Consider the following 72,089-nt stretch of genomic DNA (forward strand, 5'->3'; position numbering starts at 1 on the left):
TCTATTTTCCTGTAGTGTATGTAGAAATTTAAATTGCTAAAGCTTTTAGGCAAACAATTAGATAATTCCCAGTTTGAAAGTATACTTTGAAATGGCAAGTCATTTCTGCAATTCGGTCTCATATAAATTAAAGCACCATTCTGAAAGGACACACAGTATTAAAAGCATAATATGATAAAGAGACAGAGCATGGAAAGCAGCATTTCTATGCCAAAAAATAAAACTGAAAGCAAAATGAAACCCCATCAATTAATGGAATGCCATGCATCTATTAAGCATAAATATATTACAGTTACGTTATTTGATCTGGAGTAATTCCTGTGAATTTTTTTTTTGAAAAGAGGGAAAAGGTAGAAAAGTACATTTAATATAATCAAGTTTTCATAATGGAAATCTTGGCAAAAACCAGTATGTGTACATAATATATGTGCATATATATGTATATTGATAGATATATGTGCATAAAATATACATATAATAGAGACAAATATATTTATCTTTACACATTTATTCATATCAAATTTTTAGTATGGATAATGTTAACTATGTTTACTGGGAAAACTAAACTAAAAAATATACTAAACACTAAATAAACGAACCAAAACAAAAAAAGCAAACAAAAATGCACCTTACTGGAGAAATAGTTATTGGAAGGTTTGAAACAGGAAAGCAAGAGAGGAGCCTAGAAGTCCTTATTGTGCTAGTGTTGGCAGGACCAGGTTGCTCACGGCCTGCACATTCCAAGAAAGACCTGTGTCAAGACTGGCCCTTGATTACCTGCTGGGAGATAACTTCTGAGCCCTAAGAACACTCTGCCTGATCAGAGTGGTTTTTCATCCCCTGAGGCTCTGGCCATCCTGTATCTGTTTGGCCTCTGGGGCACTGGAGACTGTATAGCCATGGTCAGTCCTGGGGGCGCTGCAGACCTGTGTGACTGACCACCAGCAAAACCCCTGGGCCCCAAGGCTCAGGTGAGCTTCCCTAGCCAGCTGGACTTTGCACATGTGGTCACACATTGTTGCTGGAGAATTAAGTTCTTCCCTATGTGATTTCACTGTGAGGGGACTCCTGAAAGCTTGTGCTTGATTTTTCCTGGATCTTGTCCATTGGATGGTGGTCTCCATTTTCTAGCTTGTTGTCAAGCAGTGGCTACTCTCCACTCCTAGAGGTGGAGTGTCTCATGACCTCCTCCAACATCAAAGCCAGAAATAGACAGTCTTCTTCATTACAAATCTCTAAATGTTTCAAATCTCTTGCACCAGTAGATGCTTCCATCCTTTTAAAGAGTTCATTTGATTAAGTAAGGCCCACCAAGGATAATTTCCTTATCTTAAGTCAACTATTTTGACCCTTACTACGTATGCAAAATCCCTGTACAATAGCACTTGTAATCTTTGTGACGGAAGCAATAGAAAGTGTGTGTACCTCACATTCTGGGAGTTTGATTATTTCCAAATTAATGTATAGATTCAAATCAGTCTTAATCAAAATCCAAGCAAAATTTTTTGGTAAAAATATTGTCCACTTGAGTATAAAATTATTCTGGAAATTCAAAAGGCCAAGAATAACCAATTCAACCGTTGAAAAAGAACAAAGTTATACTGCCTACCTTATTCAAACACATATAATGCTAAGTAATCAAGACATCATGATATTGATGTAAAGATACAGAAAAGGGTCAGAGGAAAAGAACTAAGACTCTAGAAGGAAACTTATATTTATTGTCAATTGATTTGTGAAAGAAATGCAAAAAATTTAATAGAGAAACAGTCTTTTCAACAAATGACACTGGAATAATTGGATAGTCATATCTGCAATGAACTTTGATATATATATCTTATACTGTTTACAAATAAATTTACAAAAACTAACTCAAAATGAATCACAGATCTTTACATAAACCAAAATGTAATACTTCTAGGAGAAACATATGAAGAAAATTGTTGTTCAATTAGGCAAAAACTTTTAGATAAAACAGTAAATACCTGATGCATTTTTTTAAATGAGAAATGCCATTCACAAAAACTAAAAATTCCTCTTCTTAAAAAGACACTATTAAGAATATGACTAGCCATAAAAAGGGAGAAAATAATTTTGAATCACATATATGACAAAGGTCGTGTACCCAGACTATATAAAGAATTGTCAAAACTCAATAACAAAACGTACAACACAATTTAATAAAAGACAAATAATTTAAGATACACAGATAGCAACTAAACACACAAATGATTTTCCACATAATTAGCTTTAGATATATGAAAATTAAAATCATAAAAGGATAACACTACATACTTACTAGCCAACATTATTAAGAGTGAATAATTGGAAAATTATATAATATGAAAAATTAAGATATGTTTCAATATAGAAAAGTGCATCTTTTTATTGTCATGAAATACACATAACAAAATTTACCATTCTGATCATTTTTAACTGTAAAATTCAATGGAATTAATACACTCATTTTGTTGTACAAATATAAAAGCATGTTTTGTATCCAATTAACAGATGTGGCTGCAAATTTTCATGTATTCATGAAAAACACCTATAGTCCACATATTTACAGAAAGGAATACCTGGAAAGATAAGGTCTGTAATGTAAGCAGTAACCTTGTATAATTTTATAAACTATTACACTTTCTTATCTGATTGAAATTGTCCAATAATAGTAAAACATTCATATAATAAAGGATTTTATTCAAACATTAAAGAATTACAATATTCAAAAAGTCTTACCACATGTGAAAGGACTTTTTTTAATGAGCTGTGTAATTGAAATGATACAATTGTCCTCCTGACCTGTGTCAAATGCTGCTGTAACATTCTCCTGTCTCCAAGGACACAGTCCCCACTTAAGACTGAGTTACTTGTGTTTTTGCCAAACTTCGTTACTCAGAAAATTAAGTAATGGTTCTTGATTGCAGGTCAGTAAGGACCATTTGTTTATTTCATTTAGTGGCATTTTTGCCAAGTTAAAGAGAAAAGTCACATTGCATACTGGAAAAGTATGTCTCTCTGTCCTGATGATTTAAAATGCATCTCCTCCACCCAGTGGGGAGACTTACTCAGCTCTTACTATAATTTATTTTTGTTTTAATTAGTGATGGAGATAACAAGAAAATATTTGGACATTTATAACAGCACTAAGCTCAGCATATGCAAGTCTTCCCAATTTGTTGGAGATGGTGAACAAAGGGAGACTGATGTGTTCCCAGACATGCCCATGAATCAGAAGATACAAATACCTTTATTAAAACATGGCTTTTAACTTTGTAGTCTTAAATTTGCTGTGTTTAAACAACCATCAGAAGCTCTGATTTACTAACAGAAGAGTAAGTATGATAAAGTTTGTCTCTTTGATTGTAATTCCCTTTGTAGGATCCAGGTTATATTTTCCCCTGGAAATAAAAATGAATTTTGGTAATAATTTATGTTTTTAATGTATATAAGATATATTTTTCAGACATCAAATTTTGGAATGAATTTCCCTTATGTAGATAAATGTCACTGCCTGGGAGATTTCTATCCTTAAGATATATTTTAAAAATCTGTATCTAACTAAATATAAGAAATCCTTAGGGTAATTTTGAACAGATATTTAACCCAAAATAAAATGAGGGTCTTCCTGTATATAGAAGTATACAAGCATGCCCTTTCATTCCTCTTCCCATCCTCCCTACAAATAACACTGTGACTGGAATGACACATCTCTTTACAGATCCCTGTGTTCACATTCAGCACTCTTTGAAAGATAGAAAACTCAGAAAACAGATACTTATACTTTATTATCAATCTGTTTACTGATTTCTATTATAAAGTAAGTTGTAATGTCTTATAGAAAAAGATATATTTCAAGAATTGAAAAATGGTCAAAGTTTGAAGAGCAGAGTAAATTTCACAAGGATGCACATATCATCTGAGAGATTAGAAGAAAAGATGAAAGGAAGGTAGGTAGACTGTAAATATATATATATATATGTGTGTGTATATATATATATATATACATATATATGTGTATATATATACACATGTATGTATATTCCTTCTACATCTCAATTTGATATAAATACTTGAATGGCAGACTAAATTTACTAAAAGAATTTTAACTTTTGAGTAGCCATAATCCTCAGTTAGTGATTTTTCTCTATATTGGAAACACTGGAGCTGGGTACATAGTCACAACCAAGACTGCCCAACCTCAGGAAGAAGAGATTGCAATAAGTTAAACAATTAAGTAAATATACTCAAAACAAATGAACCAGGTGCACAAGGGGAAAATCTTTTTTATTGACCGATGTCAGAAAACTCCAAGACATGAAACACCAATTGTACATTAGAAATATTTGAGTCCCCACTAGTGTAGCATCAATGAAAAGAATTCATTGACTGGAAGGTGCAGAAGGGAAGAGAGGGCAGTCATCATATGTGTCAGCAGGAAACATACACATACTCAGTAAATACAATGCAGAAACAGACACATGGACTATGTGGCAGGGGTTGGTGGGTGAGTAGCAGGCCTTAGGTTGTTTGTAAGAATTAAGCACGCTTAACCTAAAAACCAGCAAACCAGCAAACAAAATTTTCTTTTGGAACAAAGACCTCAAGTTTTGCTCTAGAGTCTACACAGTGAACACAAGTCCTATAAGCACTGCCTTAAGAAAGACTCAAAGTGTCAAGAAAAGATATGAAATCAAGGGTGCAATTTTCTGAATTCATTTCTGAATAGGGAAAAAATATTGAGAGGCAAAAGACATTCTAGCTACCCATTTAATTACACCTCCTCAGCATCTACTTAGTCATCACAATGGAAAATCCTACACCCATAAGAGACATAAAATGGGGATATATATACTTATTTATATACAATATTGTAGATAATGAAATATAAAAGTTTAAATACATTAAATTAAAATAGTCTACAATCTATAAGCAAATTTCTCTCACTATCACACACAGATTGGAGACAAGTCAGAAGTCAGTGATGAGAAACAGTACAGTAACAACATTCATTCTGCTGGGACTCACAGATGATCCTGAGCTACAGGTCCTGATTTTTATCTTTCTATCTATCAACTACACACTGAGTGTGACTGGAAACCTGACCATCATCACACTCACATTTGTGGATTCCCATCTTAAAACACCCATGTACTTTTTCTTAAAAAATTTCTCCTTCTTGGAGATCTCACTCACATCTTCTTGTATCCCCAGATACCTGTATAGCATAGCAACAGGTGACAGGGTCATTACCTATAATGCTTGTTTCATCCAAGTGTTTATCACTGACCTGTGTGGAGTAACAGAATTCTATCTGCTGGCCACCATGTCGTATGACCGTTACGTGGCCATCTGCAAACCTATGCATTATGTGACCATCATGAGCAGCCGAGTCTGCAGGATTCTCATCATCTCTTGCTGGATGGCTGGTCTCTGTATTTTAATCCCACCACTTATCCTGGGTTTAAATCTAAAATTCTGTGACTCTAATAGGATTGATCATTTTGGCTGTGATGCATTTCCCTTAGTGGAAATCTCATGCTCAGACACATGGTTGATGGAACAGACTGTTATAATCTGTGCTGTGCTGACCCTGAATATGACTCTTACTTGTGTGGTTCTGTCATATGCTTATATCATCAAGACAATTTTTAGGTTCCTTTCTGTTCAGCAAAGGAAAAAGGCTTTTTCCACCTGTTCTTCACACATGATTGTGGTTTCACTTACCTATGGCACCTGCATTTTCAGTCTATATGAATCCTACAGCAAAGGAAGAAGTGACCATTAAAAAAGTGGTTTCACTGCTCATGTTTTCTGTTGCACCTACATTGAACCCATTTATTTATACCTTGAGAAACAATCAAGTTAAGAAAGCCTTTAAGGACTTAATCAAAAGAATTGCCTTGCTCTCATCTTAATAAAAGAACATAGTATTTTTAAAAGATTGTGTCAAAAACAAGAATAAATGGCCACAGAGATTTATTTTTGAAGCTTGTAATCTTCTTTTTTAATAATACACAGGTAAGTAACAGTAAATTTCTCAACATTTCTGTAACCAAGCTTCTATTGAGCCCTGCTCAAGCCATGTTTGCATCTTCATTATTTAAACCAATACCTGATAGTTTTGCTGTCAACTTCTTAAAAAATCATTATGAAAAGAAAATAACTTCATAAAATTACTTTAGTATACAATAAAAGTCACTACTCTGGATATAGAGGTAAATACCAGGTAAATTTTTATAGCTCTTCTCAAATATAGACAATAATTACATGAAGGGCATGTAATAAGTTATTTTACATAAAATGTCTATAATGAATGATCACATAAGTTAAAATAAATGTGAAAGAGAATAATACCACTTCCAATATTGAGAAGACAGAGAAAAAATATGTATTACTACAATAAACACACATAAATAGTGGATGAAATTTAAGAAATATTCTTTTGAATCTATAGCTGAAATCATTGCAAAGTGTTGAATAGAATGGATTATAAATAACGATTTAACTTAAAGTAGAGCAATAACCTATGAAAGGATATGGATATTCAAGAGAATATAGACAGGGTATGGGAATAAGTTTTACATAATGGATCACAGAGACTTAGGTCTGAAGTCTCAGGATAAATTTAGTGAGAGCGCTTGGTGACACATTAGATGCACACTCAATGAAAGTCTGAATTGAGAAAAACCATGCTCATTTTCACAGAAAGTTTACATTTTTTCCTGAAAGGTATTGTCTGCTGCTTATAGAACTGACTCACGCGAGAAACATTCCCAGTGTATTTGATACCTGTGCCAACATCTAACACAAATTAAGCTTTTAGAGTCCAAATTTGGTCATAATAATCTCAATTATTAGATACAACGAGTTGAAAAAATCCACACAAATAAAATTCCTTAGAAATTACGGTACTTACACCAAATTAACTAATTGCTATCTGGAATGCAATGAAATGCAGACATGGCATCACAAATTACTTGGAACACTGAAAAAGCTGTATTCACTAGGAATTATGTTATCGTAAATGTACTCATTACTTACAAAACTGTAAACTAGCCAAAAAGAGAGAAACTTATCCTAATAAGATTTGAAAAATAAAAAATTTTAAAAAGTAAATGAAAAACGTTACTTACTAATGGTAGAAGATGAAATCAGTTAAATAAGCTAACAAATTTAAAAGCCAGTTCTTTCAAAAGGCCAACAGCAATTAAACCCTCCCCAATGAATGTGATGAATACAAAACATAAATTTTCAATATTTTATTGGAAAACCTTGCATATGCAATAACATAATTAAAAAATCAGGATAAATATGGGAAGGGATAAATAAAACTACTGAATTGAATTGATTTTAAAAGCATTCACATTTTGTTTTCTGAAATGGAGGTATGTCACACAATGGATGATATCTACTGTTGTTCATAGTTTAATTGCAACTTTTTTTAAGTGATACGGTTATATAATTATATTTCTTACAATTTAGGATATCTTAAAATGGATGCAAGTAGACGTATTTCTTTTACCCTGAGGATATTCTTCCATATCCAGAAAACTAAAGATATTGTAGTAGGAAAGTAGGGGAATTAATAAGGAATTTGTTGCTTTCGTGGAAAAAATTGACATTATTTAAAAATCAGTAGACTGTCATAGTAATAAGCAACAGAAAATCAATGAGCAAATATTATTTCAGTCATGATAGTCATAAAAATGTAATCACAAGAGAATAAATTTAACATAAAAGTACAGTATATATGTAAAGAAAGTATAAAATCTCTTAAAGTAAAATATAATTAGAACAAAAGATATGTTATCAATATACTTGGTTGCAAAATTTTAACATGAGCATGCATATGTGTATAACTAAATGTATTGTGGAAACACTTTTTATCAATTTATTTTTATGTAGTCACTAAGCAAGTAGAATATTAAAGGAAAACAAATTTTAATGCAGGCCTGTCTAAAGCAGAAACAAAGTGGTGCAATCAGGAAGAAGAATGGGTAGAATAAGAAAAAAAATCAAAATAAAACATTGACCATACAGTCCTATGAAATGTGTAGGTCTGGTTATACTATATTGGGGTGTAAAGAAAGAAACTTTTTTTCAAATACATTTCCATCTACAAAATGACAGCTTATCAAATTTCTGTTACCAAGTGAAAGAAATTAAGTCACAGTTTATTTTACACTAATTAAGTAAAAATGAACAAAAAGCACAAAAAAGGAAAAACCCCTTGAACTGTAAATGTTTCACATTATATAATGGAGTATTGTTCAGCAATTAAAAATAGAAAATCATGCCACTTGCAACAACATGGCTGGAACTTAAGGGTATTATATTAAGTGAAATAAGTCAGACAGAGAAAGACAAATACTGTAAAATCTCATTTGTATGTGGAAACTAAAAAACAAACAAAAAAGACCAACCTCATAGAAAAAGACGTCACATCTGTGGTTACCAGAAAGGAGAGGGTAGTGATGATGGGGGACAAGGGTGTGCATACATTGGAAGAAAGTAGTCAAAAGATACAAATATCGGTTATAAGATAAACAAGTATTGGGGATGTAATATAGAACACTGTGGGAGCACAAACTTGGGTTAACAAACTTTGATATTTTAATAATTGCTTTACCAAATCATATTCTCACCTTTATGTAAACACATAAGAAATGTATAATCAAAACCAATGCTCTCTATATTTGTCTGTATACTGCTACTTCAAAGCAAAATGTCCAAAAGCACAAAAGACTCAATACCAGTCACCACCTTATCTATGGAACTTAGCTCAGTTGCCTTGAAGCTGGAATCTGCTACAAACTGTCTCCTTGCCATAAAAAGCAAAGACATGCTTTGCTTGCTTTGCTAAGCTCAAGATCATAGGTTCAGGGCTGCTTATGCTTATGGAAAACCATAACTCGTTCCTTGCACTAACCAGCAGGACATGCTTATCAGACATAGGTGGACAGTGTAGGCTGCTCTTGCTCACAGACAACTGTGACTTAGCCCTTGGCTGGAAACAGCTGGGCTGCTTCGCATGCTTAGATGATTTCTGATCATTGTATAGAGCCTCTGTGGTGGTCTGGGTTTTCATTATCAATTGTTCAGAACATTGTAACCTTGCTCATGATTGTAGGAGGCTTAAAATAACCGTTTGTACTATCAATATTGTAACCTTCTCGCTAAATATAAATTAAGATTATAATTTTCTGCTTTTCCACTAACTGAAACTGCTGACCTGCATCCCTGCATGTATACCTTGCCCCTTACTCATTCCTATGACGTATTTCACTTTGACTCTTTGACTATTCTCAATAAGTATAAGAGCTTTGGAGGAGTTCAGGGAGTTGGTCTCTGGCTCCTTCTCACTCTCTTGACCTGATAAAGTCTTGAGTAATTTCATTCTTCCGCGGTGGGACTTTTGCTGGACAGAACCCACGATGAACAGAACCCACAGAACGTGATGATTAAAGGTAACACTGCTGTAAGGTATATTTGGAAGTTGTTAAGAGAATAAATCCTAAGATTTCTCATCACAAGGGAAAAAAATTTTTGTATCTATATAAGATGGATGTTAACTAAACATTGTGGTAATCATTTCAAGATATATGTAAGTAAAGTCATTTTGCTGAACACCATAAACTTGACATACAGCACTGTATGTCAACGGAATCTCACAAAACTGGAAAAAAATATATAAAATTCCCATAACAAAAAGAAACTATAAGGAGAAGAGAATGCTAAACTCAAAACAAACAGTATGAAGAATATTAAAAAAAAAAATTAGAGGGGAAATAAATAAAAAAGAAAATTGAAAAATATATGAAAAATTAACAAAATCAAAATTTAGTTATTTGAAAATATCAACAAAATCAGAAAATATTTAGTTTCATTGAACATGACAAAAAGACAAAGATTCAAGTGACTAAAATCAAGAAGAAAAAGAGGCACATTACTAACATCACAGTAATAAAAAGAACTAGAAGGAAATACTAAGAACAATCATAAACCTCTGAGGTTACCTAGAGAAGATGGACAAATTTCTAGAAAAATACAAGCCACCAAACTTGACTCAAGAAGAAATAGAAAATTTTAATAGATTTATAGAAAGTAGAGATATTGAGTTAGTAATAAAAAAACTTCCCATAAAGTAAACCGAAGACCTAGATGTCTTCAATGGTGAATTTTATCAAATGTTTAAAGAATAAAACATCAGTCTTTCACAAACTCCTGGAGAAAATAGAAAACACTTCCCAATTTATTCTACGAAGCCATTATTATTATGATCCCAAAATATGACATACACATCACAATTGAAGAAACCTACAGACCTTATGAATACATATTCCTTGTGAATATAAACATCAATATCTTCTACAAAATACTTAAAAAACAAACCCAGCAACATAAAAAAAGATGATATATTGTATGCCTGCTTTCAACACTTCTACTCAACATTGTCCTGGAGGTTTTTACAAGGGCAATTAGAGGCAGAAAAAATAAATAAAAGAAAAAAAAAAGACAGAAAAGGAAGATAAACTCTTTCTATCAGTAAGTGACATGATCATGTATATAGCAAATCTACAAAACTCACAAAGCTATTTGAAGTACTATGTTCAACATGTTTGGAGGGTACAAGATAAATAAAATTAATTGCATTTCTATACACTAGTAATGCACAATTTGAAAATGAAATTAAGAAAATAATTCCATGTACATCGGCATTTAAAAGAATAAAACACTCAGGAATAAATTTAACAAAATAAATATAAGATTATAAAACCATTCTGGACCTATGTACAAAGCATTTTGAAAGCCTCAGAGTGGAAAGATATCTCATATTCATGGTCTGGATGACTTAATATAGTTAAGATGATAATACTCCCCAAAGGAATCTACAGATTCATTGCAATCTCTATCAGAATTGTAGCTGCCACTTTGCAGTAAGTGGCATACTGACACTACAATTCATGTGGAAATAAAAGAGACCCCAAATAAGACAATCTTGGAAAATAAAAAAAACTGAAGGACTACCACTTCTTGACTTCAAAATCTTACTATAAAGCTACAGTAATCAAAACATTATCCTTATAAGGATAGATATTTTAGACCAATAGATTAGAATTGAGGATCCAGAAGTAAACCCTTACATTTACAGTCAACACATATCAACAAGAGTGCCAAGGTAATCCAATGAGGAAAGTACAGCTTTTCAATAAATGGTGCTGAGGCAACTCTATAACCACGTACAAAATTATGAAAATGGACACCTACCTCACAACATATACAAAAGTTAACTCCAACTGGATCAAAGACTCAAATGTAAGTGCTAAAAATAAAAAACTCTTGGAAAAATACATTAAATCTTTGTCACTTTGGATTAAAACATAGTTTCTTACAAATGACACCATAATGACAAATAACAAAAAGAATGCATAAATTGGACTTCATCAAAATTAAAGCTTTTGTGCTTTAAACAACACTATTAACAACTGAAAAGACAACCCATGGAATGGGAGAAACGTCTGAAAATCATTTACCTGATAAGGGACTTCTATAGAGGATATATAAAGAACTCTTAACACTCCATTACAAAAAGACACTCAATTTTAAAAGAGGCAAAGACTTTGAATATACATTTTATAAAGAAGATATATAAATGGCCAAAATGCCCATAAAAAGGTACTCAACACCATTAATCACTGATGAAATACAAATTAAAACCACAATGAGATGCCACTTTGCACCCACTAGGATGGCTAAAACAAAAAAAGGCAGACAACGCAAGTGTTGACAAAGATGTGAAGATACTGGAACAATGTTTCTTTGCTGAATATTCATACTACTGCAGCAACTTTGGAATACAACTTTGTAGTTCCTCAAAAATTAAACAAACAGTGACCAAATGACCCAGCAATTCTACTCCTCAGTACATACCAAAGAGAACTGAAAATAAATGTACACACACAAATTTGAACCTGGATGCTAGTAGTAGCATTATTCACAATAGTATCCAAAAAGTGAAAATAACCCAAATGTCCATCAACAGATGAATGAAAATACAAACTGATACATCAATACAATGGAAGAGTACTCGGCAAAAAAAAGAGAAATGAAGAAATAATATACGCTACTCCATGAATAAATCTTGAATACATGCTAAGCAAAAGAAGCCAGTCACAACAGACCACAAAACCTAATTTTCCATTGTATGAAAAGTCCAGAATTGACAGTTCCACAGAGACAGAATATAGATTATTGCTTGCTGCTAACTGGAAGTAGCGGGGCATGGAAGAGACTAACACTGGTTTTGTTTTGGGGGTGATAAAAATGTCCTAAAATTAGATAATGGTAATAGTTTCAAAATGCTATTAATATACTAAAATCCACCAAATTCTATGCTTTTTAAAAGGATAAATTTTATTATATTTACTCTTTTATTTTTAACACCTTTATTACAGTATGATTCCTATACAGTAAACTACACATATTTCAGATGTACAATTTGATGAATTTTGGAATTTGCACCTCTTGGGGAGTGATGGTAATGTTACTATCTTGATTGTGGTGGTAGTGGATGAAACTGGAGAATGTCATTCTAAGTGAAGCCAGAAAGAGAAAGAAAATACCATATCATATCACACATATGTGGAATAAAAAAAAAAAAAGACAAATGAACTTGTTTATAAAACAGAAACAGACTCACAGACATAGAAAACAAACTTATGGTTATCAGGCAGGGAAGGGGGTGGGAAGGGATAAATTGGGATTTCTAGATTTGCAGATACTAACTAATATACATAAAATAGGTAAATAACAAGCTTATACTATATAGCACAGGGAACTATATTCAGCATCCTGTAGTAATCTATGGTAAAAAAGAATATGAAAATGAATGTATGTATGCTCCTATATGATGAAAGTATTGTGCTATGCACCAGAAACTGACACAACATTGTAAAGTGACTAAACTTCAATAATAAATAAATATTAAAAAGCAAAAATAATAGTGAGAACCTTCAATAATTCACTTTCAATAATGGATAGAACAACTAGGCAGAATATCATTAAGTAAATAAAAGATATGGACAATAATATAAACCAGCTAAACCTACCAGGCATCTATATAGAACACTCCATCAAACACCATTAAGATACACATTCTTCTCAAATGTATGTGGAAATTCTCTAGGACAGATCATATACCAGCCCATATAACAAGACTCACCATTGAAAAGGATTTAAATCACACAAATTATGTTTTTTAACCACAAAGTAACAAATTTATAAATGAATTAATGAAGAAAATTTGGGAAATGAAAAGTAAACTATACATTTCTAAACAGCCAATGAATTAAAGAATAAATCACATGAGAAATGGGAAAATACTTTAAGATGAATGAAAGCAAAAATACAACATACCAAAACTTAACAGGATACAGCTCAAGCAGTGCTTACTGAGAAATTTGTAGCAGTAAACATCTATATTAAAAAACAACAAACATATTAAATCAATAACCTGACTGCCCACATTGAGAAACCTGACACAAGAAGAGCAAACAAAAACCAAAGCAAGCAAATTGAAAATAATAAGTAGGGCAGAAATTAATACCCACTCCAGTTTTTTAAGTGTTAGTATGATACATCATTTTTCATCCCTCTACTTTTAATCTATCTGAGTCTATATATAAAATTGGTTTCTTCGAGACAGCATATGAAAATAGAAGAAGTACAAGACAGAAAGAATGAAACAGAAGAAGTTTTTAAATGTTCTCACAGAGGTCTTATTTTTTAATTCACTTTGACAATCTCTCTTTTAACTGATCTATTATATCATTATCCTTTAAACTTATTCAGATCACTTTAAGCTTTCGGAGGCCCAGTGGGCAAAGAAAAGTGACTCTTAAAAGTCAGGTATTTGGCAATTGTGTTTTTCCTTTTTCCCAACCCTTAATTCATAGTAAAGAATGTTCTATCGCCTTTTACCCCTCCTGGGACTTCCTGACCCTTCTTTGTTTCCATTTCTCCCTACATAATATAAAATTATATAAAGTTAAAAGAAAACCAAGGATTCAGGAACAAACAAAAAATGACTTCCCTTAAAGGAATAGTATTAGTAAAATAGTATCATAAATATCTTAACTGTCCCCCGGGCACATCCTGCAGGAGACTGCACATTTGAATCCTTCCTGTTCTAATACTATACTCTTCATGGATGCTGCTTAGTTCTTCTGCCCACAATGTATTTTTTACACTATTTAATTTGTTCCAAAACACTGCTGAATAGCTTAAAAGCTTCCCCATACAAAGACTGTATGTCCCAAAGGAAGAAAAGAAGGGAGAATCCTTCCATTCCTCTTTCAGCTTCTGGTGGTCCCTGGAATTCTGTAACTTGTGGCAGCATTCTAATCTCTGCCTCCATCTTCAACATTGTTTTTTGCCTGTCTTTTTTTGTGTATTCTTCTCTCCTTATAAGGACACCAGTCATTGGATTTGGGGATTTAGAGCCTCCTCAAAATTCCTAGCTTAATTACATCTGCAAAGACCCTTTTCCAAAGAAGGTCACAATTGCAGGTTCTGTGATTAGAACTTTGACATATCTTTTTCAGAGACACTATTCAACTCACTACAATGGTCAACAGGTTTACAACAGGGGTGCCAAGGCAATTCACTGGGGAAAGAATAGTCTTTCAACAGATGGTGCTAAATAATTGGATATCCATATGCAAAATAATGGATTTAGTCATTTTTCTCATGCCATATATAATAATCTGCTCAAAATGAATCTTAGGACTAAATGTAAATGCTAAACCATTAAAACTATTAGAAGAAAAGACAGGAGAAAAATCTTTCTGACCTTTGGTTAGACAATGGTTTCTTAGACATGACACGAAAAGTACAAGTGGTAAAAGATAAACATAAATCAATTTCACTTCCTCCAAATTAAAGTTCCTTTTTTGCTCAAAGGACACCATTCAGAAATTGGAAAACTCACACAACAGGAGAATATATTCAAAAATGATATAGCTGATAAAAGACTTGTATTTAGAATATATAAAGAACTCAACAATAGGAGAATTCAATTTAAAAATGGACAAAAGATCTACACAGCTGTCACATCCAAGAAGATAAGCAAATGTAAAATAAGCATATAAAAAGACATGCAACATCATATGTCATTAGTGAACTGTAAGTCAGGACAATGAGCTACCACTACACACTGAGTAGAATGGCTAAAATTAAAGACTGGTCATGCTAAGGGTTGGCATTGAGGTGGTCACATTCATAATGGGAATGTAAATCCTAAAGATGTGTTGGAATACAGTTTGGTAGACTGTTTAAAGGTAAAACATACACAAAACCTTTAAACCAATACACCATTCAACTTCTTTCCAAGGTATTTACCCAAGAGAAATGAAAGTATATTTCCATATGAATCTAGTACACAACTGATCATAGCAGCTCTCTTTATTTGTAATAGTCACAAGCTGAATAAACCTCGTAAGTCTATTAAATTGGAATACTACTCAGAAGTAAAAAGGAACAAACTATTGAGACACATAAGACAGGGATAAATGTTATTAAATTTTACTTAAACTTCTATAAGAAAACAAACAAATCCATAGTGACAGACAACTTATCCGTGGTTGCCTGAGGAATGGAAGAGTGCAGAGGGAGGAGGGCACAGGGGATAACAAAGATGCACAAGGACACTTTTGGGAGTGATGGACATGTTGACTCTTTTTACTATGTAAATGTTTTCACAGGAGTGTACATATGTCAACACTTAAAAATTGTTCACTTTAAATATGTGCAGTTTATAATATGTTGCTTTTGCTTCAATAAAGCTGTTAAGAAAAATAAGAAAATGAACAAAATTACCTGATACTTGTCCTCTCTTGTCCCCAAGGACACTACAGGCAAAGCAATCTTTGTTAGTTATTTTGCCAAATAAAATTACTCTAAAGATTCATTAGTGGTTTTTGAGTGTAAATCACCAAGGACCTTTTTTTAAATTCATTTATATTTGCAGGGAAAGCAAATTGAAAACAAAACAAAACAAAAAAAGGCAAGGTTGGTATAATTCAAACCTTTGTCCCTATCCAAAGGTATTGAAATACCAACTCTTTCAAAAGAGGAGAGTTTTTCTGTCATTCCACTGACATTGGTTATTTTTTTCACCTTTAAGTGTTAAAATATACAACAAAATCTTTCTTAGGCCTCTCCTGAGAAAGTCAGTCCAATTTGTTGGAGGTGCAAGCTTAGAGACCTTTCTACTTGCTCAGAAATCAGGAGGATGAACATGGACACATGAGAAAAAGTGAACAGAATTTCACGTGGAAATCTTCATCAAACCCACCATTTTCAACTAAGTGGATTTAGGAGTTACTATTTTAAACTTGAGAAGTTATGATTGACAGAAAGAAAAGTAAGTATGTTAAGTTTTGCAACATTAGTAACATTTCCTTTTGTGAAATTTTGGTCGTATTTTTCTCTGAGGAAAAAGAATTTCACCTGACTTCATTAAAATCAGATATATAAGCTATAATTTATACATTTTATAAAACCTACAAAAATATATGTGAGATGTCTTAATATAACTGAGATATGTAACTGAGAATCCTAATAAATATCCAGAAGTGACTTCATCCATACCATCAACCTCAAACTGGAAAACTAAATATACCCTGTGTGTGTATGTGTGTATTTCTCCCTTCATCTCTCCAAAAGACTATCTGCAGTAACATCACTCATTAGAAACACATGCCCCTTTTCAAATATTTATTTAAAGATAAATAAACAGAAACCAATGGGTTACATGTCAGTGTCAATTAGTTTATTGAGTTTTCTCTTATAATACCATGGAGTATCTTATAAGAAAAAAAATTTTTTTTTGACAATTGAATAATGCTCACACAGTGTGAATTGGGCCAACCATCAGACATGGCTCTTCTCCTACCTCAATATGAATAAAATACACGTAATAATGACGAAGAAAAACTACAAAAAACAAATAAATTGTGGTTTCAAAGGTTTGTTTTTTTTTTTACTCGTTGATGTAGGATTATAGGCATTCAGAAACTGACTGAAAATTGAAAACATTCAAGTACACCACAACAGTAACTAATTCTTGATGCTTGAGAAAATTACTGTGGAGCAGCTTTTGACATAAATTAACCATTATAAACCTATGATCTCTGGGTTTAACACTGAATTACTGATAACAGTGAGGATGGAAACACAGTGTCAATAAAAATACATTTATTATTTAAAAAACCAGGAGGGACAAGAAGGCAGTTACAACTGTTGTCACAGTTGTAAAGATCACTTCACAGTGTGTCTTAATTAATAAAACGAGCTTTTTGATAAAGAGAAAAAAGATAACCACAAAATTTTCCAATAACAGAATCAGAGACAGAAAATTTAGTAAATATATTCAGTATCAGGGCATTATAAATTTAAGTCCACATATGAAGAAATAGTTTGTCTGCGTGTGCTTATAAATTTGGGGTATATAAATTTATTCAGAAAATACTCTTTAGACGCTGACAATATAAGTGGAACTGTGTTAGTTGTCATTGCTATCCTGGTGAGAACAGCATGATCCCAGCAAACATATTCTCCTGCTAATCACTAACATAGTGGGAAGTTTTGTTTGTTATGGAGATACAGTAGTGAGTGTGTTGGCTAAGGGCAGTCATCAGAATTACAGAAAACTTCTCAAGGGAAGTGGTGCTTCAGTTGAAAATCAGTGATGATTAGATTTACTTAGTTAAGTTGGGGAATATGGGGAAAAGCATGCAAGTGCTTGCTCTAACACCTGGCACAAAATGCATGGTTAACAAATGGAACCTGTTAGCACACAGGACTAGGGACAAGGGTGGCATGTCACGTGGACGATCATGACTTCTGTTTTACTTATATTGAAATGTACAAGTGTGTGATTTGTACAAGCAGATATGTTTAGTGGTAGGTTCAAAATAAAAGTACATATGCGTGATACTCAATTCAATAGGCTGTCAGAAAAAAAAAATCCATTACTAGAAACAGAAATTTAGTAGTCATTAAGTGAAACATGTTATATAAAATTGTAGAAATTGTGGAGAAAACAGGGAGAGAGTGGATAGTCAGACATGAAGAGGAACTAATAGACCTAAGCAACCAACATAGGAAAAAAAAAAACAGAGAAAACTTACAAGTGTAATTTTAAAGTAACTTTATCAAAATATTTCTTTAAAAAATACAATAAAATTGTGTTGAAGATACTGTATTCTGCATAACAGTTTACACAATAACAGAGAAATATGGAAGGAAGACAAGGGAGGAAAGCTTACGTGTGGTCTTCTATGTAATGTTTAGCATGTAATGTTTTAGTTTAGGAAAAAACTTACCAAAAAGAAAAAAAAACTGAAAAAAATCTGGAGCAGAGACTCCAAGTTCTGATCAAGACTCTTTAGAGTGAGTCCAAATTATTTATTATGTATTAACCTTTTGACAAAGACCAAATCATTAACCAAAAGTATTAATGATAAAATTGTTTTTACTTAGCTCTGAGTAGGGAAGAACTTGGGGGAGCCAAATGACATTTTGCTACCCATGAAATCATACTGCATTAGTGATAAATCCAACCATATTCATATTATGATTTAAAATATAATATGTAAATAAAGTGAAGATAGTGCTGATTACGTTAGATTTTATACAGATAATATACTCTAAATAATAACCTCTTTGAATTATTGAGCATGCAGATTGGACAGAAGTGATGAAATAAGTGATGAAAAACTATACATAACAACTTTTGTTCTGCTGGGACTGACAGATGATCCTGAGCTACAGGTCCTGATTTTTATCTTTCTATTTCTCGCTTACATACTGAGTGTAACTGGAAACCTGACCATCGTCACACTCACATTTGTGGATTCCCATCTTAAAACACCCATGTACTTTTTCTTAAAAAATTTCTCCTTCTTGGAGATCTCACTCACATCTTCTTATATTCCCAGATACCTGTATAGCATAGCAACAGGTGACAAGGTCATTACCTATAATGCTTGTTTCATCCAAGTGTTTATCTCTGACCTGTGTGGAATAACAGAATTTTACCTGTTGGCCGCTGTGTCCTTTGACCGCTACGTGGCCATCTGCAAACCCCTGCATTATGTGACCGTCATGAGCAGCCGAGTCTGCAGGATTCTCATCATCTCTTGCTGGATGGCTGGTCTCTGTATTTTAATCCCACCATTTATCCTGAATTTAAATCTAAAATTTTGTGACTCTAACAGGATTGATCATTTTGGCTGTGATGCATTTCCTTTAGTGGAAATCTCGTGCTCAGACACACGGTTGATGGAACAGACCGTTATAATTTGTGCTGTGCTGATCCTGAATATGACTCTTACTTTTGTGGTTCTGTCATATGCTTATATCATCAAGACAGTTTTTAGGTTCCCTTCTGTTCAGCAAAGGAAAAAGGCTTTTTCAACCTGTTCTTCACACATGATTGTGGTTTCGCTTACCTATGGCACCTGCATTTTCATCTACATGAATCCTACAGCAAAGGAAGAAGTGACCATTAAAAAAGTGGTTTCACTGCTTATTTTTTCTGTTTCGCCTATGTTGAACCCATTTATTTATACCTTGAGAAACAATCAAGTTAAGGAAGCCTTTAAGGACTCAATCAAAAGAACTGCCTTGCTCTCAACTAAGTAAAAGAAAATAATATTTTTAAAACATCACCTCAAAAACAAGAATAAATGGCCATAGTCATTTATCTTTGAAACTTGTGGTCATGTTTGTTTAATAATGTGCATGTGAGTAGCATTAATTTCTCAACATTTATTTAACCTAGCTTCCATTGAGCCCTGCTCAAACCATTTTTGTATCTTCATTCTTCAAACCAAGAATTAAATCTCTTGAGTATAAAATGTATAAATGAAAAATAAATACTGGAAAATACTTACTTTATGTAATATCAAAATATATTATAGATCAATAAAATCAAATTAATATAGTATTGGCATAAGAAAAGATAAAATGTTCAGTAGAACTTTTGAGATCATGAAAGTATAGACTAATAATATATAGCCTTTATTTTATATAAAGATTTATTTTGCTTATTATATAAAAGTGGGAAATTTTCAGTTCAGTAGGAAAATCATGGTTTATTTATTAATTCTTTCAGTCACACAAAAAATCTCAAATGAAAAAGGTTTACTTTTTATTTACACAACATATGTGTTACATTCTAAATGTTTTAAAATTTTAAGTATAAAAATAAACAAATAAAAACTTAGGAAATACAGGTGATCACAATAATATAAAGCAAGAAACTTTCTTAAGAATTTAAAGGCAGAAAGTGACAAAAGAAAAGGCACCTATTTGATTACTTGTGTGTTAACCATTTTGGCTGGCAAAAGATATCACTGAAAAATTCATAAGTCGAATAATAATGCTGAAACTAAATATATAACATTGACAATGAGATCCCTTCTAAAGAAAATTAAGAGCTCCTGCAGATGAACAATACAAGTGAAAAGGTCTAAATAAAAATAACCAGAAAATAGAAATAAGCAATTTAGAGAACATTAAAGCCCAATTAGTAAAGAATGTATGATTGTCAACTGATCTTAGAATCATCCTAATGTCAAAAAATTTATACTGAGGTAAAAATTTATACCAATCAAAACTGTTGATTTTAGAAAAATCTTTTCATCTGTTGCTGAATAAGACAATGGACAAAAGGCTGCTTTCCTATAGTACATGTGGAAATTTAAATTGCTAAAACTTTTTGGCCAGCAATCAGAAAATCTGCAATTTGAAAGTGCACATATAGTTTGATACAGCAATTCCATGTCTGCAACTCTTTCTCATAGAAATTAAAGCACCATTCTGGAAGGATATACAGTATTAAAAGCATAGCATGAAAAGAAAGGCACAGTATGGAAAGCAGCATTTCTAGTAACAAAAAATCTCAAAGCAAGATGAAAACTCATTGATTAATGGAATGTCATGCAATTATTAAACAAATATATTATAGTGACAATTTGATCTGCAGTAATTCTTGGGAATTTTTTTGAAAAGATGGAAAAGTGTGTTTGATGTGATCAAGTTTTGTAATGAAAATCTTGGCAAAAACCCTTCAGTAGGTGTGTGTATATGTATATACACATATGTCAACATATAGAGAGATGTGTGTATGTAAAAATACATGTATATGTAAAAATGTTTACATTATTCATTTAAAATAATATAAAACATATTGAGAGCCCAGTTGGCTCATGCCATGCACATTTAAAAAAAAAAAAAAAAGGACTGACCCTTGATTAGCTGCTGGAGACAACCTGAGTCCTTGGAGTAAGTTGCCTGATGAGAGTGTTCTTTAATGCCTTAGGCCCTGGCCATACTGTATCAGTTTGACCTCTGATAGGCCGGAGACTAAGTAGCCAAGGTCAGTCCTGTAGGCCCTGCATGCCTAGTGACTGACTTTCCAATAAAACCCCTGGACCCCAAGGCTCAGGTGAGCCTCCCTGGTTGGAAACACTTTGTACATGTTGTCACATACTGTCGAGAATTAAGTTCATCCCTATTTCCACTTGGAGGGGATACCTGAAAGCTTGTGCCTGGTTTCTCCTGGACCTTGTCCATTGGATGGAGGTCCCCATTTCGTAGCTGGCTGTCAGCCAAGGTCTGCCAGAAATAGACTATTTTCTTTATGTCAGATCTCTTGCATGCTTCAAATTTCTTTCACCAGTAAAAGCTTCCATCCTTTTTAAGGGCTCATTTGATTAAGGTCCACCAAGGATAATTTCCTTATCTTAAAGTCAACTATTTTAGACCTTATTACATATGAAAAACAATCCCTTTACACTAGCATTTGTATTCTTGTATGGTTGAAGGCAGCGGAAGATGCAAGTACATCAAAGTCTGGGAGCTCTGGGACCTGAGATGGTTAATTTTATGTGTCAACTTGTTTAGGGTGCCCAGATAGTCAAACATTATGCTGGCTGTCTCCGTAAGGGTGTATTTGAATGAGATTAACATTAAAATTGGTGGACTTGAGTGGACTGCCCTCCATAATGAAGGTGAGCTTCATCCAATCACCCCTTAGTAAGAAAATTCTCCAGCAGACTGCTTTCAGACTTAATCTGCGAAATTGGCTCTTTCTGGTTTTTCAGCAAACTGCCTTTGAACTCAAACTGCAGATATCCCTGAGTCTCCAGCCTACAGATTTTGGACTTGCCATCCTCTGTAAGCATATGAGCCAACTGCCAATGCCTTATTACATATACCCTATTGGTTCTGTCTCTCTGGAGAATCCAGACTAATATAGAGACCATCTTAGAATTCTGCCTGCTACACATGAAATATATTAGAAAGACTAAACTATAATTTTAGAGATGAAAGCTACAAAATTTGAGATGAAAAACAACATGAAATGTGTATAATGAAACTGACCATATTCTGGGCTATAAAAGAATTCAAATCATATAAAGCGTGAACTCTGACCACAAGAGAATTTTAAATATTACAAAAAGACATGAGAACAATCTCCAAACATATGAAAACTAACATAAATCAAAATAAGACATAGTTCACTGAAGAAATCAAAAGATATTTAAAATACTTTGAAATGAGTGAAAATTAAAGTACAACATGCCAAAATATGTTGGATGCAGCAAAAGCAGTATTGAGAGGACAATTTATGATACTAAATGCCTATACTAGAAAAACAAAGAAAAAAAAATCTAAATTCTCTCAATCTTCTCCACAATATTAGGAAAAAAGGGAAGAAAATAAATCAAATACAAAGTAAACAGGAAAAAATAATAAAAATTATTATAGAAATCAATTGAAATGGAAGAGGAAAACCATAGATAAAAGTTGGGTCTTAGAGAAAAATCAAGAAAGAAGAGAGAGACCGCAAATTACAAATACAAGGAATGAGAGAGGTGATGTAACTATAAATTTAATAGACATTAAAAGGAAAATAAAGGACTATTACTAACAGTGCATAACCATAAGTTGACAGCTTATATTAAAATGGACAGATTCCTTACAGCATGCTGCACTGTGCACAATGGTGGTGCTTAAACAGTGATTGCTAAAGACTTATAGGGCCCAGAGTGACAGTATTTACAATTAGAATTTATTACAAGAGAAAGATACACTACATGAACAGCATTAAAATAAAGGTATGGCCCACAGGCAAAGGCTGTATCACATAAAGGGGTCTGAAGAGGTGAGGTACACACTCTTATTGTCCTCCCTCGGTAGGGATCATGGATGGACATACTTTCTCTCTCAGACCAGAAGCCACTGACATGTGTAGAAAACACCTCAATCCCAGAGGCCCCAGAGTCACAGCTGAGGATTTTTATATGTTATTAACTATATGGGAACATTCCTGCCACATAAATAACCTCAAAAGTAGAAGCCTAAAATGGTCCCACCTAGACCAAGTGCAAATGATGAATAAATATTAATCAATAAACAACGTTAACAAGCTGGTAAACACTGTCCTGAGACTCCTTAGACCCATGATTTAAAAGCAACATATTAATCATATTAATTAATAGTTCATGCCTTTCCCGGGGTTAGTGCCATGCTGGAAGTTCAGCAAAAATAGCTCAGAGCAACTGGAATCAGGCTTGCTAGAATTAACCTTTAAAGCACAAAAACAAACAAAAGTCAGTCCAAAAAAAAAATGAATAGCCATCCATGTATTGCAGAAACTGTAAAATGTGGTTAAACACATTTCCACAAATAAAATTCAAACCAAATGCCTTCACTGATGAATTTTACCAAATATGTAAGTAAGAAATAATACTATTTCTACACAAATTTTTTCAGAAAATTAATATGAAGAGGATATTTCTAAATTTATTTTATGAGGTCAACAATAGCCTGATAACAAAATCAAAAACATTACAAGGAAAGAAGTAGATAGACCAATACCTCTCATAAACATAGTTGTAAAAATTAACTGTTAGCAATTAGAACTGAGATATACGGATTTAGAGAGATATGCATCATCACCCCAGGGAATTTTATCCCAGGAATGTAAGACTGATTTAACACTTGAAAATCAATCAATATAACCCACCATATAATAAAACTAAAAAATAAAAGGTATATATACATGATTATCTTAATCAATGCAGAAGCATTTGAAAAATCCAACATCCATTCCTAATTTAAAAAAAAATTGTTAGCCAATATTTCATAATAACTTTAAATGGAATAAGTTATAAAAAAAAGTTGAATCACTATGTCATACACCTGAACAAACTTAATATTGTAAATTGACTATACTTCAATTTTAAGAAAATACTTAGCAAACTAGGAAATGAAACTCAACTTAATAAAAGACATCTACCAAAAAAATACAACTAACGTCATACTTAATAATGAAATGCCGAATGCTTCCCCTCAGATCAAGAGCAACACAAGGATGGCCACTGTAACTATTTCTATTCAACACTGTACTGAAGATTATAGTCAGTGCAGTACGTCCAGAAAAGAAAAAAAAAAAAATCTAGATTCCACAGGAAGGAAAGAATTGTCCTTATATCTCTGCAACTTCGTATTATAAATGTTGCAGAAAAATACTGACAAAGTTCAAACGTATTTTATATACTAACAATAAGAAATTGAACACTAAAAAATGGCATCAAAAATATTAAAGATATAGGCCTAAATTTGACAAAAGATATGAAAGATCTGCATATTGAAAACTAAAAATTTACTAAAATTTTAAATGAGCCATATGGGTGGAGATATATGCCACTTTCCTAGATTAAAAACACTAAATATTATTGAGAGTTAGATTATTTCCAAACTAATTTATAGGTTCAATTTGATTTTAATCAAAATCCAAGCAGAACTTTTTCAAGAAATTAACAAGGTGTTTACAAAATACATATGAAAATTCAAAACACCTAGAATTACCATTTAAGTCTGAAAAAGAACAAAGTTACAGAACCTACCTTGTTTCATTTTAGCCCTTGTTATTAAGCTAACTAATCAAGACAGTGTGTAAAAATACAGAAACAGGTCAGTGAAAAATAACTGAGACTCCAGAAGTAAATCATCACATTTGTGGTCTACTGATTTTTGACAGAGGTGCAGGAACTATTTACTCAAGAAAGGTTACGCTTTTCAACAAATGGCACTGGAAAAATTAGATAATCATATTTTTAAAATGTGAACTTTGATATGTACTTGTATGATTGACAAATAAATTTATAAAAGTTAACTCAAAATGAATCCTATAAGTAAAACAAACTATAATACTTCTAGGACAAAACACTAGAGAACATTGTTGGGTTAGGCAAAGTTATTTTTAAATATAATAGCAAAAACATGATGCATTTTTTTAATTATGAAATACCACCTATACAAATTTAAATTTTCTGCTTTTAAAAAGATACTATTAAGGGTATAAGACTAGCCATAAGTGAGGAAAAATATTTGCAAATCACAAATCTGGCTAAGGACTTGTATCCAAACTGTACAAAGAACTCTCAAAATTCAATAATAAGAAAATTTTTTAAATAAGCAAATGATTTAAACAGATATTTCACCAAGGAAGATATACATATGGTAACTAAACACACAAAAAATGTTCAACATCATTAGCTTTAGGTATGTGAAAATTAAAATTACAATGGGATACTACTACACATTTACTAGAATGTCTAAAAGCATAAGATTAATCACACCAAGGAGGTGGACCAATCAGAACACTCCTACACTACTGTTGGGAATGTAAAATCATATGACTGCTCTAGAAAACTTGTTGATAGTTTATTAAAAAGTTAAGTATATACCTTCTATATGACCCAGCCATTCCACTCCGAAGTATTTACCCAATAGAAATGAAAGTACATGCCATTAGAGCTATTTTTATATGAATGTTCATAGCAGTTTTATTTGTAAGTACCTTAAAATTGAAATGACAAAATACCTTTTTAGCAAATAAACAGAAAATTTTAGTATATCCGCACAATGGAATTTTTCTCAGAAATAAAAGGAATGAAGGATAGATACACGTAATAACATGGATGAATCTCAAAAAAAATTATGCTCAGTGAAACAAGCAAAGTGAAAAATGACCCCAAGCCAAGAAACCAGATGCTTAAAGGAACCATACCCCACCCACCTGCAAGCCAGCACCACCACCAGGACTCCCCAGACCACAAAGCCAGCTCATCCAGGACCCAACTCTGCCCATCAGTGGTTGGCAGACTCCACACAAAGAAGGAGCTGGTAGCAAACCACTCTGGGGTCCAGCCCAGCCTACCAGTGCACCCACAGTAATGAGCTCTGCCACAGAAGGGTCCTCAAACCAACATAGGGTGCACTCCTGAAGCATATAGCTCTGGTGATCAGAGAGTGCTGTTGGGCCCCATAGGACATCTCCCACATAAGGCCACACCTCTGAGATAAGGAAGTATAACCAACTTAATACACAGAAATAAAAACAGAATTAGGCAAAGGGAGGCAACAGAAATAGTTCCAAACTAAGGAGCAAGGTAAAACCCCAGAAGAACTAAGCAAATGGAGGTAAGAAATCTGCCTGATAAAAAAGTTCAAAGTGATGATCATAAAGACTCTCAGTGAACTTGGGAGAAGAATGGATGAACACAATGAGAAGCTTAATAGTTAGAAAACATAAGGAAGAACCAAACAGAGTAGAAGGATACAATAACTGAAACAAGAACTACACTAGAAGAAATTAGATTCGCTGACACAGAGGAATGGAGACCTCTGGGACACTATCAAATGTACTAACATTTATATTATAGGAACCCCAAAAGAAGAGAGTGAAAAGGGGCAGAGAAGTTATTTGAAGACATAATAGGGAGGGAGGGTACAGCTCAGTGGAAGAGCGTGTGCTTAGCACGCACAGGGTCCTGGGTGCAATACCCAGTTCCCAGTCCCTCCATTAAAAGAAAATAAATTAATTAAAATGAAGACATAATAGCTGAATATTTCCCTAACCTGGGAAAGGAAACAGACATCCAGGTCCAGGAATCACAGAGTCTCAAACAAGATCAAACTAGAGAATGAGATCCACACCAAGACATACTGTAACTAAAATGCCAAAACTTGAAGATAAAAAGAGTATCTTAAAAGTAACAAGGGAAAAGGAACTAGTTATGTACAAGGGAATTCACATAGAGACCATCAACTGACTTTTCAGCAGAAAATCTGCAGGACAGAAGGATGGCACAAAATATTTAAAGTGATGAAAGAAAAAAACCCCACAATCAATGAATATACTACCCAGCAAGGGTATCACTCAGATTTAAAGGCGAGATCAAGAGTTTTACATACAAAAAAAAAACAAAGAGTTCAGCACTACTAAGTCAGCTTTATGAGAAATGTTAAAGGGCCCTCTCTAAGTGAAAGAGAAAAGACCATAACCAGATATATGAAAATCATGAAAGGAAAAATGTCTTCAGTAAAGGCAAATATACAGTAAAATTAGTAGACTGAATATTTATAATGCTAATAGAAACGTTAAAAGACAAAAGTAGTAAAAATCATCTATATGCACAAAAAGTAGTTAAGGGATACACAAAACAAAAAGAAGTAAGATATGATGTCAAAAACATTAAACATGGGGGGCATTTGAGGGAGCAAAAATGCAAGGTTTTTAGAATGTGTTTGACCATAAGAAATCAACAATTTAAAAAAATCACAGATACACAGATAGATATAGATAAGAGATAAAGATAGAGCTAGAGATGATGATAGAGATATTTCTATATCTATATCTATTTCTCCATAGATACACAGATATTCCTATATATGGGATGCTCATGTTATCCACAAGCCAAAAATCTATAATAGGTACACAAAAAGAGAGAAAAGAATCCAAACATAACATTAAAGATAGTCATCAAATCACAAGGGAACAGAGAAAAATAAGGAACAAAATAGAACTACAAAACAAACTGAAAACAGTTAACAAAATGGCCATAATTACATGTCTAGCAATAATTACTTTAAATGTAAATGGACTAAAATCTCCAACAAAAACACATACAGTGCTTGGATGTATAAATAAATAAGATTCATATATATTCTGTCTATGAGGGACTCACTTCAGATCTAAAGACACCCACAAATCAAATGTAGGGATGGAAAAAGGTGTTCCATGCAAATGGAAATCAAAAGAAAGCTGGAGTAGCAATACTTATATCAGAAAAAATAGGCTTTAAAACAAAGACTAACAAGAGACAAAGAAAGACATTACATAATGATAAAGGGATCAATTCAACAAGATAGTATAACAATTATAAATATATATACCATATAATATCACTCACATGTGGAATCTAAGAAAAAAACACACAAACGAATTTATTTACAAAACAGAAACAGACTCACAGACATAGAAAACAAATTTATGGTTATCGGGGGTGTGGAAAAGGAGTGGGAAGGGATAAATTAGGAATCTGAGATTTGCAGATACTAACTACTATATATAAAATAGATATACAAGTTTCTTCTGGATAACACAGAGAACTATATTCAGCATCTTGTAGTAAACTATAATGAAATATGAAAATGAATATATGTGTGTATAGATATGTTTGAAACATTACGCTGTACACCAGAATTGACACTACATTGTAAACTGAGTATACTTCAATTTAAAAATAATAATAATGATTTTTTTTTAAATGAACAAACAGAACAAAACAGAAACAGCTTCATAGACACAAAAAGAAAGGTAATTGTTGGGAGGAAGCTGGATGAAAAATAAAAGCAAAACAAAACAAAAATAAAAATGGTAACTTTTTGAGGTAGTGAATGCTAATTAGCTGGATTGTTCTGATCATTTTACAATGTATATTTAAATGAAACCATCATGCTCTGCACCTTAAATACATAAAAGTTTTGGCAATTATACCTAAAAAACCTGAAGAAATATTTTTAAATAGGAAAAAAGAAGAAATGTATATACTGTCTCCTTCTAATTCGTATAAAATTCTAGAAAATGCAAACCAATCTATAATAACAGAGAACAGCTGAGTGACTGGAAAATAGTGCTAGCCCAGTTATATTCTACTGGATATGGCTGCACAGTTTCCCAACTCCGTTTATCAAAGAGACTGTCCTTTCCATGTTGTATATTCTTGGCTCTTTTGTCATAAATTAGTTGACCATAGGAGAATACAAAATTTAAAAGGACATAAATTTATAGTAAATTGACTTTAAGATCTGGTAAAACATTAAGATAGTGAATATAAATTAATGAAAATAAATGATTGATATATAATTAAAATTTACATATAATATGAATATTAATTTAGACTGTGTAGAAGTTTAAGAACACTGATTTATATATCCAATTATACATACTCTGTTCCTAATGTTTATTCTTTAACAGTACCTACAAATATATTGATACATTTGAAGAAAAAAATGTCTGGATGGGATATGATTTTATACATTTTTAAAATTTTTTCTTGTCTATTTAAAATTTCCCAAATATAACAAGTAACTTACGTAACAAACCATCAAATGAGAAATGTGGTTTCTTTATGATCCTCTAATAAAATATGTATCAGTTTATGCTATGTGACAGTATGGTGGAGCTAAAATTGTGTTTTACAACCAGACTCTTCTGTTGCCTACTGGCCTGTATCTGCTGCATCCTCCTGTCTCCAAGGACAGTGTCTCCAAAGAAGCCATTGTTGCCATACTGTTTTATAACAAGTTTTATTACTCAGAAGATTTATTAGTGACTGTTCTTGGGTCACTGGGGACTCTGTTTATTCACTTAGTCGCTTTTTTATCAAACAAAGCAAATGTCAAGCCAGAAACAGTAAATGCGTTCACAGCCCTGGGAGATAAGAATAGCAACTTTCCTGAAACTGGAAAGATTTCTGACATTCTACAGTCTTCATATAATATTATTGTATTTGTTTTTTCTTTTTTTGAGGGAGTTTTTAAGAGTGTAATAAGGAATTCCATGAAATTGGTTGAAGATGGAAACTGCAGAGAGGTCTATGCATATTGGATTTGTTGTGAATGTGAGAGTGGACTCATAAGCAAAAGTAACCAGAAGTTCATATGAAAATCTTCATCTCAACTACGATTTTCAATTTAGGAATTTTAAGATTTCATGTGTTTCAATAACTAACAGAAACTATGATTGACAGTCATAATAGTAAGTGAGATTTGTCATTTAAATTATATTTACTTTGTGTGGTTTAAATTTTATGATGCTCTAGAAAACATATTTTACCTGTATTTTAAAAATTGGAAATGTGAGTGATAAATTTCTATATTTGGTAGAGAAGAGCATACGTTTTTTTCATTTTTTTAGAATGCAGTTCCTTTGGATATAAAATATCATTTTATAGATTTTTATTCACAGGAATATACTGGCATTTAAAGAGATTAAAATTTGCTAGCTATCCAGAAATATATTAACTATATCATCAACCTCACTTCAAAAAATAAGATACATATTCATGTAATTGTGTAAGCATACTCCTCAATCTCCCCAAGGAATAACATGTTAACCAATATTGCATCCTCATTAGAGATTTTAGTCATTTTTTCAAACATATCTTTTGAAAGTAGAATAAACAAAAACCAGTTAGTCACATATCATTGAGTCATTTTTTAAATCTTTATGTACTTTAAAAGGAAAAAAACAGACATTTTTAGAGCATTGAATCATATCCAATGGTGGTGATAAGGCTAAGTTCACTCAGTGATATGATGCATGTGTTGTCTGAGAGATTAGAAGGGGGTTGGAGAAAGGTAGGAGACGAGCAGCAGAAATATCTCTCCTACATCCTAATTTGATATAATATGACCGTTGATGTATCCCCAGTTCCTTTAGAGTGCTCTGTCAGGCAAATCATGAGCTTTGTTCATTTCTTCTTCCTTACGTTGGGTTCTGGAACCTTGAGGCCTTACCTGTATTTGCTACTTAGATAGTCAGAGCTGACCCTGTCCCACATCAGTAAAACCACACATTAGTTCACACAGTAACAAGAGTGAACGATAAGTGTGTAGTTCACACAGACAAATAAATCAGGGTATCCAGGGGAAATTTTTCAGAAATCATTGTTGTAGGGAACTTTCAAACTGAAAGACACTAATTTTAAAATTAAACATTTGAGTTCCTACTAATGCAGTTAATTGTCAATGTCTTAAAACAATCTGTGGAAAAGCTATTAACACAAACTCAGAATCAAAAAAAGTTCATGCCTTCTGAATTTAATCTCACAGAAAGGTGCTCTCAGTGGCAAAAATTGCATCAACAGAATTTTACTGGAAGACAGAGCAAAGAGAAGGCAGTTTCTCTTTTCTGCTGTGAAAGTATTAAAAGCAGAAAAGTTGATCCTCTTCCAAAACAAAAAAGAAAGAAATTCAAAGACAGATTCTAACAAACAAAAGGTAAATAAACAAAGTTATTATCAAAATGCTTTGAATTAGCAGTTCAAATAGAGGAGGGAGGGTATAGCTCAGTGGTAAGTCCTGGGTTCAGTCCCCAGTACTTCCATTAAAATCACTAAATAAATAAACCTAATTACCTCCCCCCAGAATAAAACAAAGCAAAATAAAAAACCAAAAAATTAATTAAAAAAAGAAGTTTGAATAGAAAGGAAAATAGTTGCCTAGGTGTCCAGAAAACATGAGATAAATTCATTTCAGAATATTTATTGGACGGTTGACAATCTATCTGAGACTGTGTTAGTAGTATGGTGAAAAAGACACAGTTCATGATCCTCACAAATAAGTATTCTTTCTTAAGTGTTAAAATGGTAGGCAAGCCATTGTTTTCTATGGGAACACAGTGGCCGGGATTAGAGATAGCATAGTTCTCAGACTTGCAGGAAACTTTCTAGAGGTCTTAAAGATGAAATCAAAACCCAATCGAAGATTAGAACTTACTCAGGTGAGTTCAAGACAGAAAACAAATGTTCTGTGAGAAATATTTACTAAAATACCTGTCATGTGGAATGTACTCAATAAATGTAGCCTATTATCTTTGTTGGAAGGAACATAGTAAGAGAAGAAGGAAGAGAGATAAGATCATGATTTTTCCCTGTGATGTAGTCCATGTGAAATGTTCAAACAGATACATCAGGTTGCATCTGAGAATCAGGAGTATTACAAAATAAAGATACAGATTTAGAAATAACCATCTGAAAGATGATACTTCAAAACATAGGAATCAATGAAGATACAGAGGGAATATTAGTATGGAGAGACATGAAAAGAGTTGAAGAGAAAACTAACAGACAGATAAAAGAGTCAGAGAAACATATCATCCATAGTATCTTTGAAGTTTATTTATCAGAGCACTTGATGAAAAAAAAGTATACTTTGCGTAAGTACATTGTGCATTAAGGCATTCTATATTCTGCATCACTGTGAATTATAAATGATTACTCTGGGACAGAGAAATCTTAGAAGGAGGCAGTGTCTGGTGGGGAGCTGAAAAATTTGTGTGTGTGTGTGTGTGTGTATGTGTGTGTACATGCATACATGATAAAGTTTACAGTTGTTCAGGGGACATGTATACAATAAACAAAAACAGAAAACAAAATTCTTTCATTGCAGAGCTGGAACAGAGAACTCAAGTGACTACAAAGTGTACACAATGAACCCAAATGGTCTGATGTATCTTAATTCTTTAATAAGGACCGAAGTGTCAAGCAACTATGTCAAACAGAGAATTCTTGAAGGTCAAAAGATATTTGTTTCTGTAAAATGACAGATCCATGGAAGTCATAAGCAGTCCTTTACAGAGTGTGCATTTAAACTGTAATTATTTTTAATTAATAATAAATAAGAAAAAATCTGAATATGATAGATTTCATGCTGTTAAAATAATCTATAATGAATGTCTCATTGTTACGTGCAGATTTAACAGAACTCAGCAGTCAGCAATGAGAAAAAGAACAGTAACAACATTCATTCTGCTGGGACTGACAGATGACCCTCAACTGCAGGTTGTGATTTTTATCTTTCCCTTTCTCACCTACATGCTGAGCATAACTGGGAACCTGACCATCATCTCCCTCATCTTACTGGATTCCCACCTTAAAACAGCCATGTACTATTTCCTACAAAATTTCTCCTTCTTGGAGATCTCATTCACATCCGCTTGTATTCCCAGATACTTGTATAATATACCAACAGGTGACAAGGTCATTACCTACAATGCCTGTGCCAGCCAAGTATTTTTTACTGACCTCTTTGGTGTAACCAAATTTTTTCTCCTGGCAGCCATGTTCTATGACTGCTACGTGGCCATCTGCAAACCCCTGCATTATGTGACCATCATGAGCAGCACAGTCTGCAGAAGATTTGTCTTTTGTTGTTGGGTAGCTGGTCTATTTATTATCATCCCCCTACTTAGCCTAGGCCTAAATCTGGAATTCTGCGATTCTAACACTGTTGATCATTTTATCTGTGATGCGTCCCCCCTCCTAAAGATCTCTTGTTCAAATACTTGGTACATGGAACAGACTGTTGTAAGCTGTGCTGTGCTGACCCTCCTTATGACACTGATGTGTGTAGTTCTGTCCTACATTTATATCATCAAGACAATTTTAGGATTTCCTTCTGCCCAGCAAAAGAAAAAAGCCTTTTCTACCTGCTCCTCCCACATGATTGTGGTTTCAATCACCTACGGCAGCTGCATCTTCATCTACATCAAACCTTCAGCAAAGGAATCAGTAGCCATCAACAAGAGTGTGACAGTGCTCACTACTTCCATTGCTCCAGTGCTGAACCCTTTCATTTACACACTGAGGAATAAGCAAGTCAAACAAGCCTTCAATAACTCAATCAAAAGAACTGTAATATTTTCCAAGAAATGAGTGAATGTAAAGTCAAATAAACACATAATGAACCTACCAAGTTTCATTGTCAGGTTACACTCTCATTCATCCTGATCTAGTGACATCTTCGTCACAAACCTCTTTGAAGATTCTTCCATTAACAAGCATGTTAATAGCTTTTAAAAATTTAAATCCTGGCTTCTTCTCCAAATTACGAATATCAAGAAACAAAACACGACTAAAACAGAAGTACATCTCCAAATTAGAAATACCAAAAAATTTAAACATAAGTTAATGAATTTTTACATTTTCCAGAGGAAGAATAAGTAATGGTCCTACCTTTGTTTCTTCCAGTCCAAAGCTTTTGAATGATTTATCCATTGATTCACTTAACAAATATTGTGATGGATACTTTCTTTGGAGTAGTCACTGTTTTAGACACTAAAAATAAAGAAGAGAACAACCAGGAAAAACTTACTTCCATGTACCCTCAGGGGTAAATAGAAATAATTCTATGTTAAAGAAAGCAAAAATAGTTAACATGCACTATATAAATATTTTTATGAAGGGGAATTATAAACCTTATACTTATGGAAAAATATCTAAGATACTAAAAAGTTATAAGATTTGTGATATATATCGAATTCATAATAACCAAAATTTTTCTCAAAAAATACAAAGTTAAAGGGAAGATGGTAAAAATGAATAGTAACTATTTGAGGGAATTTATATATTTGGGTGTTGCAAAAAACCTGCCCAATATAGACACATATGCTGAAATGCCAACACAGAATGTCTCTAAAATAAGCAAACATATGTCAAAAAATTAAATGAAAGAAATCAAGGAAATAAAAGCGGTCAATATATGGGATCTTGGAAACTGAGAAAAGTTTTCAGAAGGAATATGGAAAGCTGTACATGAAAGCATTGCATCTTTTATGATATATACAGTTATACATTGGAAGAACACAAATTGTTTACCACATTTCCTCCATTAAAAGAACCTCACACAGCTCATAATCTAAAACTATTTCCCCCATCCACTACATTTCAGTTTCTAGGAATTTGAACCTATGTTTCCCGTCTGAGTTCATGTCTAGTCTTTTCCATCTGCTGTTTCCCTGTCAAAATGGTTTCCTCATTCTTTATTGGATTGTCCTTTTTTCCTTCAGTTTTTATGTAAAAATCCCTCAGATTCCTCAAAAAATTAAACATAATACTACCCTATGATCCAGCAATCCCACTTTTCGGTATATATTCAAAAGAATTGAAAACAAGATCTCAAAGAGATGTCTGAACTCTCATGTTCATTGCAGCACTATTCACAATAACTAATATATAGACACAACCTAAATGTCTATCTACTGATGAATGGATAAATTAAATGTGGTTTATACATACAAAGAAACACTATTCAGCCTTAAAAGAGCAGGAAATTCTACAACATGCAACAATATGGGCTTTGAAGACATTATCCTAAGCGAAATAAGACAGACGTGTACTGAAAAGACAAGTACTTGAAAGACAAGCACTTCATGATTTCAGTTACATGAAATATCTAAAATAGTCAAATTCATAAAATCAAATACTAGAATTGTGCTTACCAATGGGGATTTATCAATAAACAGGTATAAAGTTTTAGTTAAGTAAATGAATAAGCTCTAGAGATCTGCTTTACAAAATTGTACCTATAGTCAAAAATAATGTATTTTACTCTGAAAAATTGTTAAGAGGATAAATCTCATGTTAAGTGTTCTTACCACAGTAAAATCTTTTAAAAAACCATATTTTTCAGATAAGAAAATAAACAAGCCTTTATAAATACGATTTTAAGTGAATACCTAAATCTAAAGCTTGATGCTAGTTAACATTCCTGTACTTGATTGCCAACCCATCATTTAGCAATACCTATGGTTACTAAAATAGTAATAGGGACCAGTCCTTTGAGGTTTCACATTTTTGTAACATCCTCAGGACATGTCTGTGCTTCACCTTGAAAATTTATGAAAAGATCATCAGAATATCTATTGTATATTTGGCGAAAAACAAAATAAGCTCAAAAAACAACACATTAATCATAATTACAACACTAATACTGTTATCATGAATGGTAAAGATCTATCAGCTGTGTGATACTGTGATCTGTAGTAAGAAATATCTATTTGGTCATCCTCCAGCTCCTGGCACAAAGCTCATAAAATTGTTGGAATTTCCTAAGTGATAAGAGCCATAAAGGTATCTTTTGTTATGTTAACGAGATGATTTGGGAAGCCCCTAGGTAACCTAAAGATAAAGGATGATTGATGGGAATCAACCAAATGGATCTGAATTTTCAGTCCACCACTACTCTCAAGAGAGGAGAGAGGAGCTAGAGATTGAATTCAATCACCAAAGGCCAATGATTTAATCCATCATAGCAATGTAATAAAGCTTCCGTGAAAACACAAACGGATGAGGTTGAGGACTTCCAAGCTGGTGAACACTTGGTGGGATAGCAGCTTCCTGGGAGAGGACATGGAAGCTCTGAGCCCCTTTCCATATATTTTGCCCTATGCATCTCTTCCATCAGGCTGTTCTGGAGTTACATCCTTTTACAATAAAATGGTGATCTAGTAGATACAATGTTTCTCTGAGTTCTATGAGTCACTATAGCAAATTAATTGAAGCCAAGGAGGAGATCGATGGAGCCTCAGATCCATAGCCAGTGGGTCAGAAGCACAGATGACAACCTAGACTTCCCATTGACCTTTAAAGTGGGAAGTGGACAGTCTTGTAAGATTGAGACCTTATCCTGTGGGACCTGATGCTACCTCCAGGTAGATAGTGTCACAACTAACTTGAACTGTAGGACACCTAGCTGGTATCAGAAGATTGTTTCATGTGGGAAAAAACCACATATCAGAATTGGTGTCAGAATCTTAAGCTGGAAAGAAAACAGTCACTCCTACTGGGAATTCTTTCCTGCCCAATCCTACACACCTCCAAACACAAAGAATCAACATGCAGTAAAACCCTCTATTTCCTCTATAACATTTTCTCTTTTTCTTTTTCTTTTTCTTTAATTGAAGTATAGTTAACTTACAACATTAACATTGTGTTAGTTTCAGGTATATAGCATAGTGATTCAGTATTTTTGAAGATTATATTCCATTATAGATTATTACAAGACAGCTATTTAGTGTATCCTTTGCTGCTTATCTATTTTACATATAGCAGTTCATATCTGTTAATCCCATACCCCTAATTTGTTCCTCCTTCTTCCCGCTCCCCTCTGGTAACAAGTTTGTTTTCTATATCTGTGAGTCTGTTTCTGTTTTGCATAAACACTCATTTGTATTATTTTTTAGATTCTACGTGTAAGTAACAACCTAAAGCATTTGTCTTTCTCTTTACTACTTATTTCACTAAGCATAATATTCTCTTATGTCCATCCATGCTGCTACAAATGGCAGTATTTCATTCTTTTTTATGGCTGAGTAATATGCCATTGTAAATATATATCACATCTTCTTAATCCAATGGTCCATTAGTAGGCACTTGGGTTGCTTCCATGTCTTGACTATTGTAAACAGTGCTATTATGAACATCAGCGTGCATGGATCTTTTCAAATTAGAATTTTCTCCAGATATGTGCCCAGAAGCGGGATTGCTAGATCATATGGCAACTCTATTTTTAATTTTTTAGCAAACCTCCACACTGTTTCCTATAGTGGCTTCACCAATTTACAATCCTACCAAGAACATATGAAGGTTCCCTTTTCTCCATATACTCTCCAAGATTTATTTGTAGACTTTTTGAAGGATAGCTATTCTGACAGGTGTGAGATGATACCTCATTGTAGTTTTGATTTGCATTTCTCTAATAATTAGCAATGTTGAGCATCTTTTCATGTGTCTGTTGGCCATTTGCATTTCCTCTTTGGAAAAAATGTCTATTCAAGACTTCTGCCCATTTTTTTTTATTGTTTTGTCATCTTGTTTTGTCTTTGACATTGAGTTGTATGAGCTGTTTGTATATTTTGGATATTAACCCCTCATCAGTTGCATCATTTGCAAGTATTTCCTCCCATTCCAGGGGTTTCCTTTTCATTTTGTCAATGGTTTCCTTTGCTGCACAAAAGTTTTTAAGTTTAATCAGATCAAACTTGTTTATTTTTGGTTTTATTTCTTTTGTCTTAGGAGACTGATTCAAGAAAATATTGCTACAATTTATGTCAAAGAGTGTTCTGCCTATGTTCTTTCCAGGAATTTTATGGTTTGGTGTCCTATATTGAAATCTTTAAACCATTTTGAGTTTATTTTTGTATATGATATGAGGGGATGTTCTAATCTCACTATTCTACATGTAACTGTCCAGGTTACTCAACACAACTTGTTGAAGAGATTGTCATTTTGCCATTGTATATTCTTGTCTTCTTTGTCATAGGTTAATTGACCATAAATATGTAGGTTTATTTTGGAGCTCTCTATTCTGTTCCACTGATTTATGTGTCTGTTTTTGTGCCAATATCATACTGTTTTGGTTTTTATAGATTTGTAAAATAGTTCAACATCAGGAAGTGTGATGCCTCCAGCTTTGTTCTTTCTCAATTGATCAACAATTTCAAGCCTTCTACAAATAATTATCGGACATGCTGTATTATTTGCTAGGAATGCCATAACAAAAAACCCAGATTGGGTAGAATATACAATATAAATTTATATTCTCACAGTTCTAGAGGCTAGAAGTCCAAGATCAAGATGTCTGTAGATTCAATTCCTTCAAAGTCTCTGTTTCACTTACAGATGGCTGCCTTTTCACTGTGTCCTCACATGATCTTTCTTCTGTGCACATGCATATCTGGTGTCACATTCTGACTGTTCTAATATCCTCTTCTTATAAGGATACCACTTATATTGGATTAGAGCCCACCATAACAATCCCATTTTGACTTAATTATCTCTCTACAGGCCCTGTCTTCAAACACAATCACATTATGAGGTATTGGGAATTCGGACATCAATATGTGAATTTTGATAGGAACATAATTCAGCTCACAACACATGTCAGCAAGCAGGACAATACAGGGTTCCACCAATATGGATTCATAGGAGGGTCCTGAACTCACCTCCTCCCATAGATGCATTAAATGTAGAGCTACACACAGAGCAATTACCTCTGAAAGAAATCTATAAACCAGCTGAGAGACTCCTACACACTGGTTTTAATGAGAAAATATGAACATCAAAATGGGCAGGAAAGGCTGAGACACACTCCCACCATGAGACACACTCTCACCATAAGTCACACTATCAACACAGTGTCGTATAATCTGGAGGGAACTCCAATTCCTAGCTTCAACCTGAGGAGTGAAGAATTTGGACTCTACATTTAGCACCCTGACTTTTAAGACACCTACCCTAGAAATGGCCCCTAAAACACTTAGCTTTGAAAGCCAATGGGGTTTGCATCCATGAGACCCACAAGACTATAAGAAACAAAGGAGCAGTTGTTAACAAGCACACTAACACTCACTGTGGCTATCCCACCAGCGCTCAGCACAGAGGAGAAGGCAAAAAGAACTATCTCCCAGACATTCCTGAATAAGATCCAACTGCACACTTTGAAAGCTGCTTGAGGGTCTTATTTTTAATATAGCATAAATCTAGGAGCTGGCTATGATCTTCACTGAAGATTGGGGAAACAGGATAACTCTATTTTACATCATAAAAATGTAGAGTTTTTTAATTTGTTCAAAGGTAAGCTGTTATGAGCTTAAAATAGACTGTTATAAATATAAGAAGGTTTTTGTAAGGCTCATGGTAACCACAAAGCAAAAACTTGTAGTAGGTACAAGAAAGATAAAGAGAAATAAATCAAAGCATATCACTACAGAAAAATCACCAAATGATAGAAGAGGAGAGGGAAAAGTAAAAAAGGAATTACAAAACAGCCAAAAAAAAAATTAACAAAATGGCAATAGTAAGTGCATACATATCAATGATTACTTTAAATGAAAATGGACCAAATTCTCCAATCAAAAGACAGAGTGGTTAGCTCATAGCAAAAAAAAAAAAAGTGGCAATGAACATATGTATGTTCATGTATAACTGAAAAATTGTGCTTTACACTTTGCAAATTCGACACAACATTGTAAAATGACTATAACTCAATTAAAAAATGTAAAATAAATAAATACATAAATACATAAATAAATAAATAACAGACAGAGTGGCTGAATGGATAAAAAAAATATGTATAATTCAACTATACACTGCCTACAAAAGACTCACTTTAGCTTTAGGAACACAAAAAACTAAAAATAAAGGGATTAAAAAAGACAATCTATGCAAATGAAAACCAAAATAAAGCAGGGATAGCTATATTTATATCAGTGGAAAAAAAAAAAAAAACAGACCTTAAGCCAATGACTGTAACAAGAGACAAAGTCATTATATAATGATAAAAGGGTCAACTCATCATGAAGGTATATCACAAGTATTAATGTACTCAACATAGAAGAATATATACAGCATATACTAACAGATTAGAAAGAAGAAACAGACATAGTAAAATTAGAGTAGGGGACTTCAATACCCCACTTCCAACAATGGACAGACAGAAAATCAATGTGAAAACACTGGACTTAAACTACTCGTTAGATAAAATAGATTTAACAGACATTAACAGAACATCCCACCCAGCACAGTAAAATACACATTCTTCTCAAGCATACATGGAATATTATCTAGATTAGATCATGTGATAGGCTACAAAACAAGTTTTAATCAACTTAAAAAGATTGAAATCATATCAAGCATCTTTTCCAACCACCATAGCATGAAACTGGAAAGCAATCTCAAGAAGAAAACTCAAAAATTCACAAATGTGTGTATATTAAACAATATGCTACTGAACATCATATGGGTCAAAGAAGAAATCAAAAGAGAAGTCAAAAAATATCTTGAGAAAATTAAATTGGAAATACAACATACCAAACATATGGGATGTGCAAAAACAGTTGTAAGAGTGAAATTTATAACTATAAACATTAAGAAATAATGCCTACATTAAGTAAAATGAAAGAGCTCACGTAAATCTCCTAACTGTACAACACAAGGAACTAAAAATAAGTGAAGCCCAAAGTTAGCAGAATGAAAGAAATAACAAAAATCAGAGCATAAATAAATGAAATAAAGACAAAAACATAATAGAAAATATCAGTGAAATGAAGAGTTGGTTTTTTGAGAATAAAAACAAAATAGAAAAACTCCCAGTTAAACTAAACAAGAAAAAAGATGTCTCAAATAAAGAAAACTGTAAATGAAGGAGGAGACATTCCAAGTGATATCACACAAATACAAAGAATCCTAAAACTATCTTATAAAAAATTTAAGTGCCAACAAAACCTATAGAGATGAATAAATTCCAAAAAAAAAGAAAAAAAAAAGAATTGGATAAACTCTTAGAAACACATAACCTACCAAACCTGAATCATGAGGGAATTTAAAAATCTGAGCAGGCCAATTATTAATAAGGAATTTGAATTTGTAATAAAAAAAATAAAAAACCTCCTAACAAAGAAAAGTTTAGGAATAAATTATTTCACTAGTGAACTCAACCAAACATTTAAAGAAAAATTATTACCAATCCTTCTCAAATTCTTCCAAAAAAATAGAAGAGGAGGGACACCTCTAAACTCATTTTACAAAGCCAGCATTATCCTGAAATCTAAGCTAGACAAGAACACTACAGGTAAAGAAAATTACAGCCTAATATCCTTGATGAACATAGATGTAAAAATTCTCAACAAAATACTAGCAAACTGAATTCAATAGTATACAGAATGGATCATACACCATGATCATGTGAGATTTATTCCAGGGGTGCAAGGATGATTTTAACATCCACAAATCAATCAATGTGATACACCATCTTAATAAAATGAAAGATAAAATCTATATGATCAACTCAACAGATGCAGAAAAAGAATTTGACAACAAACTAAATTTAAGGTGAATTATAAAATATAGTCTCTTACAATTTTGAATACTTTAAAAATCACAGACTAACAGGTCAATTTAAACAGAAAACATGTAAAATTAAAGTGATAACAGTTCTAAATAAAGTTGTGAGGAAAATGGTTACATATCTATATCTGTATTTGTTTCTATACCTTTATCTAAAACTATATTGTATTGGCTGGTGAGGAACTAAAATGATTAGAAGATTGTTAAAATGTAAAAAGTGAAAGCAATTAAAAAAAACATGGAATGCACCTAAATTAGGCACAGAAATGACTGCAATTCAAACTAAAACTATGTAAGCTGTACTTTCATCTATGTTAAACTATCAGCAAAGAAATCAGTGGCTATTAATAAGGGTGTGAAAATGCTCACTACCTATGCTGAAGCCCTTCATTTTGTTCTCTTAAATAGACTGCCAGTTATTTCTCCAGAAAAAAAAAAAAAGGGTTTATTTGGGATAAACAAAGAACTTGCAGTTCAGGGTCTACAACCATGGTGAGCCACATGCAAAACCCCACCCAACAAGGACAGGAGGACTCTAAAGAGGGAGAGCTTCAGTAAACAAAGTTCCCATGGCTTTTCCTTAGCTGAGTTGTGGCTGTCTCCTTGGCTGAGTTCTTGCCAGGCAAGAAGCCTTTCCTCTTCCTGTTGAGCTCTGCTATTGCCGTAGGGCATGAAAGCTCCCCTTTCTGGTATCTCGATTCTATTTTAATTGAGGTTTCTGTTTACTAATTTTTACATTCCATTCCACCCCTCCCCCTTTTCATCAAGATCTTTCTTTGAAAGCATTGCTGATCAAGAGTCAGGATTTTCAGTTTCAGTGGCTTTTTTTCCCTCAATGCCAGGAAGGACCTCTCCTGGGTGGAGTATCTCACATCAGAGGAAAGTTCACAGATGAGAAATCTATTGAAGTCACATTCTAGTAACAAGGAGGGGTAGGAAAGAGAATTCTCAGGTACTTTTTATCTAAAGTACTATATGTTGTCAAGATCATAGACAATGGAGATCATCTGAACCAAGATCATCTGAACCATCACGTCATCATCAAAATTTGGCAGACAGACTTTTAACAGGTCTGGTCTGGATATCTCAGGAAAGCTGTCTCATTAGTTGTCTGCTTCAACTCCGGAAAATCTTTACTTCCAAGTCACCAGATGATGTGCAGCTTCAGTCAGGGTCCAGTGATTACTTTGCATGTGTCACATAAATCCAAGAGTCTCTTATTTCTTGGAGTTTGGCAACACAAGGGTTGGTTAGCAGTACCTGATAAGAGACTACAGAGTGGATGAAGAGAGTCTTCTGGAAGAGTCTTTTCCAATAGACTAAACCTCCAGGTTACAAGGGGTGATGCTTGAGTTCTTCATCTTCCAAGAGTGCACTGTGAAATGACTGCTCTACCAAAACATAGCTACTTTTATAGAAGCAATTAGACCTTTGCAATATTGGAGAATCTCTCCTTTTATCAGTTGTGAGGTAGGAGCCAGGTGCATTGGGTGTCTTGAGACTATCTCAAAGGGTGAATTTTTGACTTCCAAAGGGATGGATCTGAGACTTAGAAGGACCAGTGGCAATGCTTTTGGCTAAGGTATTTCGAAGGCCTCTACAAATTTTGCCAATTGAATCTTAATGCCATTAGTAAGTTCTGACTAAATCAGAGGATTGAGAGTGGTAAGCTCAGTGAAAATGTTGTGAAACCAGCCAAACAGCACAAGCTTGTTGAAGTCCCAGACCAGTAAAATGGATTCCTCAGTGACTATGAAGTTTGAGAGGAGTTCCCCAAGTAGGGATAATCTTTTCCAAAAGGACTTGAGCCACAGAAGAGGCAACAGCCTATCTGCAAGGGAAGGCTTCAGTCCACTGTGAAAACATAACATACTTTGATTAAAATATTTTTATATTCATGAGACAGGAAGTTGTGTAAAATCTACTTGCCAAATCTTAAACTGTCCTTTAGGCAGTTTAAAATTTCCAGGCCCAGTACAAACAGGCTTCCCTTGGCTTAAACAAGTAGAACAAGTGAAGTAGGCACTTTTTGCAACCTTGATATGTTTCCCCAAAAATACTGATTCATGAGTGCTATCATTTTGTTGGCAGACTGATGGTTTAATGCACGTACAGTGGTTAGGAGTGGAAATTTTTGAGTCTCCAGTAGGACTGAGTTTGAACCAGGTAGGATTTTGTCTTAACCAGAACTTTCTCTTTTTATAAAGCCAACAATTGTTAAATTTTCAGTCTTGTTTTTCCCTTTCTGAGGTCAGTTGTTGGGCTTCTCTAGCCAGTTTTTCTAAGTTATCATTTGGAAAAATATCTCTTTGGCCCATGACAGAGGTTTGGCCACTATGGGTCGTTTAAGAGCACCATTTCTTATGGAAATACCATAAGAAATACCATAAGGAAGTAAAGATTTTCCAGAGTTGAAGCAGACAACTAATGAAACAGCTTTCCTGAGATATTCAGACCAGACCTGTTAAAAGGAAATACCAACAATGGAAATACCATTAGCTTCCAGCATATCAAGTTTAAAATGCCCCAAAATCTTAGTAATAGCTAGAGTGGCAGGTACAAGTATTAAAATCAAAAATCCTTGAACATAGGGAATGTTAAATTTTATTTCCACTGAAAATGAGGAAACCACATTGCTTCCACAACATTCCAAAACCATCAGCTACTCCAAAAGCATATCTACGACCAGTATAAATATTAGAAGTTTTGCCCTTGGTTGAAAGTTTTGCCCCTGCATGCCCTTGTAAAAGCATATAATTCAGCCAGGTTGGGCTTAAGTAGCCATGGTTAAAGATGCTGCCTCAACAACATCAAAAGGAGTTGGAATAGCACACCCCGCACAACATCTGCCATTGTCACCTTCTAAATAAGAACCATCAGTGAACAATTAGAAGTCAGCGTTACCCAAAGGATTTTCCTGTAGATCATCCTAATGAGTCAGGAGGTGATCTGTCAGCATTAAGCAGTCATAAGTGGCTTTGTCAGTGATGGAAGAAAAGGAGTATCAGGGTTTAGGTATCGCAACTTGAAAGAGTTATGTGAGAAAAGTTAACAAAAGTACTTCACAGGAAGTGAGGTGGCCGACCAAGAAATGTTGAGTGTGATATGAGAATTGAGGAAAGCTTCTACTGCACGACACACAAAAATGGTTAAATGGGATCCCACAACAATTTTCTCCATGGTCTTAACCGTAAGTGCAGTGGTGGTAATGGCTCTAAGGTGAGGGAAATATCCTTGTGCCACAGGGTGAATCTGCTGGCTATAATATCTTAGGTTGATAGTGGGCCCTTTGTTTTTGGATAAGAACCCAAAGGTCATTCCCTTCCTTTCAATAAACAAAAAGGAAATAGGGAATCTGATGATTAGAATGCCCAAGGGCAAGTAAGTTCACCAAACTCCCCTTTAAATCCTTAAAAGCTATGCCTTCTAGAGCTTCCCATAAAGTTGAGTCAGGGTTGCTGTTCTTTAGGAAAACATACAGAGGTTTGGCAATAAGAGAGAAATTTGGAATCCAATTTTGGCAATAATCAACTAGCCCAAGATACTTCATAGTTGGCACTTAGTTTTGCATTTTGGAAATTTAGGATACCATGAAGCCTATCTGGACCTAGATGTAACCTTTGTTCTGACATCAGATACCCTAAATATGGAACCTGGGTTTGGGCAAACTGCAATTTTTCCTTGGTGACTTTATGTCCATTTAAGGCTAAAAGCTTTAGCAAAAGGATGCTGTCTCCCTGTGAGAAGACTTGAGAAGAAAAGCAAAGAAGCAAATCATCCACATACTGCAATGAAGTAGAATATGTAGGGAACTGTATGTCATCCAGGTAGTCTTCAGGACTTGTGAGAAATCATAAGGATTCTCAGTAAAACCCTGAGGCGTAACTATCCAGATATTTTTCTTCCCAGGTGAAGACAAAGAGGTATTGGCTAGCTTCAGCAACTGGAATACTAAAGAATGCACTACATAAATCAATTACAGTAAAGAATTTGCTTCTGGTGGGAATGGATGTTAGTAGAGTATGAAGGTTAGTAATAACTGGGTGTCCAGAGACAACAGCACTGTATATTGCTCAAAGGTCTGGGACAAACCTCTACCCTTGAATCTTAGTTTTTCTCACTGGTAAAATAGGCGAACAAAATTAGTACAAAGGGAAATGAAATCTTGAGCCTTGAAATCTTCTATTATGGGCTTTATGCCATGAAGAGCATCTTTACTTATAGGACATTAATTAATTCTGGTGAGAGGTTTTGAAGGATAAATTTGTCTTGATGAGATATGCACTGTGAATTTTGCCACGATTTTACCCTTAAGGAGGGTGATTGTTGATTCAATAGGGACAAAGAGTGTTTCCAGAATCAGCTCTTGTACCACCAAAGACAGAGCAAATAAAAGATGTCAAAGGGTAATTTAATTCACCTAGTGGGGTTACTTTGATGTCTACTGTCAAATTCTGGAATTAGTTCCCCTTTTGAGAGGAAGAGATTCCAGCATGATACTTCTCTAAGAAGCCTCAATCTAATAAATGGTTAGGGGCTTAGGTACTAAAGAGAAAAGGATGTGTATCTATCAACGGGCCTAAACGAAAAGGAATCGGTTCACAGACAGCACCCTTTTGAGGGTCATTTAAAAGCCCCACTATTTGAACCACTTTTCTACTCCAAGGCAGGGGTTATTTTATTTTTTACTTTTATTTTATTCAGGTTGAGCATGGAGTGTGACTCCAGTGTCAGTTAGGGCTGGAAGAGATACATTCTCAATCTGGAGGAATGTTTATCCAAACTGATTAAGAAGGAGGATTGAGAAGAGCCCCTGTTGTTCCTTGGAGTCCCATCACTGAGAATTGGGAGGATGTTGGAAAAGCTGCTTAAAAGGCTAAAGGAACCTAAAGCACTTGAGTTTGTAACAATCTCTTCTCCAATGTCATGGCTTTTTGCAATAATTACAGAAACTAGGAGGGTTTTTAATTTCCTTTTAGTGCCTTCATTCACAGGTGTTGAAAATTAAGAATTTTGATGGTCTCCCACTGAGATGACTCATCTAGAGTATGAGAGAGCTGGTTTGCCAGATTAACTAAATCTGGTATAGTTTTCCATTCCTTTTTTTTCTTTTTGGGGAGGAGGGTGTAGGGGTTCTTTATTATTCTCAAGGCCTAGGCTTTTTCTCTCAACATACCCAGCTGGGCAGAAATAAAGCACTTCCAATTAAAAACAACGACTCAGCCCTGATTTTCAGTACAATTTGCTTTTCATTAAAAGTTCAAGTTTCTCAAGGTCTAGATGCACAGTGTGATCATATTATAGTACTCAAGAAGAACATCTTCCTTGTTGTTCACCCTGCTAGGGAAATAGGTCTTGACTCAGCCTAAGTGGTGTTCTCGTGGGTGATTAATGACAGCCCTAGATCTCCCTGCAGTGACATCCCTCTGCACCCTCCACCCGCAATGTACTAAAATCAGCCTTGTCTGAACTGAAGGAGGGGCTGCCGCCTCCACTCGAACTACCCAGTTCCAGAGTTAACAACTGCGACCAGTGGATGCTGGGAGACAGCCAAGGAGAGTACGGTGAACCGTGTAACCCTCCTCTTGCCTAGATTTCCGTTCAGCACCCTCTCTAATCACTTCCACAGGGGCTCTCCAGGCTACGGAACCGCTCAATTCTAGTTAACAGGCCCAAAGAAAAGGATCTTCCTCTTCCCCACAAAACCCTGCAAGAAATGGCCCTACCCACCCCACCTCCCAATTACCCCAACACCACTTTCCCACTCCCCACCCCCGCTCCTTGACATCAGGCCATTTCTACTGTGTCTCTGAGGCTGGAAGAGCTCGTTTAAGGAAATAGTGGTCCCCGAGGGCTCTGCTAACACAGGAGAGCAGTCAGGTAACACACACACACCCCCACCCCCACCCGAATCGGGCAGCAGCACCGGGCGCCCCGGGGAGCCCTACCTGACAGCCATGGGAAGAGCCCCACCTGTGGTGAGGCGAAAGGAGACGTCGAAGGGAGGAGGCTCCGTTTAGAGATGCTTCTGCGGCGAGGCGGTGGCGGCGGCCGAGGAGGAGGCGGCGTTGGTGGCCATGACCGACGCCGCCGACGGGGAGGCCGCGCTGAGGTGAGCGACAGTGGCGCCCATCGCCTCCGCCTGGGGAACGCCGGGCTCAGCGGCGGGTGGAATTCCAGAGTCCTTTTCAGAGTGGCTTCGTGCGGCATCGCCAGGACGCGAAGGGGTGAGGGAGGGAAGACGGAGGGCAAGCGAGCGAGAGCGGGGCCGCCAAGAGCGCCTCACCGACGGGCTCCAGAGGGGAGACGCAGGTGGCGCAGCGCCGGCGGGAAGAGAGCCGCGGCGCAGGCTCCCTCCGCCTCAGGAGCAGCGGTCCCGGCGGCGGCGGCGGCGGCGGCGGCGGCGGCGGCGTCAAGGGGGCTCTTCTGCCTCCTCAGGCGCTGCGCCCCTCATAGGCTCCGGCCTCCCTCGTGCTGGTTGGAGCTTTGCCCCGGCCTGCGGCGCGCCTGCGCTGAGACCAGCTCCTTGGAAAGTGTTATCAGCGCCCTGAGGTGTGAGGCTGGCAGGCGGCTTCTAATACACCTGACAGGGGCCCAGCTAGAGGGAGGGCAGCGGGGGGTTGTGGGGAGACGGGGCGGGGGCGGGGGCTCCCGCAACAGTCCAGCCGCTTCCCCCTCCGCTGTCCCAGCCTTTCTCGGTTCAGTCCATTAATAAATAGAATTAAAAGCTACTTGGGAAAAAAAAAAAGCTACCTGGGTTGGAATCAGTCTAAAGGAAGACCGGAATTTCCTTTAAAAATAATCTGAAGCCCACTGTAGGAATCATGTGCAGATCCATCAGATTTTTGTGTGCAAGGCTGAATTGTGTTCCAACCAATACGCTTTGGCAAAGCCCTAGGAATTGCTCAGTGAAGTTGCCCAGCAATTGCTCACACCTGATCATATAATAATGTAGAGGGCTGGCCTCCCAATTGTAATTCTGGAGACCTTTGCCCAATCAGTAGTTTCCATCCAGTGCTGGGCCTGGCCTTCACCAATAGGCATATGAACTAGTTGATATAAGTCAGAGAAACCAGATTGATGTTCGAATGACTATATTAAATTCTTCAGCAAAACGGTGAGGATCTTTGGTTACTTTGGGAAAAATCTTTGAAAATGGCTTGTAATTCAGCTTTAGTCCTGGAAATATAAGACAGCAAGGGTTTAGCCTCTGAATCCTCAGAAGGCTTAATTCTAAAGGCCTTTGGATCCCTGTACGGGTCACCAAAATATTGACCTAAAACAGAGTGCCAGCTATTTCCCAAGCAAAAAAGGGTTTATTCGAGATCAAAAAAGAATTGCAATTTGTAGTATGCAACCATGGCGGGCCACATACAAGTCCTCACCCAACGAGGACAGGAGGAATCGTTTAAAGAGTGGGAAAGGAGGCTGGGAGGGCATAAAATGCTCACAGTAGGTTTAAACTACAAAATGCAATACATCTTTTAAATATGACATAATGAACAAGTGAAATTAATCTGTGGAATAAAAACTAAAAGAGCTGTTGAATGAAAATGTAAGTGTTACAACCACTAGCATAACCCTAATTTTTCTTTAAAATGAGTTAAACTGTTAAATATATATAAATTAATATAAATAATGTGAACCTGAATATTTGAGCCACGCTGCTGCTTAGAGCAACACTCATTAGTACTGGGTGGTCAGTAAGAGCAGTGGAGTGAAATGAGTTCAGGGACCTTGGGAAGCTCTTTCTAATGCAGGCCCATTCCTCCCAAGCCCTACTTGATCATTTGAAATAGATACATATGTATATTATTTCATCTGTTATATTGAAGTAAGTACCTCCAAAAACAAGTATTTTTTCAACACTAAGGTACAATTTATAGTAAAGAAAGAACGTAATTCAATGTATATAGCTTGATGAATTTTTATAACTATAGATACTCATGTAACAGACCCAGATGTAGCGTATTTTCAGAATCCCAGAAATCTCTTTCATGCCTCTCTAAATCAATATACTCCTATATGCATCTGCTATGCTGATTTACAATGCCAGATTAGTTTTGTATATTCATGATTGTCCTATGAATAGAAATGCACAGAATGTACTCTTTTGAGACTGGTTTCATTTGCTCAACATTATGTCTGTGACAGTTGTCCAAGTTGCTATGTTAGTAGTAGTTTATTCTTTTAATTTACAAGTTACAGTCAATCATATAAATAAAGCACAACTGATTTAATCATTTTATCTTGATGGATATTTGGGCTGGTTCCCATATACGACTCATAAAGCTACTAAGGATATTCTTGTACATGTTTTTTCCGCAGACATGCACTCATATCTTTAGAATATAGAACCAGAAATGGAATTGATAGGCTATATGGTAGCCATATGTTCAGCTTAGTTGATGCTGTCAAATAATTTTTGTAAATAGTGTGCCAGTTTATTCTATCAGCAATGGATAAAGGTTATAACTGCTCCATATTCTTGCCAAAATGTCACCGTCAAAGCTCTTGATTTTAGCCATATTTTAACTAATGATGTTGAACACATTTTTGTATGCTTTTTGGATATTGGACATCCTATTTTGTGAAATGCCTAGCCAAATAATTTGTATTTTTTAACTAGATTTCTTTATTTTTTAAATTAATTTTTGGAGTTGTATGAATCTTCTATATATCAATCCTTTATCAGGGGCATGTATTGAAGCTTTTTTAACCCTCTAGGTGTCTTGTCTTTTCCTATTTTTTTTTTTATGTTGACTTTAAAAAGCAAAAGTTCTTAATTTTAGTGAAGTCTAGTGAAGTCCAATTCATCAGTTCATTTCTTTTGTTGATAGGGCTCTTTGTTTTTTGTTTCAGAAATCTTTGCATGAAACCCATTATTATGAAGGTAAGTAACAATGTTCTAGTCTGTAAGTGTATGCTCAGGCCACCCAAAATGTCTGCTCTCCTGCTCTCTGTACATTCCCTGCTTGATCAGTGTCTGCTTCATCTACACCGTACTCAAATCACTGACCTTCCTACATACTTGCCCCCTCCCCAGCTAGTGATTGTTCTAATCTTTAAATCAGAACACCTCCACCATAATAGCTTATCAAAGAGGTGGTGAGGGGCACACCCCTCTGCTAGTTTCCCTGGTAACCGTGAGCCAAACTGACATCAGTTCCCCATATATCTAGTAACTTCCCCCTCTCCCTCAACCTTGGAAGCAAAGAATACCACCAGGTCCTGCCCACCATCTGCTGCACATATTGGGATGTCACTCCAGGTACCTTGCCTCAAAAATGTAAGCTATCCCCTTATCCATCCCTTATACCATTGAAGTCTCCATCGCTGACTCCAGGCTCTTTCTTCAACCTAGGTAAGTACAGCCCTTGTATGCCTGCAGGGTGCAGCCAAACAAATTTCACTCACATATCTTACAAATTAAGGTTAATTACCCATCTGAAATTAACTTTTATCTGTGGTTTGAGATAAGGAAGAACATTCAATTTTTTTCATGTGAACATCCACGTAACTCAGCATTATTTATTGGAAAGATTTGACCATTCACCTTTTCTCCTTGCATTCAGTGGCAACCCTATCACAATCAACTGTTTCATAAGTGAATCTTTTTCAGATTTCATCATTTAATTCCATTGATATGCTTATCTTTGAATCATTACTATACTATTTTCCTTATAGTAGCTTTGAAATAAGCTTTTATATTAAATACTGTAATTCAAACAACTTTCTTCTGCTTCCTTGAGGTTGCCTTGGCTCTTTTTGGCCCTTTGTTTTTCATAAAACCTTAAAAATTTTGGCAATTTCAGAAAGCATGTAAAAAAAAATTCTCTTCAGTGATTTTAAGATTGCTTTGGACATATAGGCCAATTTGGGTAAAATTAATGTCTTTACAACATTGAGAGTTCCAATCCATTAAAACATATACCCCAACCCACACAAACCTTTTCTAATAGACTTTCTGTATTGGTGTCTCTTTAACTTTCAAACATATTTCAAAGTTTTAAGTATAAAGTGGCCTTGCACAATATTGATAGACGTTTTACTGGATATTTTGGTAGATTCATTCCCAGGTGTTTGATAACATGTTTTTTATATGTATTCTTAACTTCTATTTTCTAATTGTGGCTAGTGTGTAGAGATATAATTGTTTTTGTATGTTGACTTTTGTCTAGCAACCTTTCCAAATTTAGTAATTGCTAATTATTAAGTTTAATAAGTCTAATGATTCACTTGCAGTGTCTTTTAAATGTGTAAACACATAAGCAAATAATATGCAAATAATGGAAGGCTATTATTTATCATTTCTTTATTGCCCTTTCTGGGCTATCTAGTACAGTGATAAATGTAAGCATCTTGATGTAAAAATTACACAAGATAGCATCCACAATTACATTTATTGTGAAAAGAAAATGAACCTTCACTGAATTAAAAGAAAACTATCTTTACATGAACCCATGTATGACCACATCTTAAAAAGTGCTGAAAGAGGGAGATGAAAATAGTATTTTTGTTTTTTAAATATTTGTATTCATATATTTATTTAGAATATTACAAAATATTATCACTTGCTTTAAGTTTTCTAATATTTTTCTATTATGTTATCTTATTTAATGATTGATAAAAAGTAGCAGGTGGGACAGGGTTGTGATCTTTTAGCTTCTGTAGATGGTAAGGAAGAAATGCAGGAAAAGGAGACTACTTCTTGACCATTTGGTTTTTTAATATTTTCTCTTGACCAGTGCCTGTTGCTATTTTGTTGCATCTTTGTGTCCCTTAGGACGCTGCCCCCACTGCTGCATCTTTCAGGATTTTTGCCCAAGTTCATTACAAAGGAGCCTCATTAGTGACATTTGTATCTGGGTCACCAAGGACTCAGATGCTTATTATTTAGTTTGAGGTTCAGCAAATAAAAATCTTAATAGTGTAAAAAGCCTCTTACCCTATCCAGAGAAGTCATAATATCAATGATTTCAAAGCAAGAAGGGGAAATAGTTGAACAGTATTTTAATTTCAATCAAGAGAGAGCTATAAAATATTTCCTAGGTATAGAGGGGACCAAAGTTCTTGGTTTGAAAATCTTCTCAGGTGTTGGAGATGAAAAACTCAAGCGTTCTTGGCCCTCCCAGAGCACCAGTCAGGGTAAGTGGAGCCTTAAGCTGAGAGGGAAGTAAATCCCACACAAACCTTTTCTAATAGAACTTCTTTATCAAATTAGCCTTTAGGACTCTTGCTGTTAAAGAATCAGCTGAAGCTATTATTAACTCTCAGAAAAGTAAGCAGAGTGACCACTTCATTTACTTTCATTTCTAGTAAATCTATTTGACAATTTTCTCTGAGCAGATTTGACATGATTCACAAAAATCAGATATAATTAGTATTTGAACTATTATGTAAAGAATCATGAATCTTTCTACGTTGTATTTTTTCGAATGCTGATTTTCATAGCTTACAAAAAGATAATATGAATTTATATGCAGTGAGAAGTTATCTCTGCCACACCCTCACTTTCCTTTTTAAAAAAAAATTTGTATCTACATTAAAATCACCCAATATGACAATTTATATAATAATACTGACAAAATTAGTTATCCTTGCACTTTTTAAAACATGCAAGTCTTTTAAAGATATAAAATATTTTCTTAAACTCTGCCTCTTAAAAACTATCATCATTAATGAATGCAGTAATTAAAGAAAGTTTGGGAATAAGGGCTACTACCTAGAGGGTGAAGGAAAGAACATGTTATCATGTAAAGCTCTAGGAGTCACTCGGTTGATGAGAAATGAATTAAGGAAGTTAGGAAAAAAATGAAAAGAATATCCTTCCCTTTAATTAAAATTATTGTAGTTATTTTGGTGTGTCCCTACAGTTCCTAGGAATGTCAGAGTTCTTCAAAAAAAAACTGTTGTCATCTCTCCTTTCCAACAATAGTTACAATAAACCTTTGGGTTTACCTGTAGTAACTAGTCATACAGTAAGAGATGACCCGGCCCTAATCTCTGGAGAAAATGAGTTTTTAAGGGAACAAATGATAGTCAAACATACAACATTTTGCTAGGAAATTGAAAACCTGCTTTGTATTTATTTATATGAGACACTCAAATCCTGGAGATACTAGTTCAAAACTAAAAAATATTTGAGTATGTTAGTAAAACATTAGTGTGATGGCTGAGGAAGAACTATAGAACAACTATTAAGCTAAATCAAGAATTAGAAAGTTCTGAAACTCTGATTTTAAAAATATGAAAATATTCATTGAAGAAATATAAATGGAAATTTTAGGGGGAAAATATTTATCTGCAGAAGACAAGAATGAAAGCCTTAAGTGTAGACTGAACAAATGAATATTCCATGGTGTAAATTCTGTGAGTTAAGACCCAATGACACCAAACCTATATCAAATAAAAATGTCAATAATCTTAGAAAAAAAATATGATACTTTGTAGTAATTTCAGTGTGGATACAATTATACAGTTACACAGTGAGTTGAAGGAAAAAGTGATACAGCATTTACAGAAAATACCTTGCTACAGGTATGCAAAAGTTTCAGGAATTATGAAATCATGAAATAATATTTATAAAATGATGCCTTTTGCAGATATTTTATCAATTGTAGAAAACAAAGATACATAAAAAGTGTGTTGAAAATTGATTTAAAACTCCAGTGCATTCATAAAGCTATTTCAATACAGGTGAAATTTTGAAATTTAAAAACTGCAGTTATACAAATATAATGGATTGAAATTAAATAGAAGGAAAATAAGTGCACTTATGTTATAGAGATGTAAAAATATATTTTAAGATGAATAGGTTGTGAATAGCTATTGACTATAGGTCTAGGATTGTGTTCATTTTGGTAGCTATCCCAGTAAAAAAAAGCCCCCAATTTCAGCAAATTTACTTACTTTTTCAGATGACATGCAAAGATGGAAGTAACAATTATTTGTTATAGAAGAACAGATAAGATCCAGTTAATATAGACAAAAGTTTTGCAAGACTTCAGTAGAAGTCATGCTCAAAGTGAAAACAAATGAGTGGTTGTGTTCAGGTAGTTTGAGAGACTAGGAAATAAAGATCAGTGTGGAAGGAAAGAGATAAGAGGGGAGATTTTTTTCAGACAGATAACTGTTGTGAAGTGCTTACTTACAATACCTATCACATGGTAAATTCTCAGTACATAGAATCTATTCTTTTAGTTACACAGAATATGGAATAGAATGAAGATATGCATTACACAGAGCAAAAGTTCCACTTTGGGTTTTATGGGGTTTAGTTCACATCACATAAATTATCTGTAGAAGTTCAGAAAAGTAACAGCTGACACTTACGAAGCACATACCATGCACTGGACTTTATTATAAATGTATTACTTCTTCTAATCATTTTAACTGTACATGACAGATATTATTGTTATCCCCATTTTATACATTAAACTGAAGGCATGAGAGGTCCGGACACTTGCCCAAGTTCATACTGACAAGAGGCTGGAAAGCCAGGAATTAAATGATGAAGATCTTTCTACAGAAGCTCTGGTCTTAATCACCGCAGTGCTGCTGCTTCAGCTAGGACTTATGAAGAGATTAAAGACAGATGCATGGAGAGTTTATTTAGTAGTAAATTTGATTTCAAACTTAGTGATAGTGATAACAAACTATGTTAGAATGTTTTTCATACACTTTCTTAACAAACTGAAAGATTAAGAGAAGTATGTGGTTTTTCACCAGTTGTATATCATTGGGCCAAACATTTCTTCACATGTAGCAAATAAACTGTGCATTAAAATACTCTCTGAATTGTATATCCAGTGTACACTGACTGTAAATTGCACACAAGCTGAGAAACAAAGGAGAGTCACAGGAGTCATCCAACCATGTGGAAGTTACATGTTAAGGCACGAAACAAAACAATATAACACGTTTTGTCTTAGGGGCAAAATATTTAAAAAGTCCTAGATGGATCAACAAAGCCTGTGTATAGAGCCCAGATTAGTTGTTACATATTTACATTTTATCGTAGCCAAATCTTCAAGAAAAGACATGAAACAAATGATTATACTTATTCACCTTTGAAATAGAGAAGAAATCTTAGCAGTAAGAAGAAATAATAAGTTTGTTGAATCAAAATACATTGTGGGTCAAATCAAATTACATGAGAAAACCCAGTCTTGGGTATAAATTGAAAATGTGAAATCAAAGAGGAAAATGAGATGGTAGAACAATTTTTAGTATATGTATAAAATCTATTACAGAACTGCCAAAACAATAAAATAAACAATTGCATGGCCAAGCCCACCAGAATACTGGCAATATCAATTATTACTTTGTAGAAGAAACTGCATGTGAATTAGTTTACTGTTTCTAGTAGTCATCCTTTATTGCTATTTGGCTTTGATAACACTTTCTTCAAATAAAATATCTTTAAATTTTAAATGAAATTCAGTAGTCAGTGATGAAAAACCACTCAGTCACAACCTTCATCCTGTTGGGACTGACAGATGACCCTCAACTTCAGATTCCAATTTTCATGTTTCTATTTCTCACTTACATGTTAAGTATAACTGGGAATCTGGTAATCATATCCCTCACTTTAGTGGACTCCCATCTTAAAACACCCATGTACTATTTCCTACAAAATTTTGCCTTACTGGAAATTTCATTTACATCTGCTTGTATCCCTAGATATTTGTACAACATAGCAACAGGTGACAGGTCAATTACTTACAATATTTGTGTTGTTCAAGTGTTTTTTACTGACGTCTTTGGAGTAACAGAATTCTTTCTCCTGGCTGCCATGTCCTATGACCGCTACGTGGCCATCTGCAAACCCCTGCATTATGTGACCGTCATGAACAACAGAGTCTGCAAGAGGCTTGTCCTCTGCAGTTGGATGGCTGGCTTTTTGATCATACTACCACCACTTACTCTGTTCCTAAATTTGAAATTCTGTGACTCAAATGTCATTGATTATTTTTTCTGTGATGCATCTCCTATCTTGAAGATTTCATGCTCAGATACGTGGCTCATAGAGCAGCTGGTTATTGTCTGTGCTGTGTTCACCTTCATTCTGACCCTTGTGTGTGTTGTTCTGTCCTATGTATACATAATCAAGACTACTCTAAGATTCCCCTCTGCCCAGCAAAGAAAAAGAGCCTTTTCCACCTGTTCTTCTCACATGATTGTGGTTTCCATCACCTATGGAAGCTGTATCTTTGTCTATGTCAAACCTTCTGCAAAGGAATCAGTGACTATCAATAAGGGTGTGGCAGTGCTAATGACATCCATCGCTCCCATGTTGAACCCATTCATTTACACTCTGAGAAACAAACAAGTGAGACAAGCCTTTAGTGACTCATTCAAAAGAATTGCATTATCCTCAAAGAAATGAGAATATTGAAATCTAGGAGTCTAAAAGTTTTCAAAAGATCAGAGGTTCCTAAATATAAATTCTTTAAGCTACAAAATTATTCTCTCTTCCTCATCTGTGCTCTAATTCAGATTAACTTCCTCAAAACATCATTTAGACTTTAGTCCAATATCAGTTTATTCTTTACTCTTCTTATAAATGAACCTCTATTAAGCCAACACCCCTTAGAAAATACAACTACATGTTTGTAGGAAATATATTAACTTTCTATCCAACTTAACAAAAACTACAAAATAACTACAAATTTTTTAAATGATGGAAAACAAATATAACACAAAATAAAAATTAGTGCCTGATTTATGAGAAATGTGTTTAGAACAAATTAACACTACTCTACCGTAAGGAAGCTATATTCTGAATCTAAAAAGAAAAAACAGGAGACCCAGCACCACTACCTCAGGCACACACAACGTATTTTGATATTCTAAGCACAACTGGGTGGAACCAAGCCCTATCATAATCCTGCCAATAAGTCTTAACGATTGAGGTTGGCCAAGTATGCAACAGCCCTAAAGTGGACAAATGACTTGATCTTCCAGAATATTTTGGTTATTTTCTCTATGCCTATCCAGATCTACTTTCAATCCTCTTCCATATGTTTTCTTTGCCCCACGAGACTTTCCTTATTAATTTCACAGATTCCCGTGACTTCTGGCTTCAAGGAGCATTTACCAAACAGAGGATATGACAGATTAGAGTTTAGGAAGAATGTGAGGTTGACTATCTATATTTCCTATTTATTCCTTTGGAGTTACCAGTAGTTGGCTGCATCCTTCTGTCGAAAACCAGAACTGCTGCAGTACAGCTGTCCTGCAGCCAGAGTCACTTTCTCCACACTCCAGGAACTATTCCCTCATCTTTTCCCTCCAGACACAAGGGATTTAATGACTTCCCATGTTGCTCTGCCAGCACTACATCATCTCTTTTTGGTTTCCTTTAATACCAGATACAATTTAATAAATAGTCTTTCAAAAACTCTGCTGTGTATAAATGTCCCATCTCTTTTCTGCTAATACGTTCTCTAATATACCATGTAATTGACAACACTTTCATAGTTCTTCTTGATGTCTGAGTCCCTGATAACAAATAATTCCCATCTAGGTTTTAGGTTAAATAAACAAACATATATTGCCACTATATTTTTGACAAAGGTCCAAATATTACTATGTATACCACCACAGACCCCAGAGTCATTAAAAAGAAATGAGCTGACAGTCTAAAAGATCCATGCTAATGGATCTGAACTATATTTGAGTGGAAAATATCCTAGAAAATCACAACTCACCACAAATGGCACATGATTAATTCAAATATTAGTATTTCCATACCTATAAAAAGTAAATGCATCTATAAAGAAAAATCTTCCCGTAATGTAAATGCCAAACCCAAATGGCATTCCAAATAATTACTCCAAAAGTCATCAATATTACACAAACTCTTCAAAAAATGGGGAAAAGAGCAAAACATGCTCATTTTGAAAGCCCAGAATAATCTTGATATGAAAATCCGATGAAGGTATTAAAGAAAAAATTTTACTGGCTAATCTCTCTCATGATGATAGATACAACAATCTTAAACAAAATGTATGTAAATTAGCAAATTAAATCTAATAATATAAAAAAAATGGATATATATGGTGGTATAATTTCTTCTGAGAGAAACCAAGCCAGGGAGAGTGTCATTAGAAAGATTGTGAATAGCACTTCCCAGCCCTCACAGATACTTGTTTTAACAACTACCCATGTATGAAAATAACATACTTGCTCGTAAGCTGAGGAGAAGGGATTGGCAGGAAATGAGTTGGGCTGTAGAAATAGTAACCCTTCAACGCATTCTTACTTTGATTGACTTAGTTACTCCCAGTGTGTGCCTACAGTCCCTGGGACTATCAAACTCCCCAGAAGGCCTCAGAACAGTCTTCCTTATGATGGTGACTGTATACGCTGGGGATCTTAATAGGGACCAGACATATCAGGTAGCTCACTCTCCTTCCAATTCTAAAGGAAGGAAAGATTTTAAAGAAAGCTCCAGATTTCAGGTGAGAGGGTACAGCATGCTGATAAAACACAGGAACAATGATTTCTTGGATATGACACCAAAAACACAGGCAACAAGAGAAAAAAATATGCAAGTGGGATTATATCAAACTAAAAAGTTTCTGCACTGCAAACAGCCAACAGAATTAAAGGCAACCTGTGGAATTGGAGAAAATATTTACAAATCATATAACTGATAAGGGGTTAATGTCCATAATGTATAAAGAACTCCTACAACTCAACAGCAAAAAATTCCAATAACCCAATTATAAAATAGGCAAAGGAATTGAATAGACATTTTTCTACAGAAAACATATAAATGACCAACAGGCATATGAAAAGGTGCTCAACATCACTAATCATTATAGCATACAAATCAAAACTTCAATGGGCTATAACCTCATACCTGTTAAAATGGCTAGTATCTGAAAAACAAAAGATAACAAATATTAGTGAGGATGTGGAGAATTTAGAACCCTTTTGGTGGGAATGTAAATTGGTGAGGCCACTTTAGAAAACAGTATAGAGTTTCTTCAAAAATTTTAAACTGGAATTGCCATACAATCCAACAGTCCTACTCTGGGTATTTTTGCAAAAGAATTGAAATCAGGATCTTGAATAGCTATTCACACTCCCATGTTCATTGCAGCATTATTCACAATAACCAAGATATGGAAACAACCTAATTGTCCATTGACAGAGGAATAAATGTGTCATATACATAAAATGGAATATTAATTAGTCTTTAAAAAGACTAATTTGTGCCATTTGTGACAACCTGGCTAAAACTAGAGGGCATCAGGAGGAATGAGAAAGTCAGATTCAGAAGGGAAAATACAACAAAAATCGCTTATACGAGATACTTAAATTAGTCAAACTTACAGAAGTATAGAGTAGAATGGTGGTTGCCAGAGGATGAAGGGAGGGAGAAACAGGAGGTTTTAGTCAATGGGTACAAAATTTGTGCACAAGATGAATATGTCCTAGAGATCTAGTGTACAGTGTAGTGCCTATAGTTAACAATATTCTTTCTGGGTACTTAAAATTTTGCTAAGATTATAGATCTTATGTTAAGTGTTTTTATTACAAAAAAATTTTTAAAGAATTTGTTCTAAGAATATATTTGTTTTATGTTTAAAACATATATAATTAATAATAAATAAATATAAGTAATAATAAAAATTAAACTATTTAAATTGAAAATCATTTGATTATCCCAATGAATATGGAATATTTGATAAATTTAAAATTTATTATCAATAAAACATTTATAGATGTACAGCATTGGTTATTGCATTTTTATAGTGTTTATACCTGGGTATTGCTTCAAACCCTGTTCTCCCTGCCCCAGGTTTCTTGTCAAGGTAATGAGTACATAATTTTTCTGTGATATAATGCTTAAAAGTTAATTTTAATGTATTAATAGTATTCCTAATGTGTGCTGCAAAAATGGCTACAAGCCTGCTTGTCTTATAATTACATTTTTCTTAACTTAAAAATAGTTTTAGAAAGAAGTACAAATTGGCTTCCATCTTGCAAACAATCTTTTTTTCTTACTTCATTATCTTAATTTGCTTTGTCACTCATAAAAATGGAGTTGTAAACTAGACAATGAGTTGAGCTGTAAACTAGACAATGAGGAAACACTTGAGGCTTCTGCTGTATGCTTATTTCTTGTTATTGTTGTTACCCTGTAACTTGAATATCGTTTAATGTGTTGTAAGACATTGCAGAGTTTATCTCAAGCTGTTAAACATGGTAATGTACAAATGTGAATACACACATCTATAATATGGGTATGTTTTGTTTCACCTATAATAGATGTTTATAAAAACAAGGAAAAAATAAAATAATAAAATAAAACTCAACAAACTAAGAATAGAGGCAAACTTATTTCTCTGTTGGAGGGGATGTAAAAACAATTTGAAAAATACAGTAGACTTTTTTTAAGTACAAATTATAAAATAGCTAAAACTACAAAGACAATTCTTCAAGAGGTGATAGGAGATACCATGATTTTTAAATAATATAAATAAATTTGAAGACCAATAGTAATGAGAAAAGAAAATATTTTCAAAGTGTATGAGAAGTGTTTGACTGAAAATGATAATACACAATGTTTAACTGAGTGTTGACACAGGTGCACTCTCATCAATTATAATTTGATACATAAGTGAGCTTTTAGAGAGAATTTTGATATTATTATATAAAAGCCTTGCAATGTGAATGCACTTTATTCCTGAAATTCTCAAACTATCGAGTTTGCAAAAATATTTTTAGAAAAATAATTTGCTGTAAAAAAACTAAATTTCTGAAAAATTGTTTATACAACAATACAATTTATTTTTATACACCCATTTATTTGATAACAATGAATAATTATAGGTGAATTTTCAAGAGTTAGGAATGGCATGAAAAACTGATGGAATTCTGAAAGGTGACATATTACAAAGTGACAAGTTTTTCAGTCAGTCCTTCCCAAAATGTATGGTCACTTATCAGAGTAATTCTAAACCTAGCAAAAAGGGACTTCCAGATTCTCTCGAGGTCTGTTGAAGTTGACCTTTCAGTTCTGGTGTTAGAACTGCCTCTAACACCACAGAACATAAAAGTACATAGAGCTTGTGTGTTTGGAGGCCAGGTGTTGGAATCTTGTTAATCATTTTGCAGTGGATCCAGTGGATTTACAGTCCCACCTAGTAATCATTTCTCTGGATATTGAGTGTCTAAAAATCAAGATGGGCACATTAGTAACTGCCAAAATAATTACTTGATCTATGTATACAAGTCGAGCTAAAACAGGCAAAACTGACAATTGTCTAACAATTGTTTGTCAATGTGGTTCAGAACCTGCCAGCAGGAGAGTAAGTCAGTACAACCACTTGGGTAAACTTCCACTATGTACTAAGATGTTAGTTAAAATGCAGGAGTTAAATTTCATTTCACTCTGCCCATAGAATAGCCAGTTGACATGGCATTATTTACTGAATAACTTTCCTTTCCGCTTGCAGCTGTGAATTTGCTGTAATTCAGGTGACCAAGTTACTCTAGATGTGTAACTGGAATTTCTATTCTATTTCACTGGCCAATTTCATTCTGTTTAATTTTTCTTGTACCAGTACCACAATATCTTAATTACTATAGCTTGATAGTAGGTATTGGTATTTATAGTAAGTCTTCCAATTTTGTTATTTTTCAAGATGGCCTTAGCTGTGTTTTGGCCTTTGCATTTCCATCTAAATTTTAGAAGCAGCTTGTGAAATTTCTTAAAATTAAAATGTTATGGTTTTCTTGAATTTCAATAACTCAACAGGTAAATTTGGAGAGCTGACATTGTTATATTATTGAACTTTCCAATACATGACTGTGGTATACCCCTCTGTTTATTTCAGTGATTTTTGCTTCCTGTAAAAAAAGTGAGTTTTTTCTATTTCTAGGGCAGCAGTTTTGCACATATTTTAATAGATTTGTTCCTTGGTATTTAATATTTCATGTCACTCTAAATATTATTATTATTTTAATTATTATTTTCATTCCTGGACATCATATCCCATAGAAATGAAAACTTACATTCACACAAAAACCTGTATAATAATAGTTATAACATCTTCATTCATAAAAGCCAAAAACCGATACAACCCAGAAGTCTTTCAACAGGTACATGATTAAACAAACTGCTATAAAATGCATACAATGCAATACTACTCAGCAATTAAAATTACTGATCCATACAACTTGGATGAGCCTCCAAAGAATTATACTGAGTTTTCTAAAAAGTCATTATCAAAAACTTTCAAACTGTATAATTCTATATTTATAACATTGTTATTTGTAGATTTCATCATGGCCATTCTGACAGGTATGAGGTGATATCTCCTTGTGGTTTTGATTTGCATTTCTCTAATAATTAGCAAAGTTGAGCACCTTTTCATGTACAAATTAGCTATCTATATCTCTTCTTTGGAAAAATGTCTATCCTGGTCTTCTGTTCATTTTTCAATCGAATTGTTCAGTTTTTTTATATTGAGTTGTATGAACTGTTTATATATTTTTTATATTAACCCCTAATCCATCATATCATTTGCAGATATTTTCTCCCATTCAGTAGATTGTCCTTTGTTTTGCTAATGGTTTCCTTTGTTGTGCAAAAGTTTTTAGTTTTAGTTAGGTCCCATTTGGGGGGGGGGGGTTCTTTGCTTTTATTTCTTTTGCCCTAGGAAACAGATACAAAAAATTTTTGCTATAATTTATGTCAAAGAGTATTCTGCCTGTCTTCTCTCTTCTAGAAGTTTTATGGTTTCAGATTTTACATTTAGGTCTTTAATCCATTTTAAGTTTATTTTTGTATACGGTGTAAATTAATGTCCTAATCTCATTGCTTTCTTTTGCTCTCTGATTTTGTAAACAATTTCCGTAAAAGTTTTCTTCTACCCTGTATAGAAAAATTAACTTCTAACAATCTTCAGTATTCTCTTGTTGCATGATAAAAGCAAATTCCTACTCAATATTTAGAGGATCATAATAATTGTGGGTAAATTACACAAATGAGAAAGCCCCATAGTAAAAAGATGTTTAAGGATATATAATAAAAATTATCAGGAATGATAAATACCAAATTAGTATTTAATTATACACTCAGAGGTAAGGATCACATTTGGGCTCTGATCCTAAGTGGAAACTTTAGTTCTATATGGTAATTGGCTTTTGTAAAAAATTGAATAACTAGTTAAGAATGATCAATATGCTAACCATTTGGAACAAGAATCTTCCTGAAAGTAAGGAAGGAAAGAGTTGAGAAATAAGAAATAAAAGTTGAGCCATAAAAGATGGATTCATAAATTCCAATATCCATGAAATGTACTATTGATAATAAAAAAGAACAGGGGAATTTAAAGACATTATAGAGAAAAAGTTCCTTATGGTGAATAAGATTTTAAGCACTTAATGAGAAGCGAGATTTAAAAAAATAGAAATGATTACCTAAACACATATTAAGTTTAAATATAAGAATAGTAAAAATAAGTAGAAAAATTATATTTAAGTTGTATAATCATAATCAGTTTGAGTCTTTTTTGTTTTACAATAGTGAAAAAAATTTTTTAATCATGAAGTTTCCAGTGTTAGAATTGATTTAATATTATGATGGAATGCTCCAAAAAGAAATATTATATAGTTCCCCAAATGATGATGCAAATTTGTAATTATTCAGATTAAAAGTTTATTTTAAATGTTTAATTATAAAGTAGTTTGAAAAACAACTTGTAAAGAAAGTTTCACATTTGTAAATATATCAATTAATATGTATAAACTTACATAAGAAGTTTCTTAAGGTAAAGAAATAAAAGGAGAAAAGAGGTAATTGTGTTCTATTAGCAGCTATAAATGTTATTGAACATGAGAGAGAAAATTTAGGCTTGCTCTTTATCACTTTATTTTTATTGTATGTAAAAGTCCTGTGTGAATGTCTACTGTGGACTCTTCAGTTCTCTGAGGACGGTGTCCCCACTGCTGCGTGTTTCAGGCTCTTTGCCAAAAGATGACACAAAAGATTCATTAATGATTTGGAACCTAATTCACCTAGGACTCATGTTTACTCACTTGATTTCATGTTTGGCACATAAAACAAATATCAATCTTATTACTGTCAGAAATTCTCATTTTTGTCTAGAAAGGTCCAGGTCCAAATATCATGTCTATCCAAACTGGAAAGAGTTTCTCATTTTCCTTCAGACCTGAGAGTAGTAATTACCTTTCAAAGTAACACAGATGCCTTGGTAGGAAAGTCTTGGCCACAAGTTAGAAATGGAAGGATCAGATAAATTGAAGCCATCCCAGAATTGCCTGTGAGGTGAGTATGGGTCCACGAGTAAGAGTGACCAGGACTCCATATATAAGCCTATGCAAACATATTCTTCATCCTTCTAACATTCCAGATGCTCAGGGATAAATAACCAACAGAAACCATTATGTCTGTGGTCTTTGAGAGACTGATAAAATTGTTATTTTAGAAACTGTTTCGTATGTCTTGCCGAAATTAGATGTGAGTAATTAACTGAATTTTGATTAAAAGAAGTGAGAATTTATAATTTTGAGTTGATTGAGGATGTTGATAAGGTTGGATTTGGTTATCAATAAATGTCAGGTCACTTAAAAACAGGTGAAATGTAGGACTTCTAGAAGCAGCCTTGAATTGGAAATTATGTGCTGATATGATTAAGACTCCTTCACCCTTTAAAATGTTCTGTAAAAGACAAAATGAGTAAACAAAAATCAGTCAAACAACGTCGATTTTCAAGATATTTAGGAGGAAGGACATGATCTAAAGTTTCCAGAGTTCGATAGTCCTGCAACTAAGTATCTCAAGACTGAAAAAAAAAAAAGAGGTCTGCATATGTAATCCTTTTCTTTATTTTGAGACTATTATTCTATTTAATTATTTTAGTTATTTAATCTATTATTAATATTTATTTAATTTATTCTTACACATATAATGCTTGCATTCTTGCGAATGCCCCCAGCTCATCCTAAAACATTAACCATGGTGAGTCCTCTATCTCCCTAATGGAACCTGAAACTCTGAGAAATTTACTATGAGAAATGGGAACACAGTGGGTAAAGTTTATCTCCCACTTTGGCAGGAAAGGAATATTTTAAAGCAATCAAGTAGAACCTTCACAAAGCCAGTTAACTGGAATTTCTATAACAAATGTTGTTTTTTATTTCAATTCCATTGGTGATCTTGAACAAGCATCGGAGAGTGAAATCATTTAAGTAGATGTTAGAGTATTTAGTTGGTGTTGGCTGATGAACATCCAGAGTAGTTGTTGGTCCAAATCCAGAATTTAAGAGTCCTTAATGTCAGGTTTGAAAAAGTTTCTGACAGGTATATTGAGGAAACATGAATGGAAACCATAAAAGGAGAGCTACTCGCTGCCAAACACAGGGATAAGTCAGTTAGCATGTTCTTGCTGTAATGCTGGTACTATATATGTGCTGAGTAGGTAGTCAGGTAATGATGTGGTTTCAGAGCCATTCAGAACATTTCCTTCATCAAATGTAAATGCCAACAAGAATCCCCTAAATTAGACTCAGGAATATCGCAAACTAAGAGGTGTCCATAGTCATAAAATTGAGTCCACATAAGAAACAATATAACTTGACCTAGATCTAAGGATAATTTTTTTCCTAAAATTAACTCTATATCTCAAACTCCTTCAGTTCTGTGGTTATTTCAACAAATATTTTACATGTTTTCTTGAGAATAGATAGGATGGACAAAACACATAGAAAGGTCTTACTGTGGTTTGGGAGACTGGGAAAGACTCCTCTGAAAAGTCTAAACAGAGAAGAGAGGAACCAGTCACTAAAAAGGAGGTGTAAGTCAGAATCAGCAAATGGAGTAAAGGGGAGGGAAAAACAAATGATTAGATGTAACTTTTTTTCCAGACGGGTAGCCCATGGAAGATGACTACAATACCTGTCTCTCACTAGAGTGTGTTTTCAGCCACTCTCTGCAACTCCACCACCACCACCAAACAAAGAAAACCTTCCCTTTATTAGAGTCAGAGAAACAGGGAGATTAAGAGAAAGTACCTGCAGTACAATAGAGCTTCACGGTAGGGTTGACTAGGAAGCAATAAAGCTCGATCCCAATTGTTAATATATGGCTGCCGAATACACCAGTCCACTGAAACTGCTCTTGACAAGCTGACCTCTGGTTTCTTTAAGGTTAATTGAAATATACCTATTTTTTTTTAAATTTTTGTTGCCTTTGGCACTGTCAGTCACTCCTTACAATACTCTAGATACACTGTTTGCACTATATCCACACTTCTGCTTTTTGTTTTACCCTTCCGGTCTCTTCTCTATAAGTATCGCTTCCCCTTCTCATCTTTATAATGTTGATATTTCTCACACTTCATCCCTAAATCCTCTCCTCTGCTGCTCCACGTACGTCACCTGGAAATTGCATTAAGTCCTATGGCTTCAATTTATCATTTAAAATTTGATAATTTCAAAATGTGCATTTCTGGACATGATCTCTGTGAATGTGAGAAAGTCATAGAAAAGACCTAGGAGATGGTTTTCAGAGGGAAAATACTCTTTGTAGATTAATGGTGGCTTTGGTCATGGCAGTGGACAGAGTCCTTAACTGCTCTGACAGATAGACAGAGAAACATTGTTGTGTCATAACCACCACCCATGTGTTTTCAATATAGCCAGGAAAAAACTTCAGGCAAATAATAACTGAGGAAAATTTGAATTAATGGAAAGGGGAAAATCTTGGGGAAAAAAGGACACACTAAAAATCATGATCTTATTGTTTCCAGGGAAACAAGTATTCTGTGAACAAATCTATTGCAAATGTAAAAAGGTTAAAGTTTTATTATCAGGAAGAAATTCTATAATATTTGGACTATATTATTGAAAGAATCCATAAAAATCCATTTTTCAAACCATAAGTCATGATAATTCAGTAGGGCATAAAATCAATTTGATGATAATTTGTATTTTTAATGAGATAGAACAGAAACCATCAGAGAAAGGGGTATATACTTTTTTAAATTTTTATTTCAGGTAAGTGGAAGCGTGTATATTTGTGTGTGTCTTTGTGTGTATGTGTATGCATGTACAATAGGCTGCAATATAAACTGTGTATCTTACCATCTGTTGTGGTCAAAATATCTGAAAGCTAAGTTTCAAACCTATCAAATGACATGTCAACAGAGTTGAAAAGGTGAATTATTTTAAAACACTTATTATCAAGTAAAACAAAATACATGTAAAATACATTTCTTGGCTTTTCTAAACAAAATGCATTGTAAAACATTTCTCCCATCCTCTTTTCAGATCCTGCCTCCCTCAATTCCACATGCATATTGGGCAGAAGTCCGAACCAAGGAATGAGAAACCATACATCACTAACCAGGTTCATCCTAAAGGGACTGACAGATGACCCACAACTGCAGATTCTGGTTTTTGTATTTCTACTTATCACCTACATGTTGAGTGTAACTGGAAATCTGACCATCATCATCCTCATATTAGTAGATTCCCACCTTAAAACCACAATGTACTTTTTTCTACAAAATTTCTCCTTCTTAGAAATCTCATTCACTTCTGCCTGTATTCCCAGATTCTTGTACAGTATATCAACAGGTGACAGGACCATTACCTATAATGCTTGTGTAAGCCAACTATTTTTTACTTACGTGTTTGGAGTAACAGAATTTTTTCTCTTGGCCGCCATGTCCTTTGATCGCTATGTAGCCATCTGCAAACCCCTGCATTACATGACCATCATGAACCACAGGGTCTGCAAAATGCTTATCTTCTGCTGTTGGATGACCACTCTGTTGATTATATTCCCACCACTTAGCTTGGGACTGGACCTGGAATTCTGTGACTCTAATATCGATCATTATTTCTGTGATGTTAATCCAGTCCTAAAGATCTCATGCTCAGATACATGGTTCATTGAGCAGATGGTTATTTTTGGCTCTGTGCTGATCTTTCTTATGACTCTCTTGTGTGTGGTTCTGTCCTACATGTATATCATCAGAACAATTCTAAGATTCCCCTCTGCCCAGCAAAGGACAAAAGCCTTTTCCACCTGTTCTTCTCACATTATTGTGGTTTCTATCACCTGTGGCAGTTGCATCTTTGTCTATATCAAACCTTCAGCAAAAGATGAAATGACCATTCAATAAGGGAGTAACAATACTCACTACTTCCATTTCCCCCATGTTAAACCCATTTATTTACAGTCTGAGGAACAAACAAGTGAAACAAGCCTTTAATGACTTAGTCAGAAGAATTAGACTGCTCTCAAAGAAGTAGGGGAATGCTGAAGTCAGGATCCCTAAGCAATTGTCTTATGAGTCTATCTTATTTTGTCTCTTCCTGAACTAGATTTGGTCTCTTATTCTGTACTGACCCTGATCAAGTCACCACTGTTATCCCCTATAAATGAACCTCTTTGAGAATTATAACTTTTATGAAAAAAATGAGAATAGTTGTTTCAAAAAATCTAAGCATGACCTTTCCTTCAAGCTTGACTTACCAAAGCTAAAAGGATTGAGGAATTTATCATAAAATATTGGTGCAATAGACTGCATCAATTTTCCAGAACAAGACTGGTCAAATAAGGAGTGAAATAATATTAAAAAGAAATCAATAATTTTTCTAATTGCAACAAGAAAAATATTTTAAATGCCTCAAATATATTTAAAATAAGGAATATAAAGATTTAATATATCAAAAACATTTACTAATGAAGACGCTTTAAAATTACACAGTTATTGAATGGATCCCATCAGTTATAATATTGTTTAACTGCCAAAAGGAACAAGAATTAAGTTAAAATGAAGAGAGAAATGCACCAGTAATTCCTGTTAAAGGATGAAACATGCTTTGGAATTATATAAAACAGAATTGATATTAATCTACCAACTGAAATATGAAATATTGACTGTAGAGCATTTAAACTGAGGAAACAGATGGCAGCAAGCCAAGGAAACTAATAAGGCTAGCAGAGTGATAAATAACCAGGAAGCCAAATATATGGGAGATAAAGAAAACAGAATATTGTATGAATACTGATATCAATGTAATGAACTGCATTTTAAAAATGAAACTTTAGTCATTTTAAGAGTCCAAAATACGTATCCAGTGATAGCCCTCAAAGAAAGATCTGCATTTAATTGCTTGTTAAATTCGTCACCACTACTATAGTCCAACATATTAAAATTTCTTTTGATCCTTGTTCTTTTTGCAGACCGCAGGTCACATCATGGCCCATCTAGGCAAGTATTTTCCACTCATTGCAATTACCCAGCTCTTAGTTTAAATGACACTTTCACAAGAATTCCTTTTCTCACCCTGTCTTACTACTCCTCCACCAACACTACCAACAAGCCTGGATTAGTCCTCCTCATCCACACTTGTGTTGTCACTTATCTGCTGCTCTCACAACTCTCACCAAACTACAATTTCACATTTGCTTGTCCTTATTCTACTCTAGATATCTTGGAGAGTGTTTATCTTGTATGTCATATTCTAGAATGCTTTATGCCCAGCAACTAGACAAATCTTGGTTATGTAACAAATAATCTTCCAACATGATTTGATACTTCTGACAATTCAAAATGAGAATTTTTATGTGAAGATAGAAAATAGAAACGTAACATTTGACATTGATCTGTGAACAACAGATAAAAGAAACACATGGCTAATGGTAACTATCCTGTTAAAAGTATTTATTTTTAAATTTTTGAATGAAATGGTCACAACAAAAGCCAAAATGTATTGAAAATTTATAATACTGATTAACATGAAAATAACTCTACAAGTTCTACTTATTAGTCATAATTTACATGGGGGAAAAAAATCAGTGTTTGGAAAAAAGTGAACTACTGCTAGCAAGTGCTAGAACTTGTATTAAAAGTCGTATTAGTGACTATGAAAGGATCGCTTTGTTCAAGTACATGTACCTGCTTCTCCAGGGGCATGAAGATAATTTCAAGGAGCAGCCCAAGAAGAAAACGAAAAGAAAAACAAGTAGAAACAGTAGGAGGGGGAAAGTAGCTAAAAAACAAGTGGAAAAAGAAAAGAAGTAAAAGCAAGAGAAAAGGATATAGAAAAAATGGCTGCGTAATCTGAGGTCTTCAGCCTCACTGAGAAAAGGCTGACTTCACGTTTCTTTGGGTTTTCTGCTTGTTTTGGTGTTAGACTTCTGTTCTCCTCTGCCAGAGCTTCCTAATGTGAGTCTATTAAGAGACCTGAAGTCCATCTATGTTGTTGCAGATGGTAAGGTTTTCTTCTTTCAGGACTGAATAAAGTTCCATTGTGTGTGTGTATAAATATATACACATATATATATGTATGTATCCCAATTTCTTTATTCATACACTTAGATTGTTTCCATATCTGGGCTATTGTGAATAATGCTGCAATGAACATGGGAGTGCATATATCTTTTTAAATTAGTGTTTTATTTTTCTTTAAATAAATAACCAGAAGTGGAATTGCTGGGTCATTTGGTAGTTTTCTTTTTAATTTTTTTTAACTGAAGTACAGTTGATTTACAATATTCTATTAGTTTCAGGCATATGACGTAGTTATTCAGTATTTTTGCAGATTATACTTCACTATACACTATTACAAGATAATGGCTATAATTCCCTGTGCTATACAGTATATCCTTGTTGTCTATCTATTTTATACATAGTAGTTTGTATCGGTTAATCCCATACCCCTAATTTGTCTCTCCACCTTCCCTCTCCCCTTTGGTAACCACAAATTTGTTTTCTATATCTATGAGTCTGTTTCTGTTTGCATATACATTCATTTGTATTTGTTTTATATCCTAAATGTAAGTGATATCATATGGTATTTGTCTTTTTCAGTCTAGCTTGTTTCATCAAGCATAATATTCTCTATGTCCATACTCGTTGCTACAGATGGCAAGATTTTTCTTTTTTCGTGGCCAAGTAATATTCCTGTGTGTGTGTGTGTGTGTGTGTGTGTGTGTGTACACCACATCTTAATCCAGTCATCTGTTGATGGGCATTCCATGTATTAACTATTGTAAATAGTTCTCTTATGAACATTGCAGTGCATGCATCTTTTTCAATTAGTGTTTTTGTTTTTCCTAGACATATATCCAAGAGTGGAATTTCTGGATAATATGGTAACATTATTTTTAGTTTTCTGACAAACACCCATACTGTTTTCCATACTGGCTGCACCAGTTGACAGCCACCAACAGTGTACAAGGGTTCCCTT

General features: G+C 34.2%; 5 protein-coding genes across 5 annotated transcripts; all 5 read left to right on the forward strand.

Annotated features, from left to right (window-relative positions):
* The first annotated feature begins 4,941 nt into the window (after positions 1-4,941).
* Positions 4,942-5,918, forward strand: LOC102509589 (olfactory receptor 6C2). Its single transcript, XM_006186000.3, is given in 2 exon segments — positions 4,942-5,746; positions 5,748-5,918. Coding segments are annotated over 2 exon segments (933 nt in total). The 5' UTR covers positions 4,942-4,984.
* Positions 5,919-13,367: 7,449 nt separating this feature from the next.
* Positions 13,368-19,710, forward strand: LOC102509838 (olfactory receptor 6C2-like). Its single transcript, XM_014560328.2, has 2 exons — positions 13,368-13,382; positions 18,790-19,710. Exons 1-2 carry the CDS (start codon positions 13,368-13,370, stop codon positions 19,708-19,710), a joined length of 936 nt encoding a protein of 311 aa, XP_014415814.2.
* Positions 19,711-32,709: 12,999 nt separating this feature from the next.
* On the forward strand, positions 32,710-33,866 carry LOC102506310 (olfactory receptor 6C2). The gene has a single exon (XM_006185989.3). The coding sequence runs from the start codon at positions 32,931-32,933 to the stop codon at positions 33,864-33,866; it is 936 nt and encodes a 311-aa protein (XP_006186051.1). The 5' UTR covers positions 32,710-32,930.
* Positions 33,867-56,151: 22,285 nt separating this feature from the next.
* Positions 56,152-57,228, forward strand: LOC102506557 (olfactory receptor 6C2-like). The gene has a single exon (XM_006185990.3). The coding sequence runs from the start codon at positions 56,293-56,295 to the stop codon at positions 57,226-57,228; it is 936 nt and encodes a 311-aa protein (XP_006186052.1). The 5' UTR covers positions 56,152-56,292.
* Positions 57,229-68,206: 10,978 nt separating this feature from the next.
* Positions 68,207-69,143, forward strand: LOC102506819 (olfactory receptor 6C2-like). The gene is given in 2 exon segments (XM_032493050.1): positions 68,207-69,007; positions 69,009-69,143. Coding segments are annotated over 2 exon segments (936 nt in total).
* The last annotated feature ends 2,946 nt before the right edge of the window (positions 69,144-72,089 follow it).

This window comes from Camelus ferus, chromosome 12 (assembly GCF_009834535.1).
Source record: "Camelus ferus isolate YT-003-E chromosome 12, BCGSAC_Cfer_1.0, whole genome shotgun sequence".
Lineage (NCBI taxonomy): Eukaryota > Metazoa > Chordata > Mammalia > Artiodactyla > Camelidae > Camelus > Camelus ferus.

Bases quoted from the DNA above. Each gene is read 5' to 3' on its own strand.
- LOC102506310 (XM_006185989.3), top strand. From the start codon at position 32,931: ATGAGAAAAAGAACAGTAACAACATTCATTCTGCTGGGACTGACAGAT.
- LOC102506557 (XM_006185990.3), top strand. From the start codon at position 56,293: ATGAAAAACCACTCAGTCACAACCTTCATCCTGTTGGGACTGACAGAT.